At 42.3% G+C, this 60,948-nt stretch overlaps 5 protein-coding genes and 1 long non-coding RNA gene across 10 annotated transcripts in view; 4 read left to right on the top strand and 2 right to left on the bottom strand.

The window, feature by feature from the left end:
• Window positions 1–373: 373 nt before the first annotated feature.
• nme4 (NME/NM23 nucleoside diphosphate kinase 4) lies at window positions 374–4,782 on the top strand. 2 transcript variants are annotated; one of them, XM_065965145.1, is made up of 5 exons: window positions 374–630; window positions 1,445–1,575; window positions 1,646–1,747; window positions 2,626–2,738; window positions 2,846–4,782. In XM_065965145.1, exons 1-5 carry the CDS (start codon window positions 498–500, stop codon window positions 2,964–2,966), a joined length of 600 nt encoding a protein of 199 aa, XP_065821217.1. In that variant the 5' UTR covers window positions 374–497; the 3' UTR covers window positions 2,967–4,782. The 2 variants fall into 2 exon arrangements, with proteins under 2 accessions (XP_065821217.1, XP_065821218.1); XM_065965146.1 differs by lacking the exon at window positions 374–630 and adding an exon at window positions 670–719.
• A 2-nt stretch (window positions 4,783–4,784) lies between these two features.
• On the bottom strand, window positions 4,785–13,369 carry eps8l1a (EPS8 signaling adaptor L1a). Of its 4 annotated transcripts, none has more exons than XM_065965141.1 (15): window positions 13,190–13,367; window positions 12,891–12,949; window positions 12,392–12,509; window positions 12,220–12,278; window positions 11,593–11,728; window positions 9,466–9,554; window positions 9,293–9,367; window positions 9,076–9,224; window positions 8,778–8,987; window positions 8,372–8,480; window positions 8,130–8,270; window positions 7,890–8,028; window positions 6,756–6,918; window positions 6,067–6,199; window positions 4,785–5,280 (listed from the first exon to the last, which is right to left on the bottom strand). In XM_065965141.1, exons 3-15 carry the CDS (start codon window positions 12,507–12,509, stop codon window positions 5,209–5,211), a joined length of 1,593 nt encoding a protein of 530 aa, XP_065821213.1. In that variant the 5' UTR covers window positions 12,891–12,949; window positions 13,190–13,367; the 3' UTR covers window positions 4,785–5,208. The 4 variants fall into 4 exon arrangements, with proteins under 4 accessions (XP_065821213.1, XP_065821215.1, XP_020508899.2 ...); XM_065965143.1 differs by having other exon boundaries at window positions 12,891–12,919; XM_020653243.3 differs by lacking the exon at window positions 12,891–12,949 and having other exon boundaries at window positions 13,190–13,369.
• Window positions 13,370–17,143: 3,774 nt separating this feature from the next.
• Window positions 17,144–33,740, top strand: slc6a16a (solute carrier family 6 member 16a). Its single transcript, XM_020653228.3, has 12 exons — window positions 17,144–17,386; window positions 24,070–24,286; window positions 25,323–25,480; window positions 27,432–27,558; window positions 27,639–27,814; window positions 27,962–28,072; window positions 28,669–28,910; window positions 29,422–29,614; window positions 30,591–30,792; window positions 31,139–31,298; window positions 31,412–31,574; window positions 32,560–33,740. The coding sequence occupies exons 1-12, from the start codon at window positions 17,384–17,386 to the stop codon at window positions 32,905–32,907; spliced, it is 2,100 nt and encodes a 699-aa protein (XP_020508884.1). The 5' UTR covers window positions 17,144–17,383; the 3' UTR covers window positions 32,908–33,740.
• A 592-nt stretch (window positions 33,741–34,332) lies between these two features.
• Window positions 34,333–53,521, top strand: slc17a7a (solute carrier family 17 member 7a). The gene is made up of 13 exons (XM_065964372.1): window positions 34,333–34,481; window positions 45,194–45,446; window positions 46,231–46,349; window positions 46,489–46,603; window positions 46,684–46,771; window positions 46,962–47,048; window positions 47,379–47,521; window positions 47,659–47,808; window positions 48,498–48,630; window positions 49,153–49,263; window positions 50,187–50,314; window positions 50,420–50,489; window positions 50,845–53,521. Exons 1-13 carry the CDS (start codon window positions 34,420–34,422, stop codon window positions 51,165–51,167), a joined length of 1,782 nt encoding a protein of 593 aa, XP_065820444.1. The 5' UTR covers window positions 34,333–34,419; the 3' UTR covers window positions 51,168–53,521.
• LOC136182996 (uncharacterized) lies at window positions 48,530–50,172 on the bottom strand. Its single transcript, XR_010668840.1, has 3 exons — window positions 49,918–50,172; window positions 49,113–49,277; window positions 48,530–48,660 (listed from the first exon to the last, which is right to left on the bottom strand). It is a non-coding gene; the product is annotated as an uncharacterized lncRNA (long non-coding RNA).
• A 2,028-nt stretch (window positions 53,522–55,549) lies between the features above and the next one.
• The window catches only part of zgc:55558, a 6,664-nt gene continuing 1,265 nt past the window's right edge, over window positions 55,550–60,948 (top strand). The window contains exons 1-5 of the mRNA XM_020653206.3: window positions 55,550–55,846; window positions 56,253–56,365; window positions 58,176–58,354; window positions 59,458–59,617; window positions 59,776–60,948. The exon at window positions 59,776–60,948 is cut by the window's right edge and continues 1,265 nt beyond it. Of these exons, the coding sequence (XP_020508862.1) occupies window positions 56,255–56,365; window positions 58,176–58,354; window positions 59,458–59,617; window positions 59,776–59,889 (564 nt within the window). The 5' untranslated portion in view covers window positions 55,550–55,846; window positions 56,253–56,254 and the 3' untranslated portion in view covers window positions 59,890–60,948. The remainder of the gene's footprint in view (window positions 55,847–56,252; window positions 56,366–58,175; window positions 58,355–59,457; window positions 59,618–59,775) is intronic.

The raw sequence follows: 60,948 nt of genomic DNA, 5'->3' as shown, positions 1-60,948 counted from the left end.
GCTGAAGTCAAAACAAGGTGAAGGGAAAACTTTCACAGGTGCCGGTTCCAAAATCAAACTGAAGGCAAGAATCACCAAAGGTTCTGCACAGTACCCCTAAAAGCTCTCATCAACTTTAACTGTAAAAGCAATGTTTCAATCTCACAGAACTTCTTCAGGCCTTGTCATGTGTTAGCTGTTTTCTGCAAGTCAGTAAAAAGTGTATTTCTTCAGGTGCTGAGAAGCCACTTTTTGTGACTTTAAAATCGAATTATACAGCCCAATCTTTGAGGAGTGCATGTGGAAGACTTCTGTCGTTGTTGGAATAAACATGTCGATGTTTGAGTAGATAAGAAGAGAAACCGCAGACACGTCTGGCATCAGTGGAGTTAAGTTCAGTGTGAGCGACATTCAGGGAGGTGACCGGGACAAACGGACAGACAGACGTGTGGACGACTCGTGAGCAGAGATCGAAAAGGTTTGATTGTCTCTCCAGAGGCTCATGAAACAAGACCACGATGCAGCGGTGCATTTTTAGGAGAGTTGTACAACAGTTTAGTTTCAGGGAGCAGGAAACCACTAAAGGTGTGCTGTCTGGTTTCCCTGCTGCTGCTGCTGCTGCTGCTGCTTCAGGGCGCAGGAGCAAATCAAGTAAGTCACTTTATCTGTTTGACTTTTGCACCTTCTCTCGTCTTTCAGGAACTTCTTGTACGATTTTCCCTTTTCATGAAGGAGTAAAAGTAAGCGAATCTCCTTTTAAAAAAAACAAAACATCGACTAGATAATCTAATGTGTTGCTGAGAAACATTTCAGTAATTAGATTTTTAAAAAGACGTTCCTGTGAAAGATTATTGGCACGGAGAGAAATGAGACTTTGATTCGTATGCGCAACATTTATTTGTTCCAAACGTTTCGGGGCTGTTTGAGAAAACAAATGTGTTTGCCAAACTGTCGGGGTCATGAACTAGAACTAGGTTAGAGCCACAGAAGATAGTGGAGGTGATGTGGGTGTCAGGAGCGGCGAGCTGTGGTGTGCGTAAAAAACAACAACAAAATATAAACGTGCGCAAAAGTCAAAACAGAATGAAACTTCCATCTTTCCTGTTACCGAGTCGCTTTTTTTTTTTTTTTACAATCCAAGACAGTTAGAAAATGAAATGCCAGTAGATTGGGTTCCTCTCGTGGTGGGTCACATGTAATTGTGTGCACGCTGTCATTCATTATCTTCTAGTGAGGGACCAAGCTGCCATTCTGTGTGCAACTACAACTAACCAACTAACCCAAAGAAAATGTATACTTCCTCTCAGATGAGGAAGTTCATTTGAGTTTGAGTCTCAAACTGGAGAACAGTGTGTTTGAGTCTTTTTGTCAATATTTGTACTTTAATGTCTTTAACATGAGCACTTTGTGAGAAGCAAAAACAACAGGAGTGAGTCTAAGAGTTCTTTACTGTTCATCCCATCAGGTGTTCCAGATGTGAGGGAGCGGACTCTCATAGCTGTGAAACCAGATGGAGTTCATCGCCGTCTCGTTGGACAAATCATCCAGCGGTTTGAGCAGCGAGGATTCAAGCTGGTTGGCCTGAAAATGTTGAAGGTGAGAGGCGTGTGAAATGAAGCCGGCGTGATGTGTCTGTTCTCTGATTTTAACTGTCTCTGTTGTTTAGGTGCCGGAGGATCTCCTGACCCAGCACTACTGCCAGCTGAGGTCAAAACCCTTCTTTCCCAGGCTCCTGGAATACATGTCATCAGGACCCGTGGTTGCCATGGTGAGGGATTTTCTGCATTCTCTGTATTGGACATCCTGTCTGCTCTATATCTTTGCATTTGTTTGACAGGTATGTTTAAGGATATGATTGTTAGACATAAACCGAGTGCGCTGTTTTGTTTTTTTTAAAGGTCCAATCCTGTAAATCTACATAAACTTTACATGTTTTGTCCTTTTGTTGGATCACAAGTTGGTTTTGTCTTCTTCATGCAACTGAAGGATGAAACATCATAAGGCCGTACTACACGATCTGCCTTCTTATTTATGTTCATTACCTAAATCTATCATAGGCTGCAGCCGTCAGTCTCATGGACTTCCACAATCTGACTTTGGAAGAAGAGCTTTCATGTTTTTGCTCCTTCATCTCGGTCTGAGCTTCAGGGTAACAAAATAAACTTCAACTGGGGCGCTGATTCAGTGCAGAAGATTTTAAGAAAAAGGAAGAAACTAGAATTAAGGCTCTTATGACCTTTGTATGCCCTATGGTGTATGCTCATGTTTTACTGCTGAATGTTCCTACTTTATTGATTGATGTAATTGTTGTTTGTTATTATGCTGCTGTTTTGTAGGGCTGTGCATCTTCACTGATTTCATGATTCGATCACGATTGTCCTCTCAATGATTCGATATCGCGATGCATCTCAAAGCATCACGATGCATCCTCAAATTTCTCTATCACTGCACAGGGCAACTTTTTCATCAATGAAGACAAACAGTCCGATAAATATGAACCTTTACATATATTAAGAAAGTGATTTAAAAATCAGAGACAACTTAGGTTTCTAAAAACAAAATAAATAAATTATGTATGTCCAATCACAGCTTGTCTCTGCCAGGATTCCCATAGTAACAGAGACATTTTCAATCTTTCTTGTGTAGGTGTGGGAAGGGCACAAAGTGGTGCAGGCGTCCCGTGTCATGGTGGGACATACTAACCCTGCAGAGGCCCAGGCCGGCACAGTCAGAGGAGATTTCAGCTTTCACGTGAGCAGGTAACTGGTCATTATTTGATCTTTTATGTGTCATGTTTCAGGATTAAAGAAAAAACCTTGTGTGGGGAATTTAGAGATAACTAATGAGGTGTGTTGATCATTTACAGGAATGTGGTTCATGCCAGTGATTCCCTGGAGGGGGCGCAGAGGGAGATCCAGCTGTGGTTTACGGGGAAAGAGCTGGTGAACTGGGACTGCTGCGACCAGAGCTTCACCTGTGAGCTGTGAAGGTCGCTGACAGACGATCAGCAGTGAGACTCAGTGACTCTACCTCTTCTCCCGCTGCTCAGAGCGCTGTTTCTGTATGTGACACTATAGTGATGGATAAAAGACGAATCAAAGTCAGTGTTCCCATCGAGATCTTTACCTCAGAAAATGTGCCGACACTAGAAAGAAAAAGATTTTATGTGGAAATAAATGAGAGTCTATTTTACTCAATTTGAAACTTCTGATAACATACACTTCAAAATGTCTCAGTGAACAGCCACGTTAGGATCAGCTCGCCTTTAGTCTCAGGATTAAATGTGTGCAGTAATTTATAAAAAAAAATGTATCCACATGTCTGCACCTGTGGAGCCTAAACGGATGATTCAACGGGGTGTTCTACTTAACAGTCATCCAGATGTGCAGTGTTCTTGATACACCAAACAGTCATTCAGTTTAAAGTGACTTTACATCGCATGAAAACCAAGTTTAGGTCTTCCTGATTATTAAGAGAAAGTGAGTTAATTGTCATTATGCAATCTGAAAAAGTGTAAAAACTGATCATACACAGCTCCAGAAAACAAAGATGAAGTTTTCATTTTAGAGAGAATAAAGTCAAGACATTGAAAAAAGACTACACAAAACACAAAACATACATCCACACATTTTATTTAGCTCCATTTCTGGAGATCTTGATGTTTATGGTGCGTTCACTTTCATCTCGGAAGTGGGAAATTCCAAGTTGCCGGTCTGATACGTCATCAGACACCCCCCCCCCCCCCCGAAGTTGATATTCTGTCCTGGAAAGTTAAAATCCAACATGGCTGCTACGTGCATCAGCAGTAACGTTTAAGCTGTCACTATATACTTTTTAATCTATCCCGTATAGTTGTTATTGCCTGATATAGATAACAAAACAAACGTACTCCTGGAGGCGTCCATGTTGCTTGTCCGACTTGTTGCCAGCTCGCAACTGGAACACGGTTAATTCGGGTGGGACGCCATTCCCAGCTCCGAGATCCAAGTTAAATGGAACGCACCATTATATAATATATTTAGGCAAAGCTGTAAAAGAATGATATTTAATATGCTACTTGATGTTGATTTAGTCAACAAATTATTTGTTGTGTTGTTTTAAAACAGAGTGAATATTTATCTTGAATTGTCCTCAAATATCTCAGAGTAATAAAAATAAAAACGCACAAAATGCTTTATTACTAGTTTGTCGTTGTGATATATTATAACAATGAAAAATACAGTCAGAAATCAATTTAAAGGCAAGGTTGGTCATTTTAAAAAACTAGCATGATTTTGAAAGTAGCATTCCCTCAGTGCTCCGTCTGCACCCACCCCCTCCCCTCTGTGCTCCCTCAAAAGCCACACCCCCTCACTTACATGTGAGGGGGCGGTCCTCAGCTCATCGCTTTGAGTGTGGGCTCGTGCACGCAAGGGTTAGAGAACGAGCAGGGAGACAGGGAGGCCTGTGATTGGTTCATTAGATTGGTACCCTCGTGGTAGATATTGGTTGAAGTTTTTACAGTCTTACAAACTGCTACAGATGACGGATTTTCTTCATTCCTGTTTCAGAGAACATGAGTTATTAATTTCTGTCAGGACCTAAAGACAATTTCAACCAAAATCTTAAAACGTGGATCTGGAGAAAATTACCAACCCTGCCTTTAACTTCACAGAGTCGGTAATGAAAGTGTGTAATCATGAAAGTTTGATGGTTTTTTTGTCTTCATCTGGATGCAAAAAACTACAACAACAACAATACTGTTTAAATACAGGCTGATGTAAAAGCATTCAAACTTTGACTCAATAAAAAGTCTGACTGGTCTGTTGAGTCTTTATCATTTTTATTAGAATGCACATTTGTTTATATTTTAAATATCGCTAAAAAGCTGTTTCAGTCCATTTTGAACACATCAAACTAATCAGCAGGAGGTGATTACGTTTGTTGATTGCATTCATTTTTATTGCAAAAACAATATTATGAACACTGGTGAGTTTAAAAGCCGCAATGTCTAAAAATAAATTCACAATGTGAGAGACTATAAATGAGCGAGCTTCGATTTGAACATGGCTCGTTTTGGTGATGTTTCTGATGCATGGTGGAGATCGAGAAGAGTAAAGTCCCTCTGCAGCATCACTCCCTGGAGTATGAGCTGTGTATGAAATACTTCAACTATCTCCACTGATCTTTGATGTCGATGTCTACATCAGTGGCTGTTTGGGAGCTCCTCCGCATTACGTCACCCTCTGATCACGACTTCAGGGCAATCTTCATCTTTTGCTTCTCCATCACCGTCTCCAGTTCTGTGGCTTTACGCACATCCTGAGGAGGGACGCACAACACAGAGTCATTTAAAAATCAAACATATCTCTGCATTAAAGGCGATTACATAACAACTCATGCTGCATTGTTGTGTTAGCATGCTAATGCTAGCCATCGTTATTATGCTCGTATCTTCACACTGCATGTAAATTTACCTGAAATGAGCGTGATCTAGAAACGCAGTTAAGCAGTGAGTACAGTATGTTATTCTTCTTTTCTCTAGTCCCTCAATTAAACAACTTTTATACGTGAGGGGAGGAGTCAGCTGGCCGTCCGGGCGATGTAAACAAACTGAAGATAGGACTCAGAAAACTCTGAAAACATCACAGACAGTGGGACTTGGGTGTTACACCCATTGTAGACAGTCATGACTCACAGAGTTATTTTCAGAGGATATACTTGATTTCTATTACATTTAAATGTGAAAAATCGCATATAAAATCTTTAAGTAGCTCCGGGAGCTAACGTGCTTTTTGAGAAGTAAATAATCGTTTGTCAATGTAGGTCAGTAAATGTGACAAATGACGCAGGGGCGTCACAGGCCAAGCAAATAACAGACTGTAAACACAAAAACCAAAGCATATCCTCTCTCTCTCTCTCTCTCTCTCTCTCTCTCTCTCTATCTCTCTGTCTCTCTCTCTCTCTCTCTCTCTCTCTCTCTCTCTCTCTCTCTCTCTGTCTCTCTCTCTCTCTCTCTCTCTCTCTCTCTCTCTCTCTCTGTCTCTCTCTCTCTCTCTCTCTCTCATATACATAGGCCAACAAACACACACACAGGCCAGGACAAACCTCAAGTAGGGCCTTCTGGACCATGATCTGGCTGTAAACTCGAACACCTTCCTCCGGTGCCACCGTGCGGAGCTCCTCCTTATTCAGGGAGTACAGCTGAGCTCCGGTTAAGATGCCCAGACTCTGAACGGTCCTGAGAGAGGAGGAAAGAGATACAAACTCAGTGTGGGAGCAAAAAAAACAACTTATTTTTTTAATTTTCAAACAGAATAATCCAGCTGTGCAAAGCGTAGTAACGGATATCTAAACTTTAAGTTGGTTAAGTTTTTGAACTATTCGCCTTCATGTCCCTTTAGCACACTGTTTTCAGTAACTCAAATCAGTTCTCAGTTCAGCTGTCATACATAAACAATTGTAAGGAGGATATTTTGACAATAGAGGGCGCTACTGAGCCTTAAAGAAATCAAGCACTGACTCTGCAGGCTGCATCTGCTGCATGTATAACTCCATCACTGAGGAGATTGATTTCCCTTTCTTCTTGTTCTTCAGTCCTAAAGCTCACTGAAGGCAGAAGATTTCCTGGTTTAACTTTATCCTGGATGCTTTCATTTAGTAAAATATGAAAGTTTGTTAAATAGAAATACAGCATGATGTGAGTAACTTTCTCACAAGTGATTTAAAAGCAGACTAAAGACCCCCCCCCCCCCCCCCCCTTGTTCTGAATCGGATTTCAGGAGCTGCACACTCACTGCTGACTGAAGCCCTTTGCGTTAAGCCACACCTCCACCTCCGCTGCAGGTGAGTGGTAGTTCAGGGGGGTCGAGGTGTCAGCTGTGCGGGGGGCCACCGGTGGACGAGTCGAGCCTTTTCTCCCAGCCAATCGCTGGAGGAGCTCATCGTTCACGACATTGACTGCAAACAGAATACGACACTTCACTTCACATGCTGCATTGACAATCAATCATGCCTAAGCACGGCACGGGACAACTGGGCCTCGTGTGAGCGCGCCCTGAATCAGTTCTTCCAAGATAACGAGTAAATTCTGTTTGTTTTCTTGAGACCTCGACCTACTTTTAACCTCTTAATGTCAGGATAACAACTCTGGTTTTCTCATGATGCCATGTTAATTCCTGGAGATCTCAAATAAAGTTTTCATCACGTAAAACCTGATTTAAATGAAATGTGTTGATGCATGTTCATTTAGGGCTTCCGTACTTAGCAGCACTTAAGTGAGCACTGTTTTCTTTCTTTTTCCCCTGTCACTTTTTCCCACGTCCTAAAATCTGCTGCAATTCTCTATGTCTCCACCAGGTGCCCCCTGACTTTGCCTCCATCTACACACCAGTTGATTCTTCTTTTTCTTCTCACCTGTCTGCACTTCCCTCATCAGCTTCATCCTGTACAGACAGGACTGTTCCCTTAGTTAGTCTCCAGCTCATCCTCAGTACTCTGCGTTATTATCGTTTTCTGTGGGGTTTTTTTTTTTTAAGTTTTGGTACCTTCTTCCTGGACCCTGCCTGCTTCCTGTTACCTTCTCACCTACCTCCCTTAATCACTATCTTAGGGTAAACTATCAACCATTTACCCACCAGATTTTACTCACCAGATTTAAACTGGAATATTTGATTTTCTGAAATCTGACATTGACACAAACACATTTGGCAACCCTGCGGTCTTCATACACAGATGCATTAACATGTTGGTTAAAAAAACCACCTGGAAATATTTATTTTTGGGCTTGATTCAGCATCTTCCTCAAACTTTGACCTTTGTTATTTATTCATGTCTGACATGTTGCAGGTTGAGTGGAAGTGCTGAGATAAAAATTTGATTTTTCTACCAAGCTGCTCTTCAGTGATGATACTCTATCGCTGATTTCTAACCTCGGTCGCCGTCTTCTCCCTGCAGTGTTGTCGATGGTAAGAGCATGCTCTGTGGTCGCAGCGGGCTCATGGGACCGTTCCCATCCGGACTCCCTGGAGCGTAAGAGAAGAACTTTGTCGGATGGGAAAGGGGCCTCTTCTGTGGAGGAGCAGGAACGTATACGAACTGTAAGACTGCATGAAAAAAAAGCGAGACCAAGACAAAACCTTGTATGTGTGTGTGCTGTGTCTGTAGTTCACCTTGGACTCTCTGCGGACCACCTGGTTGTCCCTCCCCGTGTTGTTCAGAGCAGACAGAGGCTCCAGGATGTTAAAGGGAACAAATCCAATCTGGTCAAAACGATTCTGACATTTCCACCATCGCTTTGACGACTCGATTACCTGAAGAAGACAAAAAAAAGGAGGTGACTCACAAATCAGAGCGGCCTTCTAAGCATGATGTCATCTTTTACAGGCGGGTCACTGTCGGTGTGTTCAGGTACCTCGAGTGTCTCTCCTTGAAGCACAGAGAGCTCACTGCTGTTTCTCGCCACAAAGTCGTAACTGCAGCAGTAGAGTCTTTCACCTACGTGTGGAACCATGGTATCTTCTCTGGAAAAGCAATGACAAAGAAGAACATGTGCAGCATGTTAGATAACTGAAATCGATTAAACAAATCCGAGTCAGAGACCAGTAATCTTTACCAGTAATGACTCATTTAAACGACCATTAATTGCCGCTTTTAAGAATTTCTCCTGTGTTGTCATTCCTTCTATAAAATCACAAATGTGCATTTTTCAGTGACACTTTTTAAATTGAATTTAACCGTAAATTATCCAAGAAGCTCCTTGATATTTAATCTGTTTTTAAGGGAGATTTGTCTTTGTTTTTCCTTCTCTGCAGACTCACCCATCATCAGTGCTTTGTCCACGACTCTCCACATTCTGTTGAGCTTGTTCCTGCAGAGTCTGTGCCGCCCTTCGTTCGCTGTGAGCATCCTGTTTGTGTTGAGACTCGATGGGATCTTCCAGGAGCTGGCCTGTTGAGTCATAAGCCTGCGGCCGCCACCCGTCCAGGAAGACAGGTGTGTATGGAGGAACAGACACACCGAGGTGCGAACTTGGGAAAAAAGGGTGAAAGGATCTGTCAGAGAAACACAAGAAACTCTGAAACCAAGAATTACACTTCTGTGCATGAACACACAGACCAGGGGGAAGTCCAGTTGAGCCCGAAAGAAGTCCACAGCCCCCTCTCCTCTTCAGTCAGATGCTCCTGGAGCGTGGAGACGGCGGCGCTCGTCATGGCAGGGCTGAGCACTGTGGCTGCTAACGCTGGTCCTCCAGTGGTGTTCACCAGCTGTGTAGTACAGAGTCAGTATCACACAGAGACTGAGGAGCACATAATGACTCAACACAAACACTCACCAATCTCAGAGGCACAAAGATGTGGTGCAGAAGTTCTGGTGCGTCCGGCTGCGTGATGGAGGACTTGAGACGGTCCTGAATGAACCAGATAAGTGCATTCACATCAACATTTAAAATGTTCTTATACATTTCAGATGTCATGTAGTGTTTCAGCAGGACTAGTGTAATCTCACCAGCAGACTGAGGGAGTACTTGATTTTCTGAAAGATGTCCACAAAATCCTCCTCGGGTGGAGGGCAAGCTTTCAAGGTCAGCAGATCATCTGCACACAGACGAGAACCATCAAAGCTACATCCCAAACGAGTCAACAGGACAGAACCAAGATCCATAACTACACAACGACTAATGTTGCTTTTATACATTCAGTTTACAAACGTGAACTCATCTGTTTTGTTTGTTATGTGTGTCTGAAAAGTCTTCAAGAATGTCAAACTAAGAACTTTTAACAACATGTTGGAACACTTTCCGAACAGAGGAATTAAAGGATATTGAAATGATCAAGAAGAGTTCTGTTAAACAGTCTTCAAGTGGAGGTGTGGGGTGCTTGTTCTAGCATGTTTCTAAGAAATACAAAACAGAGAAAGTGACTAATAACGAGCTTTTCTTCTATTTCAGTATTAACACATTCATACATTCATGCCTTTAGTTTTACTTTGGGTCACTCCTGTCACAGTCAGGGGTGTGTCCAGACTTTTATTTGTCTGGGGTGGGTCAACGGGTACTGACTCATCCGAGTACTGCTCCTGTGTGTGTGTGTGTGTGTGTGTGTGTGTTTGTGTGTCTCACAGAGTTTGTCTTAAGCAATAAATTTGCACAACGATGTTTAAATAAAACTGCTTGTTGCAACGACAAAAAGAAGTGCGGCCTGAATAGCCGGTTTTAACACAAGTCCTGCCTCCAAAAGGTCAAAAGGCCAATCACAGTTTAGGATTTTTGGGGGTTGGCACCAGGGGTAACCAATCAGATTTTAAAGGGGGCCCATTCCACCCTTGCCCCCCCGGACATGCCCATGGTCTCTGCACACATAGCCATTGATCGAGACACACCCTGGTCATGCTAACGAAGAGCAAAGATAGAAACAAATATTTTCAAGCCTCAGCAGATCAGGGAATAACCATCCATGATTAAAACAACACTGTGTCAAAAAAAAAGCCTTCTTGATGTCACAGTTCAACAGAAAAATGTTCTAAAATCTTATTTGTACTTTAACAGGCGCTAACTGCTAATTAATAAGGGTATGAATGTTTTGACTGCATGCCAGGTGTATATGCTGCCTTCAGGTGCTTATCAGATATATCTTACTTCCCAGTTATGCAATCATAATGACGACACGCACTCCAAGCTTTCAGCCTTTTTTGTTGCCCTAAAATGTCACAACGCGGCAGCTCTGGTATCATCAAATTCCCCACTCGTCGGTACGACATTAGAGGTGATTTCATGCTCTTCACTAGTAAATCTGATATTCCTAAGGTACACATGAAGGCAGCGTGAGGGAAGCTTGTTTGAATTCAGGTCAACTTAGAGAGCAACTGTGAGCGTTTCAGACGCCATTGGTGAATATTTGAAAAATTTGCTAATTATTCTTGACTTTTGGTGCCATCGGTGGAAGGAAATTTTAACTCTCATAGTAAATTGTGTACTATAAGACCCTTTTCAAGCATGAACTAAAAGTTACAGTGGCCCAAGAATCTTCTGAATTACTCGACGCCACTTTTGGAAGCCTGGCTGCCAACATTTACAACGACGCTCCTGTAGTAAGTAGTCTCCACGTTCCTGCGACTGTTTTTCATCTCCAGCCTGCCAGGAGCATCCGTCATCCACCAATCTCTGTCACCATCAAGCATCTCTCCTCCTCGACCTTCAGCTGATCTACCGGACATCCACATCCAAAACCATCTTACACTTTTCATCTGACCACTTTACGTCTATTTGAGGCCAGCAGCAGAGTTTCAGCAGGCAGTGTAACCCGTATGCATCATTATGGCCATTTTTGTCCATTTGGGCAAATGTTTTTAGGAATTTAACCCTTTAAATGCCAGAATAATGGCATTTAAAGGGTTACATTCCTAAAAAAATATTGAATGTTTGGTAGTTTTGAGCAGGGCTGAAGTTGTTTAAGAGATTTATGCAGAAAAAAGTAGAAAAAATATCAATCTGTTCTATTTTTATTGCAGTTTTTTGGAAGTGGACATTTTTGTCCTTAGTGACTTAAGAGGGTAGTAAATTAAACTGATGCCTGAGGGTTGTTTTATTATCTGAGACGCAGAGGTTAGTTGACAGAATTGAAGAGCAGCTCTCACCAGCTTGTCCATTTTTCTTTTTGCTCTTCCTGCTTCCCTTCTTCCTCCGTTGGTTGAGAACAGTCTGTGCCTCAGCCGCCTGCTGCAAACGAGCCATGAATCGCTCCACATCGTCGAAGCAGTGGTTCAGAATCTCCTGATGAACACACCGACTGTTAGTTTGAACCATTGACCCCCGAAACACGATTTTAAGATCGTGTTTCGGGGGAATACATGAATACTTAGGCTGTAGGCCCAAGATGCAGAATTTGGGACTCAGAGGAATGGGTTTAGAAATTATATGGGAAATTAATCTTACTACTTCCCTCCAAAAAATCTGTATTCCCTCGCATTCTCAGATACAGTGGATCAGACTTTATGAATCTTTAAAGTGAACTAAGGGCATAAATGTACTCTTGTTACTATAATGAGTGTTTATTTACCTTACTAGTTAACAAGTCAAATGTTTTCCTAGTGCAGGAAATTGACTTTTGAAATCTGATAAATGCACTGAGGGCTTTCCATACATGCTGTCTTTAAGCTTCTTCATGCAGGATGACATCTCATTTGACTTACTATTTGTAGGCTCAACTCCCAGTTTGCACACATCAAAAAAAGAATACTTGAACTAATTTTTAGATCACATACCACTTCTCTCTCGGCATTCAGTAGAGATGTATGTTCAGGCTCTGCAGTGTCACTGTTCTCTGAGTGGAGGAAGAACAAAACAGTGAGAGAAAAACTTAAGATTTATAGAAAAGCAACAAGCTAGTACTTTAAGCACATGCTCACACTTTCACACAGCAGACAGATGATCTACCTTTGCCTGTGTCTCTGTAGACGGGCAGTGCACCTGAAGGAAGCTGCTCTCCTGGAGGCATCATGACTCGGACGCCTGAGGGATTTCTTCTGACCACCGGAGGAGGTTTGGCAGACATCTGTTGTGAGTGAAATCAACGATGATTCATATCAAACATTGCTCCTATAAGAAGATCACATGTGACCTTTTTCTGTTTCAAATTTAGAAACTTTAGTGTGTGAAAGATGTTAATTAATGAAGACGACAGCTCGTCTTGATTTCATCTGAAGGTCTTAAAAATGATGGATGAGTGCTCGATAAATTGCAACATTCCTCCGACTCATTGTAGGAATGCTGAACATTCGGTCTGCACACTCGCATGCAGCTACACACGACAAGAAAAACCACTGACACAGAGTGCATGGTATGCAGCTGACACAACCTCCAAAACTCCTCCAAACACACTCAACCTGTTAAAAATAAAAAAAGAAGAGATCATGACAAACATCTGTTTCTTTACCTTCCGCCCTTTCTGCTGTCGATCCTCGTCTTCCAACGAAGAAGAAAATACTGCATTCACTTATCAAAACATTAACGCATTCATATTAAATGCAGATTGTGCAAAGAAAAATCTTCATGCAATGTTTAAAAATCAAATATTCTGTTTCAGAAGTTTCCCTTTAGTAACACATTACTGACACAAAGCACCTCTCTTTTATTAACAGGCTGAACCTGTCAAAAACACACACATACACACCCTCAAAACACACACTCTGTTTGCATTAAGATAACACATAAAGTGTAGATGGATCACAGTACCTTCGGTGCAGATCGAGAGTTTAAATCCAGAGACTTAGAATCCAAAGAAACAATCCTCGTGCTCATCCGTTCGTGCTCTGAGCTTAGCTGTGTGTGCACGAGGACGTCCCACCTTCCTGAGATATGCAGAAAAACGAGTCCGACTTTCCTTTTGCACTTAATCTGGGCTGCTTTCTGTCTCTGACACACACACACACACACACACACACACACACACACACACTCTAATTCGCCTCTCTCACTTATCACAGGCATCTCTTCCATCGCCTGCCTGAGGCCTAAAGTGTGATCTACAACAGGTGCTACTCCAGGAATGTAATGCAGTCTCCCTTTAAACCAGCAGCCTCCATAAATCCAATGACATCAGGTTTCACTTGAGATTATAATGAGGAAGTCGAGATAAGGCTTTGAGGTCAAAGAGGTCTTTAGAAGAACTGATGACATCACTCACACGTCCCTTAATATCAAATCATGGAGCCCGCTTTCTCACAGATTCCTGCTTTTTAGGTAGCTTTAGAAATCAGGGAAATGATCCTTCTCTGATACATGAGATAAACTTTAAATCGGTCTCATAGATAACATGGTTAAAGACTTTGATGAACTGGTTTGACAGTAGATTACTGATTTAGGTAAACATGGGGACATAGACAGCACAGGAAATGTATTTAGAGGTATATAACTTTCACATTTAAGACTTTTTTTAAGAATGAAGATCACTGAAAAAAGTTGATCACTGTTTAAAGACAGAGTGAGAAGTGAGGTGGCTGTGGATCAGTGGTAGAGTCATCGTCTCTCAACTGGAAAGTTGAGGGTTTGATCCCCAGCTCCTGCTGCCACATGTCTGATGTGTCCTTGGGCAAGACACATTATTCTCACTACTTCGTTGACTGTGTATGAATGGATGAGTTACTTCTGATGGACTCACTACATAGCAACATCTGCCATCATGGTGTGAATGTGTAGGTGTTACCTGCAGTAAAAGTACACATTGGTTATAATATATATTATTTCTGTTGGCTGTTTCTCACTGATCGGTTCACTCAAAACGTCTAGTCAGCTGTTCTTTAAGCTTTTAAGTTGCTGTTGTATTGAAATTCTTGTTTTCAATCATTTATGACTCAGAAAAGACTGAGCAGCATTTCTGCTTTTTGTGTGTAAGGACAGTTTGACTCAGTTGTAAAGGTCGTTCAACAAACGACAATAAAGCAGGTCGAGGTGAAGCATTAGAAAGAATGTTAGTGAAGAGCGACACCAGCTGGTTTGACTCGACTGTTACAGAGGAGGAGGACGAGGAGGAGGCTAAAGAGGAGGAAGAGGAGGAGGAAGAGGAAGAGGAGGAGGAGAAGGAGGAGGAGGAGAAGGAGGAGGAGAAGGAGGAGAAGGAGGAGGAGGAGAAGGAGAAGGAGAAGGAGAAGTAGAAGGAGGAGGAGCAGTAAGAGGAGTAGGAGAAGAAGGTGGAGAAGGAGGAGGAGGAGGAGAAGGAGAAGGAGAAGGAGAAGGAGGAGGAGAAGGAGGAGGAGGAGCAGTAAGAGGAGGAGGAGAAGGAGAAGGAGGAGAAGGAGGAGAAGGAGAAGGAGGAGGAGGAAGAGGAGGAGGAGGAGGAGGAAGAGGAGGACGAGGAGGAGGAGGAGGAAGAGGAGGAGGAGGAGGAAGAGGAGGAGGAAGAGGAGGAAGAGAAGGTGGAATTATCTGTCTGGAAGTGAAAAAAGAAAGAGGACAAGCAGCACCTCTGGCTGCAGGAGCCCCTTGTGAATGTTTGTGTGGGGCCTCAACAAACACCAGAATCACCACTGCCTGCATAGATGCCCTCAGCCGGAGCGCTGCAGTAGCTGAACGAGTGAAGCAATCTGCTGAAAGGAAAATGAAAACTAATCTAATGAAGAGTGAGTTTTGCATTTATCGCTTTATTACATAATAAGTTTCACATAACTTTAAGCTTTCAGCTCAGCCTCGGAGCTTTTCAGCTGATCGCCGTCATTAGCGTGGGATTTACTGTCCGGCCACAACATTTGCATTCATTCCGAGCTTTGACTTGAAGAAGGACGTTTATAATCTGCACCCAAACATACAGCAGGCTGTTCCAGTGACACACACACACAGCGGGAAACAGGGAAGGGACTTCAACATTTTCCTCACACAGGGTTATGTACATTTTCTTGGTATAGGACTAATTTATTTTGACCTAGGGATTTCTTTAATTCGTATTTGGGTTATTATAAACATTTGGGGAGGGGGGGATCATGCATCATGTCATGTGTGTCTTTGTATCCATCAAGATGTCCGAGTCATAAAACTGGCAAACTCCCTCAGCAGATATTTCTTGTTTATCTCCCTCCATGAGTTTTTCTGAGTATGATCAAAGTTCACCTCGAGAATTTCCTAAATAACTTTAAACACACTTGAAAGAGTACTTGAATAAATGTGGCCTGTGCCCCACATAGCAGGAGCCATAAGCTTGTGTAGAAACAGAATTTGTAACTGGATTTGTTCAATCTCTGCACATTTTCCACCAGGAGGAGTCACCCTTTTTCCTCGAGTTCAGCCAACAGCTGTATCCCTGATTCGTTTCCCTCAGCTGTGAATGACAGAGGATTGCTTTGTGCACCAATGCAGCTTTTGTGACTCGCAGTTGATGCATGTCAGATGTTTAAATCCCTGCATCGTTTACTGCTGTTCAGCAGCGAATAACTTTCATTCTCATATCTTTCCTCTCTCTCTCTTTGTTCAGATGATTCCTCCACTGTCCAGAATGTCATTTTTTAACATCTGTTTTTTTGACATGAATGAAAGAGTTGACTGTGCAATGAGAAATATCACAACATGGTGCTGACTTCACACAGAGCTTCTCTTTTACTCCACTTGTTGGACTCTGCAGATCGAGATTTTACACACAAACTTCATGTTTTAGTCTGCTCATAAAATGTAGGTGAGACTTTGCACGGTTGCTACAGTTCTCAGAAACATGCTAAACAGATGGCACTCATACTGCAGATGCTCAGATAGACCATCCACCTACCAGGAAGACAGAAGACCACAAGAAGCAACCTCGGCTGTTAAAAAAGTGTTGTTTACAGTTGGGTTCAAAAAAACTATTTTGTCTAAATTATTTTTCAGCACACAAACTGTAAGTCATTTTAATATGCTTTTGCTTACGTCTACCTTATACCTTATAAGTGCCAAACAAAGCAACAACATATTATGATTATAATTCATGTTGAAAGGCGCAATAAGACACCTAGTGTTTAAAATGGGTACTGCAGTCTAAATTCTAAACATTGTAGAGAGCTGTGGTAGAGTGTGTGTAGATTTGACCTGATAACTGTTCTCATATCTGGCAAACCGAGGGGCGTCCAAAACGGTCGTGTGTGGGGTGCCTTAACAGCTCTCTGCAATGTTTAGTATTTAGACTGCAGTACCCATTTTGAACACCAGGTGTCAGAGTTACATATTGCTCTTTTGAACATCTTTCAAACTTACTATCAATAAGCAGTAATTATCAGTGTAAACGCTTAGTTAACGACCTGCTCGCTGTAGACTATGGTCATATAGAACTTTATGAAATTGTCTCTGTGTTACACTGAGTATACCTAAAAGAGATGCTTTCACATATTAAACCCCACTGCTGTGTCTTTTTCTCTTATAGAAGAAAACCGTCAGCCCAGTCATGTGCTGATTGCCTGTATCAAAATATTGCACGAATGTAATCATCCGTTTATAAAAGCCCTCCTGCCACAGAAGCACTTTTTGTTTATGCTTTTAGTTGCCAACGTGTGTGTGTGTGTGTGTGTGTGTGTGTGTGTGTGTGCGTGCGTGCGTGCGTGCGTGCATGTGTGCGTGCGTGCGTGCGTGTGTGTGTGTGCGTGCGTGCGTGTGTGTGTGTGTGTGTGTGTGTGTGTTGTCCGGCCCCGTTCAGCCCCCTGCGCCCTCTCATTGGCTCCAGCTGCACCAACTTCTCCTCCGTGTCTTCTCGGGTGGGCGACCGACGACACAGTTTTGTTCCAACTCCAAAAAACGTGGCCACAGGTTTTCAAAACTCAAAGAAATACGAATTTATTTTATCACTTTTAAAAATCAAGAGAAAGGAGGAGGAGGAGGAGGAGATTTAAAAGAAGTGTTCCCAGAGAGGTGACGTTCAGAGAAAGGAGCACCAGGACTTCTGGAAACTCTACTCCTCTCCTGGACCGTGCTGTCAGCATGGTATGTCCACTCCACAACACTGCGTCCTGCTGCAGCTCTTAACGCGTTACTAACCCCCCTGCATGGACTCTAACGACTCACATCTCACCCCCTTTGCTTCTCTTTAATAGTGGTTTGATTCTGGAGGGGATGTTGGAGGACGTATGGTTTGTATAATTTACCGTGAGTTGCTAAACTTATGTGTGCGTTACTTAAGCAGTCATGAATAGGCTTTACGGTTTGCCTTTGGATAATCTCCAGTGTGCAGCTGCTTTTCTCAACATGTGTTCACACTGGGGCATTCTGCTGCTCAATATGTTCAGAGATAGATGTATTTCACACCTCGACTATCAGCAGGAAGGTTTCTGTAACGTGCATGTAAAGAGACATATGAATCAACTGTTTATTGTACAGCTGCACCAAGAAACTTACAGTCCAAAAAAAGTGCACTTTTGAGCACTTTTAAAATGTATTTTAAAGTAGCTCCCCTACTTATTGATCTGATGTGGATGTTGTCATACTTGTCATACTAATAGAAGCCAAAATGCAGCATTTTAACCTTAACCATTATATCACAGTTTTAATCTTAAATCATATACTGTATTAGACGGGTACAGATACAACACGACAGTAATTCATCTTTGTATAACTTTCCTCAAACCTCAGAGCACTTAGCATTTCTCCCAAAAAAAAATATTCAAATGACACATGTGCAAATATTAATGTGCAAATATGCTCAAAGCAAGCAGAGGGTCATGGTAGTTTTTATTGTAGCCTCTTTAGCAATAAAGAACACTGAAGGTGGAGACATAAGAAAGTGTATTTGTGATTGATGACTGCTCTCCGGTTATGTAATTCTCTGGGGTGTGTGTGTGTGTGTGTGTGTGTGTGTGTGTGTGTGTGTGTGTGTGTGTGTGTGTGTGTGTGTGTGTGTGTGTGTGTGTGTGTGTGTGTGTGTGTGTGTGTGTGTGTGTGTGTGTGTGTGTGTAGATCTGTTACGATGCTGAATCAAAGCTTGTAATACTGCAGCTCATGAGTTTCTCTTTGCTTGCAGGGTTTTTTTTCTCCACAGTATGTGATCCGTGCTTTCCTCTCACTGAAGCAGCAGAAATGAATCAAAGAATAAAATATTTAATGACGACTTCCAAAACGGTCTCATAATCAGTGTGACTGTTTAACTCCCCAGAAGAAGGTGTTACTGACATGTTCTGTGTGGTCCTGCTTCGGCAGATTGCCACAGAGTTTCTTAAAGAAAAATAAGTCTCTGGCTCCTTTTTTCAAACATGACGTCGACATGTTAAATTCTGACTGTTTGTGGAGGTTTGGTGCGTCTTGCAAGCAGGAACACACGTCATGTTGTTCTAAATATCCCTATATTGTTGTCACGATACCACAATTTCAAACTTCGATATGATATCAGTAAAACTCAAACGACACGGATGCCTGTTTTTAAAATCACTGCAGCAAAAATAGAATCTCTTAGATACCAAAATATTGGGTCAGTTTTTGTTTTTGAATATCAAAAATTGCAGACAAACTCCTGCACACTGCAACGTTTCTGTACCCAAAACTTTGCTGATGTTTTTGTTGCAATTGTGAATAGTCTGTGGCCTAGTGGTTAGTGTACACGCCCCACGCACAGAGTGTATAACCCTTCAAGCAGGTGGCTCGGGTTCAAAACCGACCTGTTGCTCCTTTCCAGCGCTTCTCTTTCTCTCTCCCTGATTTTTGACTCTATCCACCAAACAGCAACACAAACTGTATTTTAGTGGAAAGAGACAGGTTGACAAGCGTAAAAAGTGGCTGTGCGATGATGTCTAAAACAAACTAGGATAAAGTGACCTTCAGATTTTAATGTGAGGTAGAGTGCTGGAGTATTAAAGTGCTAAATGTTGGAGTATTGCACATGATTGTCAGGTACTGGTGTAAATTACTCATTTGCCCTCGATCCTGTAACTTGGTTGCACATAGCCCTAAGGCAACGAGTTTACATGTGAATCAACATATACTATTGAACAGGGTTAGACATCATGACAACCATCAGGCGTGAAGCCTTTTATTCCTCCTGGTGTGAGGACGTCTGAAGATGATTATAAAGACGTTTTTTTAAACTTTCATTGCACCTGTAGTGTTTTCGTTGTTTTATGGTTTAACCTGGCTGCAAAGCAAACTTCCTCTTGTAGACAATACAGTGAAGAATGTGTGATAGTTGTCAGAGAGGTATGGTAGTACACATTCTGAACTCCTGATTGTACAGCTCGTCTCTCGTGTCCTTCTGAGTGTAGATTTTTAGATTTCAGATTTGATCAGACAAATGAATGTGTACTCAAAATACCGAGGCATGGCAGCACGTGCTGTGTCAACACAGAGATTAGTCTGAGTCTGTAGTTACAGCTGCAGCATACAGCCGAACCCTTCACCGTTTACAGTTTATATTTAATTTATATTACACACCAGTCGATTAAATACTGATACAAAAACGTGGATGTACATGAGGACAAATCTGGGAGGAAACCGACTGGGAGCTTTGGACTGATGAGTTCTTCTTCTGTGGTGTTTTGTGTTCAAAGTGGGCATCAAATCCAGCAAAGTTTGTCTGAAGTGGAATCCTTATGCATCTAAACAAATTTCAGTTGTTGTCTACAAATATAAAATCTGGTTTGTTTTAAAGCTTAGTCAGGGCGTGTTGGGACACTGCTGTATGTCTTTGTGCTTTTTCTATCACTGAGTGTGTTGTCCGTTTACCGACTGTACCCAGAGATAGACTCAGGCTGACCCACAGGCCACATTTTTACAACCACCTACTGTTTGTGTGTGCAGGTGTGAGCGTGGGTGTGTAGGTGTGTAGGTGTGGGCATGGGTGTGTGCACACTCTGTGAAGGGGTCTATGGGGTAAGAAGTTAATTTAGGGTTATCCAAGTATAGAAAAAGACAAAAATACTGAAGTACCTTTGCAAAAGAATTTAGCAAGGCAGGAGACTCATGAAGAAACATGCAGCACGTTTCCACTGACATGGAAAACGTGTAAAAGGTAAAACATACAAAAAGAGACTACAGCATTTTCTGTCAAACCAGTCTGAACTTTTCTTTACAACAAACTAAAACAGGACTTCATACTCGGTTGTTTTTTGTCTGTGTCGAGCAGGAGTTTAACAGTTTGTATACGTTTGTGTAGAAGCTCGTTTCTATGACAACCGTGGGATATTTGATCTGATTTGTTCTCTTTTTTTCCCCCCCACTTATTGTGAGAGACTTTTTGTTTTAATGCATGAGAAGAAAGAGGCCTCACTGATGTTTCTCACTGATATGACAGTTACACTTCATCAGATCACTTCACGGTCGGTCCGGCCGCCTCCAGGTTACATGGGGGCTTTCTTATGGGGGCTTTCTTTAGGGGGGCTTTCTTTCAGAGACAGGAGAGTGGATAGAGTCAGAAACCAGGGAGCAAGAGAGGGAGAGAGAGTGGGGAATGTCATACGGTAATGGAACCAAGGGTCAAACGTGGCGACCCCCCCCCCCCCCTCGAGGATTAAGCTTCTGTACATGGGGCACGTGCACATGACTGTAACCAGATATTAGGTCACCATAGTTCTGGACCTCAGTCATTTTTTCAAAAAACAAGACAGCAAAAATCGTTACCATGACTTGGGGCTTGGCAATTTTCTATAAAGATGCCAAACGTGTTTCAGCTGCACAATGTCAACATGGACATGAAAAATGACATAAATATCAACTAAAATAGCTGAACTTGTAGCTCTATCGAAGACACCTTTAACAATATTTTAATGCAACGTAAACTATATCGATATATACAATGTTGTCTTACCCTATATCTCATTTGAAAATATATCGATATATCGTAAAAACTCAATATACTCAATATATATATCCCAGCCCTACAATCAGCCCTACACGCTTCTGTGCTCCTCGCTGAAGCAGTGCCCTGCCTCCTAGCTCTCTCTGCATGTGATCTGCGGACACTTTATAAATAGGAAGTCAAAGCGTGTGAGTTGTCAGCCGGTAGTATAGCTTGGGTTGCATTTGAGGGCATTAATTCAGCACGTCCTGAAATGCCTTGAAACTTTAGATGAAACTTTATTATAAAAAAAAATGATAGACCTCACTTTTTTCTAAACTCTGGTTACCACCTTGCATGCTCACTAACCTTTAGGATACCAGCGCCCCCTGTTCATTGTTATTTTAATGATAGACGGCATTCATTTCATTTGACAGGTGGATAAGGAGAGAGATGAGTCCATCAGAAATTGCAGCTAAACTCCATCACATTGTATAAATTGCACAAATATATTGCTCATGTTTCGGTGCAGAACTATTTAGACGCTGTGCATGAGTTTGATTGCAATTTTGGATAATTGAAAACAAGAAATGACTTTATATCAGGTGCCTCTAACGTCTATTTTTCTGTTGACATGGTATCTAAACAGGTGTTGACATTGTTTGTGTTTACTTGTATCATATCGAAGTTTAAAATATTCTGAATCATGACCATCATAGTGTTTTCTGTTTAGTCAGCCATCTGACTAACGATCCAAAGATATTCAATAATATAAATGAGACAAACAGCAGAGTGTGACATGTAAGGAGCAGCAAGCTGAAAATGTTTCACACATGTAACCCTGGTAAAAGAAAGTTTCTGTCCATCATCAGTCGCTCTTAAATGTTGAAACAAACTCTTAACAGCTTCTCTCCTGCCTTGTTACCAACTATATTTCCACTGCGTGTTCTACACCTCTGCACCGCCCACACTGTGAACCAATGTGAACCTAACATCTCCCAAAGCCCACTCCCACCCACATGTCACCCAAGACTGTTCCTCCTTCACCCGTGGTCGCTGTGCCCACTGGCTGCTGCTCTTTCCACGTCCCCCTCCTTCTCTTATGTTGTGTGCATATTTTTGTCGCTCTCTCGCGCTCCTCCATGCATGTGTGGATTTTTTTTTTCTGAAATCACCTGACCGATCTGGATGTGTGTCTTGCCCAGCCTCGTCCTCATCTGGATCATACACCACCCTGTTATTTTCCATTCTCGCCAGCTGATACCGACAGTGACACGACAAATCACAGAGCTAGGTCATGTCTTAAAGCCAGTTTGGCTTCTGCTGAGCCTTTGTGGATCTTAGCCACTCATCTGAGTTAGCGAGATGTTCTGTTCACGTGAAGGCCGATGATCTGATGTTCTTTTGCATTTGAAAACTTTCAGTAGAAATATCAACAGGAGGATTGGTGTTCAGTGTGGGGCACACAACATTCATCCACATGCTTTTATTTCTGTAACACCACTCATTAAAAGTCATCATTCTCGGTCAAGTCAGCAGTGCAGTGGTGAGGACACTTGGACGCCTTTCACTCCCATATGGAGACATTCCTGGTGAATATGTGTTCGACTCTCAGAGAGATGTTGTGTAATGAAATCCCCAAAGGACGTGAAGGTCTTGTATTTCTGTTTAATGAGAGAGGATGTTGTTTTAAAAACAGACTGGCCTCTGTGTAAAATGTTGTTTATTGCTTGTAAAAAAAAAAACAACAACATGGACATGGTAAAAACCTGAGCTTGCAGACCTCAACAAATGGGTGGTCATAGTTAAAGAAATCTTTGATTCATACATATATACATATGTACATACATATATACTAAACCATGGCAAAGTTTTTTAAACATGTGATGCACCGTTGTTGGTGTTATCCCTGGACGTGGTTTCCTGCTGCTCTGAACGAGACGTTACCAGAACTTGTCCAGAACCTGACGTCAGGTTCTGCCGACATTTCAGAGCAAAACATGGAGCAAAGTCGTATGACACGCCCACCCCCGTAAGCTCTTTCAGGTACACGCACCTTAAAGGATAGTCCCTCATATTTCCCTGCAAATGCAAACAGAGCTGGCCAATCAGAGGAAAGTGGGAACGTGGGGAGGCCTTAAAGAGACAGCAGCTAAAAGGAACCTTTTCATGCATGAGGGATTTTACTGACGTCAGTATCCGATCAGTAAGGAGGTTTTTGAGCTGCAAATCTCACAACGCCAGGGGTCCTAGACTCACATCATTAATGGTGAAACTAAACTAGATGCATGCTTCATTTCCTGTACTTACCTTGTTTGCATGAAGTCCATTTTAACATGTGCATGACTTGAAAACTAAAAAACAGAAATAGTGTCAGAGACGACTTTTGATTCCAGGATTTGAATGTTCCACTGAATGATTTGAGATTCTCTGCAGAGTGTTCTGACTCTGAGACTGAGACTCACTTTGTCCCACATGGACCATCTCCTCCGTGTTTATTTAAGCTGCACTGCTGCATGAGTTACATCACATGTATGTTCTAACGTTGTGTTTTCACAGCGCAGGTTTGAGGGGGAGGGCAGAGTTTAAGATATACATTTTCTCTCCTCCTGTCGACTCTCGCTGGTCTTTATACTTTCCCCGTAGACACTGTACACCTTCCATGTTGTTACAGCGGGCTGTGGTCCCTGATATATGATCAGTTAGATCCTGTGGGGATTTAAAAACAGACGCCCTCATCATACACACCTTTATAAGCGTTATAGCTTTCTTGAAAACAACCATATCCTGATAACTTGCCTCATGGATCATATTTCATTAATTTTGATTCTCAGATGCCAACAAGGAAGTTTAAATCATTACCACTAAAGTTCATTGTTCTACTACTTCTTCTTTTGTTCCTGATAAGACGGAGAAACCACCACTGGACAGCACCGAGGACAGAGCCTGGCTTGGCGAGGGTCAGTCTGAAACTCAGCTCGCTGCTGTGAACGGGCCGGATGGAGCCGACGACGACCGGCCAGCATGGGACTCTAAGGTCCAGTATGTGTTGGCCCAGGTGGGGTTCAGTGTGGGCTTAGGGAACGTGTGGAGGTTCCCCTACCTTTGCCATCAAAATGGAGGAGGTGAGTGCGAGAGAAATGATGCAAGTTCTTTGATTATTTTAATTTGTTTTCAAGGGTAACGAGTACATTTCAGTTGTTTTCTGGAGATCTCGACTTCTGTACCTCCTCACCTAGGGATAGTCGAGATCCTCAGAAGTTGTTCAGCTCGCTCTTGCTGCGTCTCCCTCTATCCTCTCTCCACCCCAACGCAGTCTCTGCAGATATCTGTTCAACATGAGTCTGGTTCCACTCGAGGTTTCTGCCTCCTAAAGATTTTTTTTTTTTGCCACTGCAACTTTGCCAAATGTTGCTTAAATAATCTTTATTTGTTTAGCGCCAATTCAAAAAAAGAGTTATCTCAAGACGCTTTACAAAAGAGCATATGGGATAATATGCAGGAAGGATTTCTCCTTTGTATTCCTTGCGTTCCTGTTGTCCACACTTCCTCCCCGCTGAGGTGGAGGTCGGAGCAGGCTGTGCAGGAATGAGGACGGCGGTGGTTGTGGGGACGACACAGTCCGATGGTGAAGGCTCAGCGTGAGGCGGTGGTTAATGCACACATATACTGATATATTTTCAAACACTGGTGACCTGATGAAGGCCACAAGCCGAAAACGCGTCGCTCTGATTTGTTAATTAAGTCGTCTTCATATTTCAAGCTGGAGCATTTTGACCTCTTAATGCTGTGCACGTGACGGATGAATGTTGGGTCTTTATGAATACTTATAGATGTTTGTTTGCACTGACTGACGTTGTTTCCTCCTCTCTCGCTCGCTTTGGATGAAAGCGTCTGATGAATGATGGAGTACAGTCTAGACCTGCTCTTTTTATGTCTGCAGACAACATTTGTTCAGAAACTGGCGCTCTACAAATAAAGACTGAAATCACCACTGGAAAACCAGAAGTGTTATCCAAAGAGAACAAGATAAAAAAGTCAAGAGCTTCAAGAAACCAGAATGAGTCATTACCACAGGAAACCGAGTGAAATAAGATGTATGGTGTGTGTGTGTGTTTTATGTTTGTGTCCAGGTTTCTAAACGTCTCTCTCTCCTTCTAGGGGCCTTCATGCTGCTGTATGTTTTTCTTTTGCTGATTGTGGGAGTTCCTCTGTTTTTCATGGAGTTGGCAGCTGGCCAGTGTATTCGCCAGGGAAGTATCGGCGTTTGGAAGCACATCTCTCCAAAACTGTCAGGGATTGGATACTCCAGCTGCATGGTGAGGAGACACTGTTTGTTTGTGTGCGCGAGTTTTAATTTCTTGGGCAGTTTCAAGAAAAGTTAATACAGGATGCAGAACAATCCATGTTTCTTCATGTTTTCTTCAAAGTTTCAAAAATAAGGTAAAAAAATGTTGATACTGTTTCACTCATCGAGTTCACGTTTTAGCACGGGGACAACTTCTGCTGTGCGTCTCGTACACTTTAGCGTAGCGTAGCATGACACACAGAAACTCACAACGACAGCAGTGATACCTCACTTCACTTGTCTTAAAGCGATAACACTCCGGCAGCCGTAACCATGAGCAACCTTAAAGGCAAAGTGCTCACATGCAATTGGATGCAAAGTACAAAATATAAATAGAATTGAAGTTAGCTTTGAATCAAACGAGGTCTATCATCTCAACCTGAGAAAAATAAATCTCCATGGTACAGTAGGTGATATCAGGAAGTATTGGGTGCCTGTAGGACTTCTATTTTTGTTGCCCTGGTATTGAAACAGGTGTTGATATCATTAGATTCTTACCAGTATCATCATTTCTTAGGTTTCTGGTATCATGACCACCTTACTCAGAACTCTGATGATGATTGATTACCTGAAACTAACCGTGTCACATTTAAGCTGCCGTGCTTTGGTAGCTGCAGGATTTCTTTGGTTTTTGGTTTTAAATATAGGACATTCATTAGTACTTTAAGCGTGAGCCCCCAAACTGAAAACATTCATACGTCCTGTTTCACCAAAGAACTACCACATTAGTCACCTCTCTGCAAACAGCTGTGAAGAAAGGCTGATGATGACATCCCGCCATGTTGTAATGTGAGAGGCGTCCTGCGCCGTAGAGCTGGCAGTTAGTTACATAACTCTTTTTCAACGGAGGGGACGAGGCAAACCCCCGAGTGGACAGGAGCTTTTCTGTGCACAAACAGCAAACAGACGTAGACTTGTACCTTTAGACGCCTCAACTAGTTTCTTTCTCCAAAGAACTCACTGCTCAGTCAGTCCCAGTTAATGACCGTGTCTCGATTTGTTCTGGCTAAACTTAAATCAAACCATCTCCCACATGTCAACAGCTTTATAATGACGTAATAACATTTAGGTTTAAATACATTCAATTAAGATAAAAAAAACTACCTGATCATTTGATGTCTTCTGTTCTCCACAAGGAAAACTACAGAGTCCCTGAAGTCCCAGACAAGTGAAGGTTTTTATTTTTGCCCACAAGTTATCATCTGCTGACATCGAAACAGACGGACTGCAGACCCTGATGTTGGACTGATCCCAATGTCAAGCTGACATCTAAACCTGATCTTTGACTGACTTAAGACCCTGACATGAGGCTGACATAAGACCCTGACTTTGGACTGACATAAGATTCCAGCGCTGGGCTGACACCGACATCGGACCCTGATGTCGGGTTGACCTCAAAACCTGAAATCATTTTGTGTGCACAAGTTTTCATCTAACTTTGTTTCCACAAAATAACTAAATGTGTGCATCCATCCATTGACTATATATCCCGCTTTACCCATTTGGGGTCACGGGGGTGCTGGAGCTGATCCCAGCTGTTATTGGGTGAGAGGTGGGGTTACACCCTGGACTGGTCTCCAGCCAATCACAGGGCTGACATTTAGAGACAGACAACCAGACACACTCACATTCACACCTACGGGCAAGTTAGAGTCAGCAGTTAACCTAACGAGCATGTCTTTGGACTGTGGGTACTCATGCACGGGGAGGCTCTGCACCACAAGGATTCGAACCAGGAACCTCCTCACTGTGCACCAACAGCGCAAACTAAATTGTGTGCACAAGATCTCATGCACAGGAGATAATATTTGGGACTTCAGCGGCTCTGATGAAAACACATTTTTGACCTTAAAAACACTATTTCAGCACAAACTGCATCCTGTTTCTAAAAGATTTGCTTTGTAAATGTTACCCTCTCCTAGGTGTGTTTTTACGTGGCTCTGTACTACAATGTCATCATTGCCTGGAGCTTGTTCTACATGGGGAACTCTTTTCAGTACCCTCTGCCGTGGGAGCACTGTCCCATTGATGTGACCACCAACGTTACAGGTGATGATGATGATCAAAATGAGACATTCAGGTAAACATGCAGGATACTTAAGTGTTTGTCGTCTGTCCTCTATCGACAGTGAGAGAATGTGCAGGTTCCTCCCCGACGTCATACTTCTGGTTTCGCAAAGCGCTGAATATCACAAACTCCATCGAAGAAACCGGAGAGTTTAACCCAATCATGACAGGCTGTTTGCTGGCTGCGTGGGCCATCGTGTCCCTGGCTATGATCAAGGGCATCAAGTCTTCTGCAAAGGTCAGGGCAGCACTACCTCTCCTTTAAGATAATCACGCCATGTGATGAGACACCAGAGTGATCACAACTTTCTATCTTACTCTGCAAGAAAACAAGACACACATTTCCTAAAGGAACAGAAATCATCCTAACTTTCCTTCTCCTCAGGTGATGTACTTTTCCTCGGTCTTTCCCTACTTGGTGCTCTTTATTTTCCTCATCAGAGGGATGATGTTGGACGGAGCGATAGATGGAATCACCTACATGTTTTATCCTAAAGTAAGAGCAGCTTTCATCGTTTGGTTGTCATTTTGTATTTCTCCCTGTATTTCTTTATATGTGATTTTTCACACTTAAATATAATATAAATCAAGTATATCCTCTGAAAATAACTCTGTGAGTCATGACTGTCTACAATGGGTGTAACACCCGAGTCCCACTGTCTGTGATGCTTTCAGAGTTTTCAGAGTCCTATCTTCAGTTTGTTTACATCGCCTGGATGGCCGGCTGACTCCTCCCCTCGCGTATAAAAGTTGTTTAATTGAGGGACTAGAGAAAAGAAGAATAACATACTGTACTCACTGCTTAACTGTGTTTCTAGATCACGCTCATTTCAGGTAAATTTACATGCAGTGTGAAGATACGAGCATAATAAAGATCGCTAGCATTAGCATGCTAACACAACAATGCAGCGCAAGTTGTTTTGGTTTCATGCTGGTGCTCAAGGGCGACATCTGCTGGATCAAAAAAATCACATATAAAGCCTTTAAAGTAATGAAAGGTGCTTAGAGCGTATTTAAAACTTGAGAGGACATTTTGTTTTTGTTTACACTCGTAACGACTTAATGACATTTTAATTTTGTTTTCCTTCCCAGCTGGAGATCTGGGGCAGCGTGCAGGTGTGGCGGCAGGCTGCTACTCAGGTGTTCTTTGCCCTCGGCCTGGGCTACGGCTCTGTGATCGCCTATTCCTCCTACAATCCGGTCAACAACAACTGCCACCAGGACGCTCTGATGGTGTCCTGCATCAACTTCATGACGTCCGTGCTGGCCTCGCTCGTGGTTTTCGTCGTGCTCGGTTTCCGTGCCAAGAACATCGCGCTGCGCTGCGTGGCTGAGTACGGATGTGTGCATGAATAGTGACATTATGGGTCCTTTATTCACCACATGATTTCATATGCAGGGGAGAAGCACAAAGGTCAAAGGTCGATGGTCACATAATAACTTTAATTACACATGAACATACTAAAAGGATGTCATAATTGAGAGACAGGACGGTGGATAGAGTCAGAAATCAGAGAGAGAAAGAGAGAGAGAGAGAGAGAGAGTAGGGAGTGACATGCAGGAAAGGAGCCACAGGTCGGATCCAGAACCGGGGCCGTCTAGTGGACTAGAGATGTTTACTTATTACAAACAATCCAGGCCTTATTTTTATAACTTCTGTAATAAGATGTTTATCAGGATTAAACAGGTGTAGTGTAATAAGATATTTATACATTTGTAAAGATTTGAGTTTTTGCGGTGCAGTTCCTGAGAGTCGACCTGTTCGTTTAGATTTGAGGCGTTTTGTCTCACAGCAGATAATGCCTCTCTTATCGACTGCTACTTTTATATTTTAAACTCTCGCAGAAATCTGGGTCTTCTAAACATCATGACGACTCAAGAGTGGAACCAGGACTTGGTCAAACAGGGTTGGCCTTGGATCGACACGGCCGATCCCAGCTCCGTCCCTCTGGCTGACTACAGACAGTGGTACAGTGAGCACGGCGCCGTGATGGGCGCCAACATCACCGACTGCAGTCTGGAGGAGGAGATGAAAAAGGTAACTTTGAAATTTCAATGAACTGTCTTAACAAAAGTGTTTTTATCCGGAGAAGGGTCAGGCCAAACGTGTAGCGCTTAAAATCACTTTTCATAAACGTTGTTTTCAAGGCCACATTTTTGAGCGAGGAAGGCGTCACCACAGGTTGCTCTAACAGGCTCTGGACACGGGCTTCTGGTGAGGTGAACAATAACAATAGTAAGCAGGAGGAGTGCCGAGGTTCCCAGGACCCCACAGGAATCTGTGAGGTGCTGTCAGATATCCAGCAGGCAGGAGGAAGAAAACATACGGGACACTGTATCTAGTATTTTTACTAGCGGAGATGGATTCAAGCTGTGAGAAGAGAAACTAAAGAAACATATGAAGGGGTACTAAATGTCATGTTATCTAAGAGGGTTTGTGTTATCAGAAGAATGCCTTACTCATTTAATTTCATTTCAAACCTTTATTTATTCTCGGAAAGACACTGAGGTTTCCCTCATTTCCAACGCCGTCGAGATTACAAGCACAGTAAAACGAGCAAAAACACATCAAACACTCAGAATCTGTGACAAAAACCACTGAGATCATTTAAAACAGTTACAATTTGAAACAAAGTTGTTCGAAATCAAATTCCTGAACTCTGGAAGAGAGGGAAGAACTCCGATCCTTAGAGTTTGCTGGAGGGCGTTCCACGAATTTGGGGCATCAAAAGAAAATGCAGATTTACAGATTTATTTTTTCTAAAAAATACATGCACAGGAGGCGTGCGTTTTTTTTAAAATTCCAGCCATAAAGAGAATGATGTGAAAAGATGTTTTAATGTGAAGTCATGAGGGAGGCTCCACCTGCTGCAGAGACTTCAGCTGTCCGTCTCGATGCTGCTCTCCTCCGCTGGTGACTAAAACATGTCATGAGTTTATTTGCAATCATCAGTCAGACTTTATAACTCTTTTTTTCTCCCCTCTCTGTTTTCTGTCTTTTTGCACGAGCACAGGGTGTTGAAGGCACAGGCCTGGCGTTCATCGCCTTCACCGAGGTGATGGCTCTTTTCCCCGCCAGCCCCTTCTGGTCCACTCTGTTCTTCCTCATGTTGCTCAACCTGGGGCTCAGTAGCATGTTCGGGACCATGCAGGGGATCCTCACACCTCTCATGGATAATTTTAGCCTATTGGGCCGCCACCGGACTCTGCTCACTGGTAACAGGCACTCGTCGGTTTGTTCTTACTGACTGTTGATCGGGTTGAGGATTTGTACAGCTACATTTGGAAACATTTCTCCCCTAGGAGACACATTTTGTCCCTTTTTTTTAAAGAATAGTAAGATCTCTTTCACGTCCTGCAAAGATATTTCCTCCAAAGACGATTCAGTAATTGTCGATTAGCAGCTCCACTTGAAATCTTACTTTGAATTACAGACTAATAATAAATTGTGACACAGCATTACCACAGGTTTCCTTTCAAGGTTTAAATATACCAAAGTGTTTTACATCAGACAGACAAACCTTCATTCATTGCACTAAACTTGTCTTCTGTCTTTTTTCAGTGTCCAGCTGTGCTTTGGGGTTCTTATTGGGCCTGCTGTTCACGCAGCGCTCCGGAAACTATTTTGTGGCGATGTTTGACGACTACTCTGCGACTCTCCCGTTAATCATCGTGGTCATCTTCGAGACCATCAGTGTGGCCTGGGTTTATGGAACGGATCGGTAAGAAACCAAAACTTCTATCAGCTCTTACCTGTGAAATCTAAATCATCTCTGCCTCTCCTGTCCTTTCGAAAAAACCATGCCTCTCATTCTGATGTCCTCCCTCACTGCAGGTTTCTTGATGATATTGAAGTTATGCTCAACTGGCGCCCTCCGGTGGTGTACAAATATCTTTGGAAGTACGTTTGTCTGCTGTCGTTGGTTGGTCTTCTGGCAGCCAGTTTGTTGCGAATGGTCTTCAAGAGACCCACATACACGGCCTGGAACCAGAGCACAGTAAGAGACCGGAAAACTGTCCCATACAGAATCATTTATTCTAGTAATAGCCTTTAATATTTACCTGCAGGTGTGACATATTCAACAAGATTTTGCGCCATAGAAGATGTTGGAAAGCTCCTTCACCCTGTGTCTTTACTCCTTTTTTATGGTCTCTATGAAGCATTATTTTGGTTGGAGGTCACTTGTATAAAATAGAATAGAATTACTTTATTGATCCCAAACTAGGAAATTGTGGTGTTACAGCAGCAGGTTATCAGAGCAAATAAAACAATAAAAGAATAGATACATAGTAAATAAGCACTGAAAGGCTTTATATGCAATTTTTCACATTTAAATGTAATAGAAATCAAGTATATCCTCTGAAAATAACTCTGTGAGTCATGACTGTCTACAATGGGTGTAACACCCGAGTCCCACTGTCTGTGGAGTTTTCAGAGTTTTCAGAGTTTTTTAGTCCTATCTTGTTTACATCGTCGGGACGGCCGGCTGACTCCTCCCCTCACGTATAAAAGTTGTTTAATTGAGGGACTAGAGAAAAGAAGAATAACATACTGTACTCACTGCTTAACTGTGTTTCTAGATACGCTCATTTCAGGTAAATTTACATGCAGTGTGAAGATACGAGCATAATAAAGCTCACTAGCATTAGCATGCTAACACAACAATGCAGCGCGAGTTGTTTTGGTTTCATGCTGGTGCTAAAGGGCGACATCTGCTGGATCAAAAAAATCGCATATAAAGCCTTTAAAATATGAAAAAATTTGAATAAGAAGAGATTTATACATCTTAACATTCTTACAGGTTTAAAAAAAAAAAAATGAAATACAACATTTATTCAGGCTTGTCAACTGAATGTAAAAATACTTGCTGGAGGTAAGAGATGTAAGTTTGTATCATGTTGTATCGTGATGGTTACACTTTGAGGTACACTGTGCAGTGCACGTTTCTCTCGCTGACCTGCTGTGTCTCTTCCTCTGTTCAGGCGTCTGAGATGACTCTGGAGTACCCGGGTTGGGCCCTGGCTATGATCATCATGCTCATGGTCATCGCCTGCTTGCCCGTACCCATTGGCTACCTCCTCTCAATGTGGAAAAGCCGCAGGGGCGGCAACAGTCGGTCCGAGGAGGGAGAAAGCCCCGAGGTGCACCGGGAGTTGTACACCAAGTGCAGCTCCAACGAGCAGCTGGACTCCAACTCCCACCGCAGAGACCCGTCTGAGGAGGACGAGGCCCGGCCCAGGGTCGTCTTCCTGCCGCTGGGTCACGAACTATACCGGCTCCTGCCCCAGGACGGGGAGGATGACGATGAGGAACAAGACACAGGAGTGTGAGCGGTCGCTGTGTGTGAAGACAGAAAATGTTTGAATGTTTGAGCCTCAGAGTAAACGAGCAGGACCCTGCAGGGTGAAGGGCGATCAAAAAAAAGAGAGATTCATCCTCAATCTGACGACGAGTCTTTGTAGCCTCTTAACAGGCTAGAAGTATTTTAACTATTTATATATCCTGTACATAGTTAGATCATCAGGTGCTTTTTAGATTATGAAGTTGTGACACTACCAACTCCTCCTTTTAACTCATTTTCTGAGTGGCTCAAACTGTTCAGCTAACGGAAACACTCCCAGACTCATGGAAAAGGAAAGAGAAGCTGCTATATTTTGTATACTTAAGAGTTCATGTAAAGATGTTAGTGTGGAGGTTAACTCGCTCCGGGCATGTAAAGATATGCTTTGCTTGTCTAAGTGCTCGCCTTATTTCATGTGGAATCACAACCGTGGCTGGAGAAATGAGTAAGGCAGCAACAGACAGAAAAAACTGTTTTATGACGAGTATCATCAGATAAACTGTGATGGGTTTTGCATGTGTGCGTGTGTGTGGGTGTGTGTGTGTGTGTGTGTGTGTGTGTGTGTTTGAGCATTTCTATTCCTTTGTTTGATGTGAAATGTCTTTAAAATATCTCTTATTTGTATTCTATTACCTCATAAGACCACAGCAATGTTTTTACTCGTTGTACTGTACTACAGGTGAGGATTTCAATAAACCTCTAGATGGCAGCAAACTGACTGGATGTGCTTTTATAGGGATCTACACACCACCAACACCTCACAATGTAACATTTATGAGGCTGTTTATGTGGCATATTGTAATGTTTTAATGTTTATTTAGCATACGACAGAGTAGACTGAATGTTTGTGCATGTTTTTTTTATTTTCTGTATAAAGCCGTCTCTCTACAAAAGTCAAGAATTCACTTTTCTGAATGAGAAATGTTCAAATATTCTGTGAATGTTTTCACTCACAGCTAAAGTTTGTGAGATGACACACACAGATGTTTCTGCACTTTTCATGCATAGTTTGTTAAATAGTATAATATGGTGAATGTGCTAGCCATTTACAACATGCATTTCAATCCATAACCTGCCGTCTCATTAGGGTGTAGGATCAGGATGAATCTTAGTTATAATGCCAAATATCCTTCAACTTTAAAAAACAATAATTCAATTAATACATCAGTGATACAACAAGGGCGAACTAGATTAAATTGATTTCTTAAGATGATAGTAATTATTCATATGTTTAGAAATAATTTATAACTTTACTATAACTCACAGTACAATCATTTGGACCACAGGCTGAATGAAATCCCTCACAGTGAATCAGAAAGGCCTTCATTCTCCTCTGGCCCATCTGAGAGTGAAGTGCGGCTGCTGTGGGATAGGTAGGGATGAGGGGGGGGGGGGAGAGAGAGAGAGAAAGAGGGAGGGAGGGAGAGGAGTGTGCGCGCTCAGGCAGGACAGGAGGGCGCGCGGGACATCAGCACACCGGCCGGGTCAAGAAGCTGCAAGGATGGAGATCCGACCAGACAGGTTTAAGGCGGCCGCTGCCAAAACTCTGGGGAAAATTAACAGGTACACAACTATCCTAAATATTCCTGACTCCACTTCTGACTTTTGTCCGTTTTTCACGCGTTAGCAGAGGGCTGCTGTTGTTTTTTAGTTGCTGTTCATCCTGCTGCAGGTTCGCATCCTCTCTCCTCCGGACAGTTACTCTCCAGAGTAGGAAAAAGTTTCCTTGTTATTGATTTTTAAAGAGGAAAAGAGGCGCCTGTGGTATTAACGCTGCAAACATCACGCAGATAGCGGGAAAAGTGCAGCTTTGCGCAGCGATTTTAAAGTAATCAAATCGATAAAAGTGTGTGAAATGTTTTGAAAGTAATCTTTTTGTCTTTGTTATTTTAAACTTAAATATTGCGCAAATGTACACGGTTTGAAAAGAGAATCTGAGTATGGAGAATTATAATCTGGATGAAAAATGCGCACTGGAAGCGCAGTGAGCTCGTCATAGAGTGCATGTGGACGACATGGAGGTTTGGTTTCGTTCTTTATCGCGTACATTTCATTTTTTTTAAATACTAAAACATGGACTTACTGTTGTCAGATTTGGCTCGGCTCAGAGTGGATTGAGAGTATTGATGTTTGAGACGAGAAGAAAGTGTGGTTACGTAATGGATCCGTGCGTTATTGGCACGGCATGGCTGAGTGAGAGTGCTGAGCAGATGCAACCAAAGTCACAAAACCTAAAACCTATCCATCTATCTACCCATCTATCTATCTATCTATCTATATATATATTTCACCTTTGTCTTGAGGTCAGAAAGTGTTACATGGGTTATATTTGTAGCTTATATCATTCTTAATTTACTGATTTAATTTGGGTGAATATGAAACTTTAAGACATGATAAACTTCTTTACAAAATCTGTTTGCTTCTTAGGACAGATGTTACATTTTTCTTTCTCTTCTTTGCTTTAACCACATTGTTGCTCAAAAAGAAACAGAAACGACCATTGATCATCACCGCTGCAGTAGTTTAATGCTGGGCTGATTAAAGCTTTAGAATATGATTTACTGAAATTGAAAAGGCAACAGCACATTTTTTTCAAACATTACATATCCATTGATTTCCACTTTCAGCTTTCTTTGATCAGTTTTAGAGAAAATGAGTTTACCATGGAGTGTAGGAGATTGTGATTTTAAGATTTTCTCAGACATTTTCTGTCTGTTAACAAAATGTCTACATTTGTATAAAACTTCTCCAGGCCTGAGCTGAATCTGTTCAAATATAATATAAGGAAAACATCCAAATATTTAAATTTAGTATCTTTTCTCTTTTTTTAAATGTGTTAAATTGGTGTATTTGCGTTAATTAATTGCATATCAGTACAGAAGTTGCAGCAGCGGTTGGTGTTCTGGCAATATTTCAGTAAAAAAGGACAGATTAAAGACACCGATAGAACCTCATGCAATAACCATCGCTTTAAGCTTTGCTCTCTCAGGATTTGAGGTAGCAACCAAACGTATAAATCCCGTCCTGAAATAGCCTGTTTTTCAGTCCAGCTGTCGAGCCACGCAAATCCCTAAACTCTCCCCTCCCACTCTCTCCATCCTGGCCCATGTCACTTCCTCTAGCCGCTCCCTCCTCCTCCTCCTCCTCCTCCTTCTCCATCCTTTCATCCATCCATCCGTCCATCCATTGAGAAACCAGTGCAGATAAGTTTCCCAGATTAACAGACATGCAAATCTCAGGCTTGTTCTCCCTTACTGGTCGTGTGCCATGCATCATGTGCATGTGCACGGCCGCGGCTCATGCTATGAGAGATGTGATGTTTGAGATTGCATCCAGATTGGTTTTAGTGGCCGTTTCCCCGGCTTAGCCACTGAACTCGTTTTTTTTTTTTTATGTGTTAAGCACTGGGCAGTGGCTGCATCAGAAAAGGTGAATATCCTGTCCAGATTTTTGTGAATCTGGTGCACGTTGAGCTCAGGACATCCCTGCACAGTGTGCAATCTCACCACCTCACAGACAAAATCCCTTCCGATGAAAGCAGCCAGAAGTTCATCTATTATTTAAACATTTTCTCCATCAGAATGCATCTCCTGTTTCTATATTAAACTCCACTAGGTAAGCAATAAACTCCAGCACTGTAAGGTCAAGTGCACTCCACGTCTCCACTCTCACTTTTCCCACTTTAACATTTTCAAATGAATGTTTAAATATCATCTATCCACCTCCTCGACAGCTCTCCAAGAAATATCATATTTCAACTGTCATCTTATCATGATTTTATATCTGCATCTTAAAGCTTTATAATCAGATCCAGTGGACATTTTTGCTTCATGTCATTAAACTCACAAATATTTTTGTTTGAGTGCATCAGCAGGATCGCACGGCTTCACAAGGAGAGCTCATGTTTCACTTCACAATAACTCACAAAGCAGAGCATAACAGCTAATCCATTTTTAATCTATGGTACGTTCAGTGAAGTGCAACATTTTCAGTAACCTTTTCTGAAACGTGTACGGGAGCCCTAAGAGGACACACATCCATATATTTTATTTTACTCAATTTTCCTTTGATAACCGGTAACATTTGGTTGTTTTACTGGAGATCTTGTCTTATTTATCTCATTCTCTTGGGAAAGCAACGCTGGTTTGTTCCATGATAACGATATCATGAGAAAACTGTTGAAATGAAGACGTTATCACAGGAAAGCCAGCGCTGTAACCCCGAGATAAAAAGATAAATTAGTCAACAAAACAATCAAGGTTTACTCATTATCACAGCAGGAACACTGAGTTAAATAAAATGCACTGATGCATGTCCCCTTCAGGCTTCCATGGAAAATGTCTAAATCAGATATTGAAATAAGAACGAGATCAACGTATGCTTGATTCTTTTTTATCTTTCTGACTTCTGCAAATGTTGCAAATTCTTTGGCATTCTCTTAATCCGAGTAATTTCTTTTGTCAGTTGTTGTTTTATTTATCACACTACTCTCGTGACATTAATACTTTAAAAGCACCGAGGCACAGAGCAGCTTTGCTTCTTGGCTTCCCTCCTCTGTCCATGTGCACGATCAGAGGGGTTCCCTGGTGTCATGTTTATGGAAACTTGTGAAATTCAGCGCTGCACTTACTCACATGTAATAACAGGTCTGATATTAGGACTGATGCATGGGGCTGCCTCACTTCAGCTCAGGGGTTTTGGTGATGATTACAGTAAAAACATTGTGATTACGGCGGTGATAACGTCAGAGCTATTGGACTGGATGTCAAGCGTAAAGATGGCCGCTCTGCTGGCAGCAAAATATCACTGAGGCGGAAAGAAATCACGCTGTATCCGGGCTGCTTTTGAAGACTTCACAAATAAAAAAAACACTATTTTTATTTTTATTTTTTTTTTTATCATTTGTATGTCTGTGTTATGAGTGAAAGTAGTGGCATGTACACAGGTTTATACGGATCTGTAAAAGCCGAGCGCTTTGGAAAGGGATCACTCCACTCAGCATGCCCGGTTATTGGCAGAAAAAGATGTTTGTACCCTACAAACTACATTTATGCTGCATCTACTGTCACACACACACCATCTATTTCAGGAGGAAGTAAGAAGCAGCGTGTGTGTTTGTAGTGGAGTGACATGACCTGAGTCAGGTTGTCAAGGCGCTTTTTTTGGATACAATGTGCTCTCAAACAACTCAATCTGTTACTTTAATGATTGATCAAATCCAAAAACACCTGAGCTTTAAATCTATTTTATACGACAGGTGTGTAGGAGAGGAATGAATCCATCAAACTCCTGCACGCTGGGAGAGAGGACACGGTCTTAAAGGGCATAAATACATTGTTTTAGAGACCGTAATGTTGCCAATGTCTTTGTGCAATTTAGACAATGTGCACAAGTTCTCCTGCGAGTTTTGATTACGTGTTGTTGAAGATATTTGGTCAATATCCGGTGCACAGGAGGACTTCTATTTTTGTTGCCATGGTAGCAAACAGGTATCGATATGATTTTTACTAGAATGATATGAAAACTGTGGTATCGAGACAACCCTGGATGTGAGTATTTAGAGGATGAGTCTATGAAGGTCACACGTGTGGATGTTTGAACATTGTGTGTGTGTGTGTGTGTGTGTGTGTGTGTGTCTGTATCTGTGTGTGTGTCTCCTGCGTGTGTGCTCTTAGTAGAGAGAGAGAGAGAGAGAGAGAAAAGTGGTGTGACAGGATGGGGAGGAGGATGTCTCCCTGGGTGAAACAGTCCCACAGAGACCCAATCTGTTCACTTCAGGGAGAGTGAACGGCTCGTGGAGGAAGGGGGGAGACACCACTAACCAAATTACAGACGAGCTGCAGAAACTCCATTTTAAAAAGAAAAAAAAAACTCCTGAAGCTCACACGAGTATTCCCAAACAAATGAGCTCCAAAAAGATGCCGACTGATGGGAGATCACTTAGAAGACTGTCGAGGGCTGACACGAGGCATACGGCTTTACTTAAAGCACAATGGAGGATCAATTGAGCACACACACAAGCGGACAAATAATGACCACCATGGCGCCTGGTGTTATATAATATTCTGTCTGCCTCTCTCCCTCTATCCTTCATCCTCTTATGAGAGGATTACACAGAACGCTCTGTGAATTGGTGAATTTAATATACAGGCTAACAAAGGTCCCAGGTCGCCAACCAGCACGTGACAGATGCAGGGTGATTCTGGTGTAGCTGAGATATTAGAGTAAAAACCCTTTCAAGAGAAAAAATTATAAAGAATTTATAGAAAGTGTTACAGCCAAAGTGAGAGAAGGAAATTGAGTTCAAATTGTTCACCTTCTTATGAAGAAATCATTACTGGCTCTGAAGGTCGTCAAAATGTGTTTACTTTGATACCACGTGTTGTAAAATGATACGCTCTCTATTATTTTATGATCAGTGCATCAAAAAGTACCAAAAGCAACAGGTATGAATCCATCTAAAAATGGCAACCATTGGGCGCTAGTAGCCTAGTGGTTATGTTGCGCGCCTCATGTACAGACGCTACAGTCCTCGTTGTAGCAGCCGTGGGTTCAAATCTGATCTCGGCCCTTTGCTGCATGTCATCCCCCCGCTCTCTACTCACAAGATTTCCTGTCTCTCTTCAGCTGTCCTCTCCAATAAAGGCAAAAATATCTTTAAAAAATGGCATCCAAACTCCTGCACGCTGTCTAAATTGCACAAACACGGAAATGTGAATTTCAACCAACAACAGAGAAAGAGAGCGAGCAGCAGTGGTTCATTTTGGAGGAGGTGACACTTTCCTAAATTGCATAAAAACTTTGGTAACATTTCAGTACCAAAACATTGCCAATTAATTTTTTGTATTTAGTCAGCGTTCAGGAGTTTTCCTGCAATTCTTGAGATTTGAAAACAATAAATTACCCAATATTGGGTCAGACTTCTGTTTTTTAGTTTCTGTGGTATCCAACAGGTATTCATATCGTTCGATTTTTATGAGTTTCATACTGAAGTGCAGAATGCTGCTGTCATGACAACCCTGCTGGCCATCGGTGTGTTTATTTAAGATGATATATGATTAAATATGAGGAAAAGGAGTTTCAGGTCCTCTGCTCCTGCAGCCTGGACTCTCCTGCAGCTGGTCTCTTTAAATCTGTTTTAAAGTAGATTAAAAGTGTTGGAGGACGAAGCTTCAGGTTGTAGATGATTTGAATGATGACTTTTCTGCTCTGTGGTTTATGTCTGTAACTTGTTCAATGAGCTGCTGCTCCTCTCTCCGTCAGGACTCTCTTTAATCTCGATTCTTAATTCTCCTGGTTAAAAACATTTTAAATAATTAAATAAATAAAAACCTGGCATGGTGAATGAGGAAATAAGTGAACTTGTAGGTCGACTGGAGATTAACGCTTCTTAAGAGCTGCATTGTTTGGTTGATTATTGAGTCAACAGGAAGGTAATCAAACTATTTGGATGCAAACGTTAGCTTTAGGCATGTGTGTAAGAAGTTCAGTATAATGCTCGTTATAGATTATTAATAGTGTCGTCTGTGTCAGATAATCTAAACACTGGTCGGGTTCAGATGGTTACCTTAAGCTCTGTAAATACATCGCCTTGTCTTAGGGAAATTTAAAACTTGACATTTTCTTTATAAAATTAAATTTCTAAATGACTTTCTCATATTTTATGACAAGAAGCAATTTATCTATTTACAGGGACAATCGTTGTCAGGTTAGTGAGCACTATTAAGAGTATTTTTCCCGCTTCATTCCTTTCAGTAATCATGGTGAATATGCAAAAAAGAAAATGTTACCAAGATCTAGTTAAGTGCAGAAGCTCTTAGTGGACTTACAGTACATCTATACATTTAAATCTAAGGTAAGACTCTGTTTACCAGTGGTAACATTTATGTTGATTCCTATAGATCTTGACTTTCATTAGCTCGGGATAACGATGCTGGTTTTCCCATGATAACCGGATCATTCCTCCAGATGTGGAGACGCCGCTGTAGTTAACCCATTCTCATGATAAAATCCTAAAATGAGATAAATGAGTCTAAATCTCAAGAAAACTGAGTTTGTCTGTTAGGATTTCCGTATGATGTTCCTACTAAATATTTCAACTGATTAAACCCACTCACATTGAGTTTAAAATGCATTAAAAGTCTTTGTTTCCTAGAGAGTAGATCATTTATTGAGCTTGTCCGGTCGACCTTAAACATTTCACATCAGGTTTTTATTCAGGCTTCGTTCTTTCAGGTTGAACTTTACTTCCTGTGCTCAGGTGAGACGCTCAGCTATGATCTCAGTGTGAGGTGTGAGCACTGCTGAGAGTCTCCGCTGGGTCTGTAACTGTTCTGTAATTATGATATTTCAGAGAGCCTGGGGTCACGGCGCTCCTGCCTGCTCATGCTCTCTCGCTCATTAATCATTGCCAGCTGAGACCAATCAGGTCCTCGCTACGCTGGCAAGAAGAGTTACATCAGCTGAGAGGAAGAGGCTCAGAACGGAGGGCCTCACACAAAGCCAAATGTCCTGGGACAAAAGTCCTTTTTCTATATGTGTGTCTCGTACCTGCACGGACTCAGAGAGGAAGCCATTTGCAATAAACACATTCTGCTGACTCCATAGATCACTGTGTTTGTTTGTATGCTGACAGTGAAGCATCACATTCACCCTTAACTCACAGCTATTCTGAGACACATGCATGTACACTTGGGTCAGATTGCCCTTTAGTGGGAAGCATCTGTAATTAACAGCCATTTTTGCTGTGGGCTAGCTCGTTAGCTGGTAGCGTATGTGAAGGTGTCAGGCTGCAATCTGTCGTGAGCTTTAATGAGGATCCTCCTGCAACCGGAACTAACTGAGAAGTGAGATACTGAGCTCCACTCAGGGGGGCGAGTCAGCATGTTTGTTTCATACAGAGAGGACAGCAGCATGCGTGCTTTTTGATCAATTCATTGCTTCAATTTGCAGACTTGGTCACTGCTTCATCTCTCGTTCCTGCACTGTGATGCACACTTTAGCTGCTGCACATCATGTGCCTGAAAGTAGGGTTGTCACGATTCCAGAATTTTAACCTTCAATATGAAATCAGTAAAAATCAATTGATATCGACACCGGTTTGTTTAGATGCTGCAGCAACAAAAACAAAAAAAATCTAATATTGGGTCGTTCATTTTTATTTTATTCTCATTTAACCAGGTTGGTCCCACTGAGATTAAAAACCTCTTTTTCAAGGGAGACCGGGCCAAGACAGGCAGCAGCAAAAACACAAAGTAGAATTTACAAAGCACTAAATTTTGGATTAAAATAGAACCATCTATGAGTCATCACCAAACATTGCATGCAAACTCCTGCACACGGTTTAAACTACAAAAACACTTTTGATACCGAAACGTGTTTATTGCAATTCAGACAATGTCACCTCCTCTGCTAGTGAGAGGTATAAAGGTAACTTTTGCATCTTCATGTGATGCCAACAAGTTCTGAGAAACGTCAGAATCTTCCACCCTGAGAGTTCAGTAGACCGCTGCTCTCTTTCTCTTGTGATGGTTTTTGGTTGAACTATGGCTGAAAATCTGTGTTTTTTTAAAGCTTCTGTATTTTTGATACCGTTGATCATTAATCAACTTAAATTGAATCGTTTTAAAACCTGTTGTGTCAAATAATTGATAAAGTATATATCATTTTGACAACCTTATCTGATTGTACTGTAGCTGAAACATTAATGAATAGTGGCTAAAAACAGTCATTTTTTTATGTCCCTGTGTCAGCCACAGAGGTGCCTTTTGTGAAAATCTAAATATGGAATATTTACCCACAGAAACGTGTTTTTTTGTAGCTGCTGCAAAATAAATTTGATTCATTTTGTGAAGCATTTAATGTCAGATTTAAAACGCCAAAGAACTTCATAAATTTAGACTGAAGAGAGAATAAAAACCTGAATCAAAGGGCAGCATGAACTCAGCAGAGAGTGTGCCATGTTGGAGGGAGAGGCTGAACCACGCCCCGCGCTCGTCTTTCCTTCCATATTCATTTCCGGAAGTAAATCATTTTTGTAATCCTAATCTGAATGTTGTGACAGATTAAGAGAGAGAGAGAGAGAGAGAGAGAGAAGGCAGGAGAGCGAGGACGCAGCCTCTCTAATCTCCTACAAATTCCCAAATGTTGCTTAACAAAGTCTTACTTTCCTCTTGTCCATTGTGTTTTTATTTTATATGAAGAGTATTGTGCAATGAACTCAGGTTAAATTCAAGCATCGTTACACCTGTATATCTTTTCTCTGTTTGGTTGATTGTCTGATTGCATGGATGTACAAAGAGATTATGCAGAGTGTGCCGTGTGGGAATGGGGGAGGGAGTCAAATCCACATGCATAATATAGAAATATAAGCACATGATGAGACGAGGAGTTTGTGCAGCGCTGCAGATAAACAGGCCAACAGATAGATACTGACAGAATGTGGTGTAAAAGTTGGAGTAAATTATTTATCCCCCCCAAAAAAATGCATCAATAATTAACCAGTGTCAGAGTCGGACTTGTCTTGTGTTAGCGTGCGTGAATAAGTTATCCTGAATTTTGAGTGTGCAGAGAGCCGGCCGCCCAGGAGAGACGGATTGTCTCCGAGTGTTCATCTCGGTAAACCTTTGATTTCTGAGCTCTAATGTTATTCAGCTTTTTAAGAATTCAACCATCCTCATCACATGGAACAAATCGTTGTGGTGATTGTGCATAATTCTTCAGCTCACTGACTAACTAGATCAGCCTGATGGGAGGAGAGCGCTACACTGTAAAAACACACTCAGGTTCAAGAGAAATACTGTGAAGGTGTGGCACTGCGTCTGGTTCAATCGGAGAATAAAACATGTCTGCAGAAAGCGTGATCTGTCAGCTGTGTGTGTGTGTGTGTGTGTGTGAGAGAGAGAGAGAGAGAGGGAGGGAGGGTGTGTTGTTAAGAGCATGGAGGTTAGAATACACAGATGGCCGCTCTCCTGACTTCTCTGTTTGACTCCTGTGGAAAAAAATACCACTTGCCATTTTTTTTTTTTTTAAAAGGAGTCTTGCAATAAGAGTAACAGTCTTCGGGAAATGATTGTGTGTCTATTAAGACAAACTGGTTATTAATTAAAGGATTTAAATGAAGCGCAACAGTTCCTTCGTTAAAAAAAAAAACCCTAGACTAAAGCTTAAAACATGCATGAAGGGATGGATGTATTTTTGGAAATAAAACTTCAAATATTGACGCATCTTAATGCATTTTACAATTCAGGGAATTGTAAACCTTCAGAGGTTTTTCAAAATGTCCCTTTCAGATCTCAAACATTAATATGTCAGTACAAACTGACAGGATATGTTCAGACCTAAAGGAAAACATATTTCTGTTATCTGGGCGTGATTGACCTGACAGTGAAGCGCACACACACGTCTGTCGAGTCAGTTACACGTCGTGATAAAATCAGGTACCATTTGGTCTCAGAGAGTGGACATCTTGAACAGACCGTTATGGCAGCAGGTCCCAGGCGTCGTGAAGAAGCGGACACCGGGGGAATGTGCTCCTCTGCTAGTGACAGCTGCTTCCACCTGCTGGGACACGCTGAGTCAGACATAAACGCAACATGGTGCATATAGAGGTGTGTCTGTGTATGTGCAAGAGATGAAGAGTCTATGACGAATCGATCGCTGCAGTAAAAAAACACATCAGAGAAATAATGTCTAATTTCAGCCGAAAGTGTAACTGGAGCCAGAAGCCACGCCCCCTAATTCTACATCCCTTTAAACCTTAATATAATGTAAACAGGTGAGTTGTATAAACATTCAGCCCGAACAGTTGAAGAGAGAAATGACATCTAGAGACTCAAACTGTTTTTGTACCAGGATGTAAACATGTTTATTTTAACATAGAGCTCTATGGAGACTGACTCACTGCAGGAGACAGACTCTAGTGGACACTGGAGGAACTGCAGCTGTAAAGTTAGACATTTTAACATAGAGCTCTATGGAGACTGACTCACTGCAGGAGACAGACTCTAGTGGACACTAAGGGTTTGTCATTTTTGGCACTTTTGAGTTGGCTTCATTTCTCAGGCCTGGAGGTTGCTGCTGATCCATGACCACAACCACAAAATATGCAGTGTGTTTTAACAACCACTCAAAAGTATTGTTTTCTGTTTCTACATCATGTGGAAATGTTTCTCACATATTCTTAATAATCAATTCCCTAAAGTTTTAGATGCTATTGGAAGCCAATGGTTCCACATTACTTTCTTTACCTTGACGCTCTCTGTCTTTGTCTCCAGGCTGATCGACAAGCGACAGGCAAATGGAGAAACCATCGAGTTATCGGCAGAGGGCCGTCCTGAGCTGGTGGAGGAGAAGGAGATGCCGGTGGTGGACTGCACCTGCTTCGGCCTGCCGAGGCGGTACATCATTGCCATCCTGTCCGGCCTGGGGTTCTGTATCTCTTTTGGCATCCGGTGCAACCTGGGTGTGGCCATCGTGAGCATGGTAAACGACCACACGGTCTACAGAGGCAACAAGGAAGTGCTTGTGGTAAGTGAAGCTTTATCAGTCTGTCTGAGACGAATATGCAGGAAACACTGAAAAATAAACTCAGGATTATCTACAGAAAGTAAACAGGAAACAGAAACAGGAGGATACAAATGACAAAATAAAACTAAACAACAACAACAACAAGGAATAAACAAACAAAACAGAGGAAATCATAACACATGAGTGCACATATTTAGTTTGACTCCTGTGAGGAGAGTTCATATTCTGGGCTGATTTTTTTGCCATATTTATTTCTTATTTTTTGGAAAAATATAACAACAAAAAACAAGCAACCCACATAAAAAAAAAACCCTCACACACAAACACCCAAAACAAAACAGACCAAAACAAAAAAGCGACACGCTGGGCTGATTTTAGCGCCCCCTGTGGACAAAACAGGACCAATTATCTCTGGCTGATTTTGTCCTGTAGACAAATATGATGTTTTCAAACAACAACAAAAAAAGATCCTGCTTTGTTTAAAATGTCTAGCAGATGGTTGGTATGAACATTTTTTTTAAAGGCGTCTCGTTTGACACCTAATCCTCCGCAGTGATTTCAGGCAATAACAATAAAAATAAAGAAATAGTCAATCTTGTCACTGATGGTCTAGTTTGATTTTGTAGGTCATATTAAAGGTGTCAATATATATTTATTTAAGGAGCATACAATCACTTGCTAAAAACACCTCAAAGGAGTTTAAAATTAATACTCTAAGTCTGTGAGCATGTTAAGTTTAGATGACTTATCGTCTTTGTTTTACAATATGTTGTCCTTTCTGCAGGCAGCACAGTTCACCTGGGACCCCGAGACAGTGGGGATGATCCACGGCTCCTTCTTCTGGGGTTACATCGTCACACAGATCCCAGGCGGCTTTATATGTCAAAAATTTGCAGCCAACAGGTGACGCTCAAAACTTAAAAATATTCTTCCACAACACAGGTGTCTCGTTCGTTTGTGTCTTCATGTCGCTCTTGTTCTGTTGTTGCTGTAAAATCGTTTCCAGTCTGAGGCTCCTTGTTTGTTTGCTTTTGTGTTTAAGAGTTTTTGGCTTTGCCATAGTGGCCACATCCACCCTCAACATGCTGATCCCGTCTGCTGCTCGCTGCCACTACAGCTGCGTCATACTGGTCAGGATATGCCAGGGCCTTGTTGAGGTACAGTGCATGTTTGTTTCCACATGAACCTGCAGGAATTTCCTACATGAAAGTTTCCCTGACTGTATTCTGTCCTTCAGGGTGTATCGTACCCAGCCTGCCACGGGATCTGGGCCAAATGGGCGCCTCCTCTGGAGAGGAGTCGATTAGCCACAACAGCCTTTTGTGGTAAAGTTTCACATCATGTGTAATATCTAATCTAATATTCAGTATCTTCAGAGGGATGCAAAGTGGTTAAAAGATGAGAACATTTGTTTTTCAGGCACACGTCATGTTTTTTTTAAGTGCAGAAACTGTAAACGATCATGATGGAAAATGAATAATTCATTGCTCTTCTTGATGTTTGATGCCTTCTCAGGATCCTATGCGGGGGCAGTGGTGGCCATGCCTCTAGCTGGGATACTGGTGCAATACACGGGGTGGCCTTCAGTATTTTATGTCTATGGTTAGTATCCCTACTTTCAAATATGTTGCTTACTGCAGGACTAGGAGCCAGTACTAGCCACGAGGATATTAAAACATGTTTTTATCAGTTGTTGTACAGTTGTTTCCATAAACAGTCACAATAATCACATGTGTGTATCGGGTTTTCAAAGTCTCTTAGTGTAAGGTTTTCATCTTAATTTGGGGGTTTAAAAAGAAAGTTTCAGGTTTCAGATTAGCACTTTAGCTTCTTTGTTTCGTATGATCTGTAAAGGGTTTCTTCACAGCCTTCTCTTGCTTTTTATCCACTGTACAAATCTCTGTTTCTGGTTTCCATCTCGTCCTCTCCCAGGCAGCTTTGGGATATTCTGGTACTTGTTTTGGATCCTGGTGTCTTATGAGAGTCCCGCAGCCCATCCCACGATCACACCAGAGGAGAGAAAGTACATTGAAGATGCGATCGGAGAATCTGCAGGGTTTCTAAATCCTCTCCAAGTACGACACTTTTTTTTTGTTTTTCATGTGCAACCGATCAAACTAACACTGAAAAGGCTCTCACACAAACACATAGACAGACCATCTCCGTGAAGACAGGGGACCCCAGTAATATTTCTTGTTGCTTTTGGCTGCAGAAATTTAAAACTCCATGGAAACACTTCTTCACCTCCATGCCGGTCTACGCCATCATCGTGGCCAACTTCTGCAGGAGCTGGACCTTCTACCTGCTGCTCATCAGCCAGCCGGCATACTTTGAGGAAGTCTTTGGATTTGAGATCAGCAAGGTGAGATTGCATCTCCACTTTTAACTCAACTTTCTTAAAGCTACAGTCACTCAAAGAAGGCAGAAGGCAGTGCTCTGTCTACAAAACCCCCCAATGATGAGAAAAGTCCATCCTCTCCGTCTTTTACCTGCTCCACTTTTCAGAAAATGTGTGCTCAAACAGGCTGTTTGGAGATTTTTCCTTCGTGACATCACAAAGGGCAGTAACTCCTCCCCCAGGTGGGTGACACTCCCACAGCTAGGTGTTTGTTCTGCCCTCTGAGTCTGCCTTCTCACCGTAAACAATAGGACATGGAGCGAGAAAGACCGAGACCACCCAAGCCCTTCCAGAGAGGGGGCGTGGTCAGACACAGCTCATTTACATATTTAAAGGTACAGACACAGAAACAGCCTGTTCTGAGCAGGGCTGAAATAGAGGGGTATAGGCATGATCAAATACAGGATCAGAGTGGATTTAGAACAAGAAACTTCACACACATATTTTGAGGAGCTCCATTAATTTCTGAATTATGGGGATTACAATAATGGATGGTAGAACCTTGCACCTATGGTACTGAATTTAACCCATGTCGAGCAAGGCTGTGGAAGTCTTTGCAAAAAATATATCCTGAGGGAGCAGTGCAGTATGCAGCATGCTCCTGGTACTCCTTGTCATAAACAACATGCACTATGCCGCTCTTCCTCTCTCAGGTGGGGATGGTGTCAGCTTTGCCTCACCTGGTGATGACCATCATCGTGCCTATCGGGGGCCAGTTGGCTGACTATCTGAGGACCCATAACCTGATGAGCACCACCAACGTCAGGAAAATGATGAACTGTGGAGGTGAGACGGAAGCATGATGGCTGGAGGAAACTGGAAACAGAAAGAGGAAAACACTTAGAGAGGAAGTGAGAGTCATATAAAAGGAAGAACAGGAGTTTACAGAAAACATTTCGGAGTGCAAAAGAAAATTAGATAAATATAGAAAAAGATTTGACCACCATAGCGGGTAATCAAGTGACCTGATTATCCTGCTAATCAGACCGAACTGTCTTCATCTTGTCATGGTGAAGACATGTTGTGTTGAATTTAAAGTTGTGACAAATCAAATCAAAGTCCAGATAAGTTATTTGCTAAACCAAAGAAAATGATTCTATACAAAATTCCAAAAACTGATGATAACGATGATGGTAATCAGAAACTATTCAAACTCTCTGACCCTCTTTGTCGGTCAAATAAGGTAGAGCCACGGCCACTGCAAATGACCGGAAACAAAACACAAAAAATAATCAACAGAGTTAGAAAATACACGTTATGGCACCTACACTCGCTCGCTGTTTTTAGATGATTTTCTTCTTCTTTCAGGTTTCGGGATGGAGGCCACGCTCCTGCTGGTGGTGGGATACTCGCACTCTAAAGGCATGGCCATTTCCTTCCTGGTCCTCGCTGTGGGCTTCAGTGGGTTCGCTATCTCAGGTAGGAGATGAGACCTGAGTAAATCAGATTTTTTTGGTTTGAAGTTCTCGGAGAGAGATCGTCCAGTTTTATATTTTACACAGAACTCAAAGAAAAAAGTGATGTGCTGAGAATTATTTGTTGACCCTGTTTAAAAGCAATATTTGGAGTAGTGCGCTCGCTCACTTTCTCATGATATCTGTACGATCAGTCTTAGACTACAGACGGAGGATTGTTAACTTAGCTTTGAAACTGAGAGAAACCTGGAGCATGGCTTCATGCAGCACTCCAAACATCACTAATTGAGACGTTAGAACTTTTATTTCAACTGGGATTATTTGCAAGACAACGAGGGAAACTTCAGGAGGTCAGGAAGGATGAATTGACTGAGCTAGCTGTTTCCAGTCTTAGTCAAACTAAGCTAAGCTAACTAGCTTCAGGCTACATAGTTACAGTACAGAGAGCAGCGAGAGGAGAGTGTTGACAAGCATATCGGCAAAATCTTGACGTTGATGTAAATCAGCAAAATGTCATCTAATCCTGGAGCACTCATAAGTACGGAAGCCCAAAGCAGACATGCATCATACTTTAATTTACTCCGCTTTCCTGTGGCAACAAATCGTTTTGAATCATGTCTTGTATCCCCAATTTTTTAAAAGCACAAACAAAAATTACCTTACATCCTAAGTGTGGCAGCTTGGCATGTTGTGGTCTGGTCCGTCACAGTGAGCCGCATACTGTTTGGTTTTCTAGACTGTGAGAGTAAATCAAATGTAAGGATGCATGTCCTCTTAGGGCTTCCGTAGATAAGGACTAAGTTTGCATCATGATGATTTCAACTTCCTTGAGCATGTTTTCCTTCATATTGTTGTTGTGAGAAATCAGCACACTTTTTGTTTTTTGGAAGTTCTGCTGTTCACTGATTTTTGTTTTTTGTCAATCAGGGTTTAATGTCAACCACTTGGATATCGCCCCTCGATACGCCAGCATCCTGATGGGCATCTCAAACGGGGTGGGGACGTTATCTGGAATGGTTTGTCCCCTCATAGTGGGAGCCATGACCAAACACAAGGTTGAAAAATAAATAAAAAAACAGTCTATAAATAAAAATGTACAAAATTAAAACAGCTGTGAAACTCGCTGGCTGATACTTCATGACCTCTTTGTTTCATTTCAGACACGTGAGGAGTGGCAGGGCGTCTTCCTCATAGCGTCTGTCGTTCACTACGGAGGAGTCATTTTTTACGGTACGATGACCTGAAGCTTTTCTGAGAGTCTAAACTCGGGTTCTCAAGATACCAGAATTTAAAAAAAGTAAAAAGCAAAGGTTATTGATTCCTGTTCCGATACCACGGCAACAAAAATAGAAGTTGGGGTAATTTCTTGTTGTCAATTAACACAGATTGCAGGTAAACTTCTGCACATTGTCTTAATTGCACAAATTGAATGTATTTGTGCTCTTCAGACAGTTTGCAGGAGGATTTTAGATGGACTGATTCATCCTGCTCTCTCTTTCTCTTGCAGCAGTTTTTGTTTAAAAATATGAGTGAAGATCTGGAGGTTTTTTACACTAAGTCTAAACACTGATCTCCTCCTCACCAGGACTCTTTGCGTCAGGAGAGAAGCAGCCGTGGGCCGACATAGAGGACACCAGCGAGGAGAAGTGCGGCATCATCGACGAGGACGAGCTGGCCAATGAGACAGAGGAGATCTACCGCGGTGGCGGACAGTACGGGGCCATGAGCCAACCGGTTGTCGGCTCAAACGGAGGAGGAGGTGCAGGAGGAGGCGGAGGAGGAGGAGGAGGAGGAGGAGGGGCCGGCGCTGGATGGGTGTCGGACTGGGATAAGTCTGAGGAGTACGTTCAACCACCTGGATACAACTCCTACATGTACGGAGGAGGAGAGGAGAGGGAGCTGACATAGAAAACTGACGTGACACTAGTTTATAAAAAACAAGATAACATAAGAAGGAAGATTGTTTTATGGAGAGGGATTGAAAGAGAGCTCCTGCTGTACTCAACGGACCTGCTGTGTGCTTCTGTACAAATCTTTACAGTCGCACATATCAAAAGTTTGGATCTGATTCATTCCTGTCTATGTGTGTGTGTGTGTTGGTATATGTGTGTGTGTTTGTGTATGTGGGGTGTGCGTGTGTGTAGGCATGTGCATGCATGAGTCGGAGTTCTTCATGAACACAAACACATTCAGTATTCATCGCAAAAAACTGAACTCATTTCCCAGACTTCCTTCCTGCTCTCGAGCTATTTCCACAACATCACTGAGGAGTGTGTGTGTGTGTGTGTGTGTGTGTGTGTGTGTGTGTGTGTGTGTACATTTTGCTTTTACAGCAGCTATTTCAAGCCGCTGGCATTGTGTTGTACTAAAATGTTGAGACTGGGACTTAATTTAGAAACTTTTGAGAAACTGTATTGTTCATCTGATCAAATCAATACGCATATAAAACACAATCATTACCAGACACTGATGATACATGCCACAAAAACACTGTCTGTACAGCCTGTGTGTAGTTTGAGTGTGTTTGCATGTTTTAGTCGACACACAGGTCGACAAGAATCAGTCATGTTTGACATTCTTGTCGACTGCGTTTAAACTACTGAAAGAGGAAAAAGGTGCTTGAGACTGTAAAGCTTTACAGGCTCACCTTTGTGTGTGTGTGTGTGTGTGTGTGTGTGTGTGTGTGTGTGTGTGTGTGTGTGTGTGTGTGTGTGTGTGTGTGTGTGTGTGTGTGTGTGTGTGCGCACACAGCTGCATGAATCTCACCTGGGCCTGACCTAACTGGGTCACGTCCAGCTTGGCTCATGGGCTACATGAGTATTCATCAGATAATCGTGACTTTCCGTTTGGTGTGCGCGCTCCCATTAGAGAGGTCGCCCAGAATGAAGAGCAGAGTGGGATGGTTGCTTTGCGGTTTCACTGCTTAACCAGCGAGGAACGACGGTATTCCCGAGCGTCACGGCTCGTGCTGCGTCTGTTTCTGCCTTTCTGTGTCTCAGTGGCTTCCTCTCCCTCGGTATCTAACCCCCCCACGCTCTCCCTCTTCTTCTCTCTGTTGATGCTGTTTTCTTGTCTTTAGTAATGTCAGACATGTTTGAGTTGGTGGGTCAGAGCCTCTCAGATGTCTATGTGTGTTTGTGTGTGCGTGTGTGTGACAGTGAGTGTGTTGTTGTGTTGGGTGCAGGTGCTGAAACATTGTGCGGTGAGCATGCTTTAATGAGCGGGGCCGTCCCTCTCCTCACATACACACCTCATTTGATGCAGCGCAGTCAGCTGCAGCATGCACAGTGATCAGAGGGAGCGGTGGTGGCTCAGAGATTTGGTATTATCGCTGCTGTCGGTGTGAAACACACACACGGAAACAATTTGGAACAGTCTGAAATTATTTGTCATCAAAAGGCTTTGCAACAATCGGCCAATCACATCAGCTCCTCTCGCACCCTGTAAGAGCAGCACCCTCCTCCCTGATGCTCTGACAGCTGGCTAACAAGTCCAGAGGTGCAAAGTATTTATCTACAATTTAAAATACACCTGGGGTGGCCGATCAGATTTGGAGGGGGGCCCCCAATGCCACCTCTGGACCCCGCTCTGGACCCAGAGGCTCTGGACACGCCCCTGGAGCAAACTAACATACAACAAACAAAATGAGCACTCACACACACACACACACAGATTCTGCATTCTGCTCGATACCGGCTCACCAGCAGTGAAGATTTTTATGATTTCAAATCTGAACGTTCATCTGCAGACCGCTCTCTTTCTGATCACTAAATTATAAAATGAATCAGTTTCTCTTTGTGTTACAGACGGTTGATGATTTGAGCTCAGTGTTTGAGTAACATTTTCTGGAATGTTGAAAATAAATCATTTAGTCTCAAATGAGGGTTTGATGGCGAGCGGCGTTGGTATATCCATAAATCATTTACAAAAGTTTTAAAGGAACATTACTTTGTTTTCTGAGTGCAATGTCGTGAAGACATGAATGATTTTATTCCTGTGAACGATTTCATTTTTTTAAGTGTCGTATCGGTGTGTGTTTTTAATCAAGTTTCTCTTTGTCTCAGTTAATGGCTGTTCCGATGTTGTCCTCCTCCTTCTTCTTCTTCTTGATGATGATGAAACGTGTGCTGGGAATCAGAGTAAAAAAAAAAAAATCTCTGAATGATAAAACTGTTAAAAAGTATTCTATGTAAAAAAAAAAAAAAACAATGTATATGTGAGATATCCTTGTGTATAATAAAATTTAAGCAATTTATAATGATGTCACTATTTCAGCCCATTCATGTCTTCAGGGTTTATCAGCTGCAGCATGATGATGATGATGATGATGATGATGCAGTGAATCAGTGTGGATTTTTTATTTTACATCATTTCTGCACAATGTTACTTCTCTGTCTTTCTCTCGGGACAGATGGATGCAGGATTATCTCCGTGATTTTAGGCAAAGATTAGATGGGAGAGCAGATGCACTCAGTGGGATAGTGTGTGTGTGTGTGTGTGTGTGTGTGTGTGTGTGTGAGTGTGTGTGTGTGGGGGGGGGGGGATGGACGTCACAGAGAAGGGGAGTAAAGATGACGGTGCAGAGGGTGGAGCATGGTGCGTGCTCCGTGGGGTGTGTGCGTGTTTAACTGTAGTGAAACTAGAAATAAAGCAACAATATGTTAGCCAACAGGATCGATCATGTTAAAGAAAGTGCATTTAATTTAAGTTATTTCGAGATTCTTATAAAAATCATATTTTATTATCTATATTGTTGATATAGATAATAATGTTGTAGGTGGAGCCGAGAAGACTCTTTATGTGGTTAAACGAAATAATCGTGTCATATTTTCTGTCACTGCCGGTCGAAAAGCTTCAAAGTTGGTCTGTATTTTTAGAATTCATCGTTTAAATGAGTTGCTGTTTGACACTACCGGAAGTGATAGCATTATCATCTGTTAATTGACGCTACCTTGATGGATTCAATGTGGTGTTGCAGTCTTACCTTGTGACCACAAGATGGCAGCAAACACACTGAAATGCCAACTTAACTTCTTACCAAAGAAATTTATCTTTATCTCAAAATACTTCGATACTTTTAGCTAATAACTCGTTCATTTTTGTTCGTAATTTAGTGACAGACAGGTAGCATAATTAGTTCATATTATTTAAAAATACATTTTAGCTAAAAATAAATAGTTAGCAGAACTAAATTTTAAGGATTTTATTTTACATAGTTACCTCTCATAGGTAAACTAAAAAAGTATCTTCAACGAAATAATAAGTAACTTAAAAATAAATTATAAATCGCTTCAAACCTCACACAGTTGTTAAATATAGTGTTGCAGTACCTCACTGTGGCCACTGGGGGGCAGTGATGTTTCTTTGTTACAGGAATCTGTTGCTGTAGTTTTTAATGCTGGTGTGTTATCATTGACTGTAAATAATAATCTTATATCAGTCTGTGGTGTGTATCCATTCAGACTGTAAATATTGAGGTGTTTTATCATGATGTTGACGCTCATGTGTTCTTTCAATGTTAATACTCTGAAGCTTTCTGGCAGGATGTTCATGACTGGTGTTACCCCAAAATTGTCCAGCTGGAACAAATCTCTGTAAAGGACATTTATTTTCTAGTCAACAATATCTTTGTGCCTGGGGAATCCCATTTACAACAATTCAAGTAGTCAAAAGTACAACTCAGATTTTTCTTCCATGTCTTATGTAGCCTACATAAAGGCCATTCAAGTTATAAAAACTGGTAATTCAACAAAGCTTGTCAGTGTTGTAGAAGAATATAACTTACAAACAAAACCCTTAGTTGTTTATTTTATATATTTTTATATTTTTCTCATTGTCTTGCATTTGTACCTGGACCCTTATATGTCTGGATGATGCTGGTGCCCCACCTAGCGTCAAACCACACACACTACAACACTGTCACTTCCGCTTGCACTTTTCAAAACAAAACTATCAGAAAACGCCGGCGTAGCTCATTGAGTAAGAGATAATTAAATGCATTTGCGTTGGTTGCTATCGTGTATGAAATGTAGAATTTTCTAGAATTTTATATATATATATATATATTTTTTTTAAGCGATTAAATGATGTTTACGTGAGTAATGATCAATGTTGGATTAAGGTGGAGTTGAAGACACCAGAAAGAAGTTTGTCTGACAGGTCACGCCCAAGTAGGGCTACTCCTTTTTCTTATTGGACAGAATTGCTATGTCTGGGAGGGTTTTACACTAAAAGCTGCACTGTGATTGGTCCGCTGAAACGTCTATCTAAATGCAGCCGTGTGATTGGTTGCCTGAAGAGGGGATTAACGTGAAAACGCTCTACTTTCAATGGAGACTTGTTAGGAACTCACGAATTCCGGCTTTTTCTTTATAAAGAACAATAACTAAGTTATTTTTTTTTAACCCGCAGAGTTATCGTTTATAGTTTGTCGCGTAATTCATCTCGTAAAAAGAAGTTTCGTACAGATCCTGAAGTTTGTCCACAAGTGGTTTTGAATGAGGAAATCGTCCCAAGCTAACGTTATGTAGCAAGCTAATCTCATATCTGTTAAACCATCGTTAACAAGTTCTAAATCCTACACAGAGGTGAGTCACTTCAAACCTTTACTACAACGAAACGCGATTTACTTCTAAATCAGGAACACTTGGCGTAAAGTAGTGACGTTAGAGAAGTCAGCGGGTTGGATCCTGAAGAGAGAGAGAGAGAGAGAGAGAGAGAGTGTGTGTGTGTGTGTGTGTGTGTGTGTGTGTGTGTGTGTGTGTGTGTGTGTGTGTGTGTGTGTGTGTGTGTGTGTGTGTGTGTGTGTGTGTGTGTGTGTGTGTGTGTGTGTGTGTGTGTGTGTGTGTGTGTGTGTGTGTGTGTGTGTGTGTGTGTGTGTGTCCGTGCGTGTCTCCGTGCGTGCGCGCGTAGGGAGGAAGAGGCCGATGGTTATGTGATCTGGATTAGATTTGTTGTCTGTCTCAAAGTGTTACCTGTTGACTGTGTTTGCAGGTATGACCGAGTACAAGCTGGTGGTGGTCGGGGCAGGAGGCGTGGGGAAGAGTGCTCTCACCATCCAGCTCATCCAGAATCACTTTGTAGACGAGTATGATCCAACCATCGAGGTGAGACACACACACACACACACACACACACACACACACACACACACACACACACACACACACACACACACACACACACACACACACACACACACACACACACACACACACACACACACACACACACACGACCCTGCTTGTAGACACACCATGTGACTCTCACATGTGGTTAAAACCAGGTTGACTCATTAGTCGATACTGAACAATTAAATCAGTGATGGACAAAGTACACAACTTGATTTCTTGAGTCGAAGTAGAGATGCTCCTGGTCCAATATGACTCCAACACGAGTGTAAAGGAAACTCTTGATCTTCAGCCGCTACACAAATGGAGGTCGGTGCTCTCAGAGAAGGACCTCAGGTGTTGAAAATATATCTCATGGGACTCTTTCTCTCAGACAGAATCCAAAGAAAGGACCGGAGCACACGAGTCATAAATTGACCTTAAAGATGCTGAAGTGATGTTTATGTCTCTAACAGCGCTGAGTGCAGGCTGCTCATTAAAGGAAAGTCAATACTTTGAGTTTGGATTTCATAAAAGACAGGTGTGGAGGAGAGAATGAGTCTATTAAAAACATCGCAGGCAAACTCATGGCACATTCTGAATTGCACAAATTGAAATGTTGCAGCAGGTGTAATCGTGCTTTTTACACGGCGTGCAGGAGTTCACCTGCAAGCTGTACAACATCGGGTGCTTTAGGAGTTCTATTCTTGTTGCCGTGGAATCGAAACGGTCATCGACACGGTTTTATTTTTTTAAGAGTATCATATCAAAGTTTAAAATCCTGTTACCGTGACAACCCTAGGTTAAATAATTCAGCTCCTTCCCTCACTTTTTTTTCCAAATCATAAAGGGGAAGAAGAAAAAAAATTGTTTGCATGCAATTCATTGTTCTTTCTAAGAAGTCAATAACCGACCATAACCTCGCTTCTCTGGACCTCTCTGAACTCCTGCACCTCAAGACCCCCCCCCGCCTGTCCACCATGGGGTCCAGGGCCTTCAGCTGCTCTCCCTCCCACCACACATCCATAACATCGACTCTCCCTCCATTTTTTAAATCTCATCTCAAAACACATCTTTTCAAACGGGCGTATTCAGTCTGATCTCCATCCGGTCTCATGAATCCTCTTCACAATGATAGTTGCATAACAGATTGTCTCTGTTGCACAAACACATTGGCAACACTAAGTACCAGGATGTTGCCAACGCATTTTTTGCACAACCTACTATCACTAACTTGACATGTGAAGGTGAGAGTATTTTATTGTTGTCATGATTCTAGATTGTTTTAATCGTTAAAATCAAAACATATCAAAGTGTGTTTCAGAAGCTTCTTTAGATTTCTTCTTCTGCAAAATGAAGATGAACACGCTGTAACTTAAATGCATCATCACAAAGCGGCTCCATAACAAACACTGAGACCTGCTCAAACTAATCCATCTGTACGCCTTCATGCCAGAGTCCTCTTAGCATTTGTTTGAAGTCAGTAAAACCCGCCAGAAAGCCGCTAAAGCAAACAGCTCTCCTGTAAACCCTCGTTAGTTTCTAATTAAGTGCCACAAACGAGTTTAAAACATCAGCTCTGCTCGGCCTGCTGTGTAATCTCTCTTGTTACACAAGTCAGGTGTAAATCTGTCTTCAGTTTCCTGCAGACGCTCGACGCTGTGAGTCAGCTCGCCGTGTTACTCAAACGTGGAGGTTGTGAAATATTCAAGTTGATTAGACGTCCTTCCAGCGGGACGTGTTGCGACATGACGCAGCAGAGTGACAGTCATGGAATGAACGTGACGCAACCTCTGCTGCGTTTCAGGACTCGTACAGAAAGCAGGTGGTGATCGATGGAGAGACCTGTCTGCTGGACATCCTGGACACTGCGGGTCAGGAGGAGTACAGCGCCATGCGGGACCAGTACATGAGGACGGGGGAGGGCTTCCTCTGCGTGTTTGCCATCAACAACACCAAGTCGTTTGAGGACGTTCACCTGTACAGGTACACAGAGCTACCTTTTTAATAGAATATGTGTTTGTCTGCACTCCTGAGAATATTACCCATACTGCCCCTGAAACCTCCTGGAGGTGCTTGTTCACACATGCACCTCACACCTGTCAGACAGGGGGCGGAGTCTCAGGTGGCAAGAAGTTACTGAACGACACAGACGGAGTAACAAAGTCTGATGCTAAAAAGACAATTTTTACTTTATAATTTCTACTTGGAGTTTGAAATATTTAGTTTAATTAACGTGCACAGAGATCGAGTCGGTCTCGTGCAGACAGTTTTTGGTCCGACCCCGATCACAGGATGTAAACGTCACCACCCCTCCTCGTGGTGAATATTCCTGCTGCATTCTCACACCAGCTCACTCTGACTGCATGTGGAACATTTATAAGAACGCTGGCATTAACCCTCGTGCATCACTATGGAGATTTTTGTCCATTTGGTCAAATTTGACCTCTTCATCTGGCCATCATTTGTGTTTTTTTTCTTAAATTACAACAGTGACATCAAGTAATCAAACTGGCATTTAAAGGGTTAAATTCCTAAAAAAATATTGACTGTTTGGTAGTTTTGAGCAGGGCTGAAGTTGTTTAAGAGATGTATGCAGAAAAAAGTAGAAAAAATATCAATCTGTTCTATTTTTATAGCAGATTTTTGGAAGTGGACATTTTTGTTCTTAGTGACTTAAGAGGGTCGTACATGAAACTGATGCCTGAGGGTTAAAACTTCTGGGTGGAGTCTGAGTGAATGACGTGTCCATTTGCGTTCACACATGCTCAGCTCTCCTGGAGGGTTTTCCGTTTTTTTAGTGAATGCGTGAAAGCAGCATCAGTAACAGCTGCTTCCTGATTGGTAGTTTATGTCTGAGCATCTGAGCGAGGTCAGTTTGTTTGAAAAGTAGAATTTTTTTTTGAACTGATCAAACAACATGAAGCTAAACTGATTAGTTTAACAAGCACTTACAGAAAGCAATAGTGAATGTGTGTTGAGTATCACTTCCTCTCCCCGAACCCGCTGGTCACTTATCTGAATGTTGACGTAGATCACTGATTGTTAGGTCAGTCACTCAGAAGCTGCTGCTTGTGTTTGCTCCTCAGAGAGCAGATCAACCGGGTGAAGGACAGCGACAGCGTTCCCATGGTGCTGGTGGGGAATAAGAGCGACCTCGGTACTCGCACGGTGGAGACGCGGCAGGCCCAGGAGCTGGCACGAAGCTACGGAGTGCCGTTTGTCGAGACCTCTGCCAAAACCAGACAGGTCGGTAGAAAGAAGACAAGCCGAGCCTGTATTTGGTTATCAGGGAGGCGTGCGAAGTAAAACATCTGCAAACGCAAAATCTGAGATCGGATTTGAAGAGAAACCAAAAATGTGAAGATTGCTCATTTAAAATCAAATGTTTTGATTTTCTGCTGCAGGGGGTGGAGGAGGCGTTCTATTCGCTCGTACGGGAGATCAGAAGATATAAAGAGACCAACCGCAGCAACAAGAAGAGCAAGAAGAACACTCAGAGACGCTGCAATATACTATAGCAAACCACACACACACACACAGCATCTTTTACAGCACTTGTCTCATTCCCTCCCTCACTCTCTGCACCTCCTCCTCCTCCTCCTGCGTCGCGTTGGAGGCGTCCAGCACTGATCTCCACGGGGCGGAGGAAGACGAGGAAGAATCTGTTTTTACTGCTGTCACAGTGTGCAGAGATTCAGGGTCGTCTCAACACCAGAATATTAAACTCAGACCCCAGTTCAGTACCCGTTTTGATACCACAGAAGCAAAAAATAGAAGTCCCAGTCCCCTGACATAGAGGTTCATATCTTTTTTCTTTTTTTTTTTTAAATCAATGAAAGAAATGCACAAATACATTGCCAACATATTTGTGCAACTCGTCTGTCTTTGCGTCGCTGCAGCTTCTGGTTTAAAATCTGACTGAAGCTCTGAAGGTTTCTTAAAGGCCCTGACACACCGAGGAGATTGTCGTCCGTCTGTCCTAGTTGGACCGTTGGTGAGCGGTCGTCGCCCTACTTTTTGTGGTGTGTCCGGCCCCCGTCTGCCTTTTTTTTTTTTTTTTTTAGCTGATTCGACATGTTGAATCGTTCTGTGAGAGGAATCTCTCTGATTGGCTGTCCTGAGGTTTCATTTCTCTCCAGCTCTCCTCTCAGGTTCAGGAAAGCCCCTTGAGCATGTCGCTGTAGTGTCCATGCTTTCACTCATTAGTGCGGTTTCTCTTTATTTGTCTCCTCCGCCTCTTCTTTTCTTTTTACACTAAAAGACAAAGGGCTGACAACGCCAGCGCCATTTTCAACTTTTTATCAGACATTAATCTCCATTAGTAGACTTCCTATAATACGAGTGGTGAGCGACAGCGGTGTGAAAATGGTCTTCTCGTATCATAACAGACTACCGCCCCCTGCTGGCATGGAGGGTTATTTCCTCTTGTGCAGAACGTACGTGGTGGTTGGCCGTCGGCTGTAGTCTTTGTGGTGTGTTCAAGTGCAACTTTTTGGCCAGGACAAAAGCGACTTGAGGCGAGGGAGAAACTCTGGATTAAGGCTCCTCCTAGAAATATCAGGAGTTTTCTGCAGGTG

Source organism: Labrus bergylta, chromosome 16 (assembly GCF_963930695.1).
Source record: "Labrus bergylta chromosome 16, fLabBer1.1, whole genome shotgun sequence".
Lineage (NCBI taxonomy): Eukaryota > Metazoa > Chordata > Actinopteri > Labriformes > Labridae > Labrus > Labrus bergylta.
Note: the sequence above shows the minus strand (reverse complement) of the source record. Positions and strands in the feature narration are given on the sequence as shown.

Coding starts and splice junctions, on each gene's coding strand:
- nme4 (XM_065965145.1), top strand. CDS start 498: ATGCAGCGGTGCATTTTTAGGAGAGTTGTACAACAGTTTAGTTTCAGG. Junction 631..1,444: donor AGGGCGCAGGAGCAAATCAA/GTAAGTCACTTT, acceptor TCATCCCATCAG/GTGTTCCAGATGTGAGGGAG. Junction 1,748..2,625: donor CAGGACCCGTGGTTGCCATG/GTGAGGGATTTT, acceptor TTTCTTGTGTAG/GTGTGGGAAGGGCACAAAGT.
- eps8l1a (XM_020653243.3), bottom strand. CDS start 13,255: ATGAGCACGAGGATTGTTTCTTTGGATTCTAAGTCTCTGGATTTAAAC. Junction 8,988..9,075: donor CTCAACTGGACTTCCCCCTG/GTCTGTGTGTTC, acceptor TTTTTTCCCAAG/TTCGCACCTCGGTGTGTCTG. Junction 6,919..7,889: donor GGGAGAAGACGGCGACCGAG/GTTAGAAATCAG, acceptor TTCTGTTTGCAG/TCAATGTCGTGAACGATGAG.
- slc6a16a (XM_020653228.3), top strand. Junction 24,287..25,322: donor TTGCCATCAAAATGGAGGAG/GTGAGTGCGAGA, acceptor CTCTCCTTCTAG/GGGCCTTCATGCTGCTGTAT. Junction 27,815..27,961: donor GCATCAAGTCTTCTGCAAAG/GTCAGGGCAGCA, acceptor CCTTCTCCTCAG/GTGATGTACTTTTCCTCGGT.
- slc17a7a (XM_065964372.1), top strand. CDS start 34,420: ATGGAGATCCGACCAGACAGGTTTAAGGCGGCCGCTGCCAAAACTCTG. Junction 47,049..47,378: donor TTCAGTATTTTATGTCTATG/GTTAGTATCCCT, acceptor GTCCTCTCCCAG/GCAGCTTTGGGATATTCTGG. Junction 47,522..47,658: donor GGTTTCTAAATCCTCTCCAA/GTACGACACTTT, acceptor TTTTGGCTGCAG/AAATTTAAAACTCCATGGAA.